Source organism: Triticum aestivum, chromosome 7D, assembly GCF_018294505.1.
Source record: "Triticum aestivum cultivar Chinese Spring chromosome 7D, IWGSC CS RefSeq v2.1, whole genome shotgun sequence".
Taxonomy (NCBI): Eukaryota; Viridiplantae; Streptophyta; class Magnoliopsida; order Poales; family Poaceae; genus Triticum; species Triticum aestivum.
In genome coordinates this window covers 501,530,085-501,602,173 of record NC_057814.1, presented here as the reverse complement: position 1 = coordinate 501,602,173, position 72,089 = coordinate 501,530,085, and positions in this window count along the sequence as shown.

The window sequence follows — 72,089 nt, the reverse complement described above, 5'->3', positions numbered from 1 at the left end:
TGTGAAGGGGTCTGGGATACCCGCGGCTTCACGTTCCGCGTCCTCCTTATCCCATATGGGCCTTTTATTGAGGTAGCCACGGCTTCCGAGGCGATGCTTCCCCGTGTTCCTTTGCTGAAGGCTCTTGAATTTCGCAGCCTTAGACTTGGCTGCCTCGGTAGCGCAAGTGTCCTTGAACTTTTCGAACTCCTCTTCCGTAAGTGTCGGATTTTCCTCCAGAATCTTGGACAGGGGTTCCTCAGCCTCAATAGCTCGTTTCACCCTCCCTTTCCAGGAGGCCAAATCATTGCTGAACATGCCCATGGCGTGATTGTTAATCTTTTTCATCTTCGGATCATCCCACGGTTCTTCTATGTTATCATCTCGGCCGGGGAACTTGAATCTCTTGTGCAACTTCGTTAGGAGCAACTGCGTCAAATGTTCTTTACTCCTTAAGTCATCGTCGTTGATGCTCGCACATTCCCGTAGGATGAATCCTACTTGGTTCCCATAGCACTTGCGAGGTTCTTCCGGCTCTAATGGCTCAAACTTGCCAGGTGCCATCTTTGTGATCACCAGTCGTCCAATCCCTAGTTTGTTAGGTTTTCGTATCCTCTGCTTCTTCTTTTCGGTAGCGGCATCGGCGTCGGTACCTTCCCCGTCGGTATCTTCCTCGCCGGTACCTTCCCCGCCGGTATCGGCGCCGCCATCAGTCTCGGCGCCGCCATCGGTGCCGGCGCCTTCGGTGTTGATGTCGGCGTCAGTACCATCATCGAGGCCGACCTGCAAACCTTGACTTTGCATTTTCTTAGTAGTCAAAAAGTCAAGGTACTCTTGTTCACCCTCATAATCCATCTCGTCTGCATCTTGGTCAGAAGGCCCAGTTTGTTCGTTGTTCGACATGTTTCCTATGATTAAGTCTCCTCGTTTAATTCTAAAACTATGAAAAAATGAGAAATGACATAAAAAAGAAATCTATGTTTGCTAGAATGTCGTTTTCCAGCACTCGATATGCCTACTATCTAGCACAAATCATGCCAAAATTCACGGAAAATTTCGGCATGACCTTTGCTAAAAAAATGGACATATCGAGCGCCTGAAATTCACCGGAACGGAAATGAATCAACATTCCGGCGTAACATAGGCCACTCGGATCATTTACCCTGCACATAATCATCATGTCCAAATGACATGTCCAAATTTCCAAATATGACATGTCCAAAACATCACATGTCCACTTCAAATTTGCATATAAAAGGAAGAAAAATATAAAATTTGAAGAAAAAACCTAGCTAAATTCATAACTTAATATATAACCTAATTAACCATCTGCCCTAACTAAAACCTAACTAAATTAACCTAAAACCTAGCTACCAGAGAGAGGAGGAGAGGTGGGGGGCTTACAGAGGGTGCAGGCCCGACGATGGCCGAGGTTGGGAGGGGTCGGGGTCGGGGTTGAGCGCCGGGGTCGGGGTCAGGGCCGGGGCCGTGGGCGAGCGCCGTGGTCGGGGCCGGGGCCGTGGGCGAGCGCCGGGGTCGGGGTCGGGGCCCGCAGCCAGCGCCGGGGTCGGTCAGGGTCGGGGGAGAGCGCAGAGGCGCGGCGAGGGCTCCGGCGGCGCGACGGGGGAAGAGAGAGTGTGGGGATTTGGGGCAAAAGAGGCGGGATGAAGAGAGGAGTGGCGATTTTCGGGGTTAAGTGGGCATAGTAGTAGCGCGTTTAGGCAAAACGCACTATAGCTACTCCAGGTAGCTATAGCGGTTTCGTGTAGAAACCACTACAGCTACCTTGACTAGCTGTAGCTCTTTTCTCAAAAAAGCACTGCTGCTATAACCAGTACCTATATAACAGTTTTCCTGTTTGTTTCCTTCTATTTTCTTTTCCTTTATTTCCTCTCACTTTTTCTTCGAGAGGAGTTAACGAAGGGAATTGAAGGCGATATATATTGCATCATTTGACGGTTAAATATGTATACAAAATAGGAACATATATATTACATCATTGGACCCATGCATAATAATGGCTAAGTGTGTATACAAAATAGGAACATATATATTACATCATTTGACCGATAACATATGGTTCCTCAGCGTTGACGTTTTCGTTTTTGAGTCAGCTTCTTTCCCTTCTTGTTCGTTGAAGTATAATTGAGCCCTTATTGTGACTTTGCCTTTTCCATGGTGTATGATTTTTCCTAGGTAATGTAGTATTGATTCTTCTTTTGACGTATAGTTCATCATCATCATCTTCCCTCATTGGGTTGCCGTATTAATCGTAGTCTTCCTCGTTGGCGACTCCATCCATTCCAATGATCACTAGTAAAAAAAGACACATCCGTGACATTTTGGGCCGAACGAATTTTTTTTCTGTCATATATATGACACTTCTATGATGATAATTGTGACAAAACCCGGTATCATCATAGATGTGGTGGGCTCCTACTTCTATGACAAAAAATCATGACAGAAAATGGGCTTTTCGTCCTGGGCGGGCCGGAGACGCAGCTGCATGACATTCTTTGGGCCGTCCATGACGGAAAAAACCGTGGTAGAAGCGAGGGGGAGGAAAATTTCTGGGAGTTCCCGGTTACGGTGGGAGGTTGGGGGCCGAGCGATGCGCGTTTCTCTCGTACACGTACGCGCGTGTGTGCGAGGCGTTGGCTCTAACTGAACCCGAGCGAGGCGTTGGGCTCTAACTGAACCCGAGCGAGGCGTTGGGCTCTAACTGAACCCGAGCGATTGCACTGCAGGCTACGCGTTACTGAACCCGAGCGATCGATTGGTGGCTGTTAACTGAACCCGATCGAGCGATTCCTTCGCTACTGCTGCTAACTGAAGCCGATCGATGCTGCCTTGGGATGAACAGTGAGCGTTGCGGGGGGGGGGGTTGGATGAACAGTGAGCGGTGGCGTTGCCTCTGGATGAACAGGACCCCGTGGTGTGGTGGAGGGCTGGATGAACAGTAGACGGTGGAGGGGTGCCCGTGGAGGGGTGGTTGAACAGGACCCCGTGGTGTGGAGGGCTGGATGAACAGTAGACGGTGGAGGGGTGCCCGTGGAGGGGTGGTTGAACAGTAGCCGGTGGAGTAGCGCGCGGTGGAGGCTGGATGAACAGGAGCCCGTGGAGGCTGGAGGAGGTCGACGGTAGCCCGTGGAGGCTGGAGGAGGTCGACGGTGGAGATGAACAGTATCCCGTGGAGTCCCGTTTTGCGGTACGCCACACCCCTCCCGATGAACAGGACCCCCGTTTCGACCGTAGGAGGTCCGTTTCGTCCGTTTTGCGGTACGCCACAGCCCTCCCGATCAACAGGACCCCCGTTTCGACCGTAGGAGGTCCGTTTCGTCTGTTTTGCGGTACGCCACACCCCTCCCGATCAACAGGACCCCCGTTTCGACCGTAGGAGGTCCGTTTCGTCTGTTTTGCGGTACGCCACACCCCTCCCGATCAACAGGACCCCCGTTTCGACCGTAGGAGGTCCGTTTCCTCCGTTTTGCGGTATGCCACACCCCTCCCGATCAACAGGACCCCGTTCCGATTGTAGGAGGTCCATTTCCTCCGTTTTGCGGTACGCCAGGCCTCGTTTCCATCGCTTGTTCCGTCCAAGCACTCCCGATGAACACGACCACGCATTCCGTTCCGACCCAGTCGGTTGGCTCCCACGCGTTCCGTTGCCTCCCGATGAACACGACGCATTCCATTGCCTCCCCATGAACACGACGCATTCCGTTGCCTCCCCATGAACACGACGAGAATGTTGTTTCTCCGTTCCGACCCAGCCATGTACACGAGCCCTGGCCGTACGTATGCGCGAGTAGGCGTTCGAGACCCCGCCCATATGTACACATACGTGGCCATATTTTCTTTCTTGCACCCTGGCCGCTGTACGTACGTGTACATGCTACGTGCGCGCCTCTACTACGACACGTGCGCACCTCTACTACGACACGTGCGCGCCTCTACATCGACCAGTATGTACGTACACGTTCGCGACCAGAATGACAACGCTACGTACGCTTCGACCAGGTGGGTCCCGACTGTCAGGCACTTCCTTGCCTGCGAAGATGTAGCTGGTGGGTCCCAGCAGTCAGGGGGGCGAATCGTTTTTTTCGGACGCACTTCCTTGCGTGCGAAGATGTAGCCGGTGGGTCCCAGCAGTCAGGGGGCGAATCGTTTTTTGCCCGGACGCACTTCCTTGCGTGCGAAGGTGTAGCTGGTGGGTCCCAGCAGTCAGGGGGCGAATCGTTTTTTTTGCCCGGACGCACTTCCTTGCGTGTGAAGATGAAGCTGGTGGGTCCCAGCAGTCAGGGGGAAACGTTTTTTCCGTGAAATACAGTGGCCCGTCCGGTGGGTCCCAGCTGTCAGGTGGAGGAATCATTATTTTCCGCGTAATAAGGAGGCACTTCCTTGCTGCGGCCGTGGACCCAGCTGTCAGCCTCTCCACGTACAGTTCACGTCCGATGGAAGTCGTTCCTTGACCACGTTGACCAGGCCGCGCCGAGAGCACCACGGCGGTGGACGACGGCGAGGCCTAGGAAGGGGACGACGCGGAGCCGGGGAAGACGCGGCAGTGGAAGCCCGCGCGGAGAGGAGTACGAGGGTTCACTGGTTCGGCTGCGGTGTGAGGCTGCCGTCGCCGCAGGGCCTGGCCAGCGGTGGGAATAGTAGGGGGCGGTGAGGCCTCCGCGGCAGCACAGCCGGCCACGGGAGGCAGGAGCATGCGGCACGACCGGCGCTGCTTTGGGCGGCTGGAGCAAGAAGACCAGAGGTTGAAGAAGCACTACGGCCGTTGGATGGACATCGTACGGTCACTGGAGCTAGAATCGTTCATATTGACTAAGTTGACAAAGCCCTCCGTCCCCGTCAACTTAGTTGGCCCACAAGTCATCCTCCCACTATGGTGGGTCCCAGCTAGCAGGGGGTATTCATTTTTTTGTGCGTAATAAGGAGGCACTTCCTTGCGTGCGAAGATATAGCTGGTGGGTCCGACATGTCAGCGGGGGGAACGTTTTTTTCGCGAAATACAGAGGCCCTTCCGGTGGGTCCCAGCTGTCAGGTGGAGGAATCATTATTTTGCGCGTACAGTCCACGGCCGATGGATGTCGTTCGTTGACCACGTTGACCAGGCCGCGCCGAGAGCACCATGGCGGTGGACGACGGCGAGGCCTAGGAAGGGAACGACACGGAGCCGGGGAAGACTCGGCAATGGTTGCCCACGCGGTGGGGAGTACGAGGGTTTACTGGTCCGGCTGCCGTCGCCGGAAAATAACAGGAGGTGTGGGTGAGTAGAGGAATGGCCTGGCCAGCAATGAAGTAGGGTGGGGCGGTGCGGCCTGTGCGGCAGCACAGCCGGCCACGGGAGGCGGGAGCAGGCAGTCCCACCGGAGCTGGTTTGGGCGGCTGGAGCAAGAAGATCAGATATTGAAGAAGCAGCACGGCCGTTGGATTAACATCCAACGGTCACTGCTGCTAGAATCGTTTGTGGACTAAGTTGACAAAGCCAAAGTACACGTCAACCTAGTAGACCCACAAGTCAGCCTCCAAATCTGTCCCAAACAGCATACAGCCCGAAATTTCTAGCCAGATTCAAATTAATTTTAAATCTAAATATACCTTAATTTAAATTCAATGAAATTTTACCCGCACAAAAACAATGAAATTTAAAATATCAAAATCCGAAAGAAAACAGTATTTTGGAACTAATTGCCTGTTTGCTGTATTTTTTCATTTTACAGCCCATTTATTATTACTTATAGCCCATTTCTTATTACTTATAGCCCATTTTCTGGGCAAAATGCATCCCTCCTCGTCTTGAAAGATTTCCGGCCCAGCAGGGCGTAGAAAAGCAAGTAGGCCTACGTTGGTTATTCTGCAAAAAACAAAATAGCTGGCTAGCCATTTTCAGAAAGGAAAAAAACAAACTGGGCTGGTCATGTGCTAAACATATGAAATAAAAGCCTGGGCTAGACGGGCCACGGGTCCCGCACAACCCAGTTGATACCCTTCTCCGTCCCGAAAAAACAAAATTACTGCGCGCGCTGCTGGGTCCCTACTGTCATCCTCACCATGTACAGTCATCTCCTTATTCCTCTCGGTTGTTGACCATGTTGACAACACCGGAGGGCGGCGCCGCGGCGAGCGAACCAAGGCGGAGGACGATGGTGAGGCCTCGGACGGGAACGAACAGGAGCCGGGGAAGATCACAGCCAGCCGTGGGAGGCGGGAGCAGGCGGTCCCGCCGGCGCTGGTTTGGCTTTGGCGGCTCGAGGAAGAAGAGACTGAAGAAACGCGACAGACGTTGAATGTCAATCCAACGGTCAAGGTTGGCACAATCGTTTGTTGACTAAGCGGACACCAAGTAGCATACTTTTTTATATATAGGAAGAAAACTGCGAGGAAAATGCGTTCGTCTGCCGTCCTCCTCACAGGGAACGTTCGCCACATAAGTGACTAGCACCCTTGGTTTTCAACCGAGAGGTCTTGGGTTCGAGTCCCAGGAACTCTCAATTTTGTCCTCCTTCCTTCCTCGCAAAAAAGGGAAAGAAAATCAAAGACTTGGGAAGGCGTACAGAACAAGCTAGTGTACCAGTAAAGAGACGTTGCCGAGTTTTAGAAAAAAGAAAGACGTGCTCCTGTAGCTGGTTCGAATCCAAACCTAGACTATGACTATATATGGTGCTATGCTACTCTGCAAGTAATGAAACTGACATATCCAACGTTCGCTTCTCCTCTTCTCTACTTACTCTGCCTAGCATCAGAAGCTCTGGCCGCAGCAACCATGTCCGCTGGCTGCTCGTCCACCTGCTCTTCAGCAGGCAACAACCAGATATGCGCCAAGTCGCCACCCGTACCATCGCCTGTGGGTCTCATCACACCCCCGCCGGCACGCGCACCGCAGCCGATTGCTCATCGCAACCCGCTGCCGTTGGTGTGGTGCCACTGCTGCAAATCACGCAGAGTCATCCGTCGCGTCTCAACCACAATCCGCAACCCTGGCCGAGTCTTCTACAAATGCCCGAATCATGGGGTAATAATATGTTTAAGTGTTGTTCTGCTGCTTTCAGTTGCTGATTTTTTTAATAGTTTGGTTGATGATCTTCCAATTTGATTCGTGCAGAAAAGGGAAGATTCGTGTGATTTGTATTTCTGGGAAGTTGCTGATGTGGGGGAATGCAACTACGCTGATTATTTGGTTAGCCGAGGAATCCCAATACCAGCAGGTTGGGGTGTTGGACAAGTAACTGAAGGAACGGCAGAAGAGGAAGATGCAGAGCAGAAGGTTAAAGATGCAGTTCCTCTGATCATGGCCAAGCAACAGCTGCTGAACGGCCTTGACAGCAATGAGGAGATGAAAGAGCTTGTGAAGATAATGGGCAAAATCGATGTGCTCTGTAGGATGATTGTCTCTTTATTTGCAGTGTATGTAGCACTCGTGATGTATTCAGTGGCTACGACATGAGCACTTTGCTGAAACTAGTAATGAATGAAACCTGTGTAGCAGGCTGGGCGTAGTGTTGTGAACATCTAATGATTTCTATTAACGGAAATCAGGGGGTATCCCCTTTTGCTCATATAAATAAATAAATAGCAGAGGCCCTGTCGGGTCAGCTTTGTTCTCATTCGAAGACGTCGAGCAAATTGCAGTCCAACAGCAAACTATGTCATCAAATTCAAGTTTCACAGCCAAATATGAGTACAACTAAACAACAATGTCATCATGTTTTAGTTGTCATACAATCACCAAACACAAATCAGCATACATAACAAGTGATGTTCTCACAGCAAAATACTAAACAACATGTTCATCAGGTTTCAGTTGTCATAGCAAACACAATTTCACATAGTAGATAAAAAAACGTCTTCTGACAGGCAAATACGACAAAAGCAATGTAATCATCATCCGCAGCAGCAGCGTCAACATCTTCGCCATGTGTATCAGTCTGAATCGTAATTCCCCACGGTGTCATCTTCTTCTTCGTCCTCAACGTCCTCGAACGTTGGCTTCTTCTTGATCAACTCTTGTATGTCCACAGCACGACAGGCAATCTTTTCGCCGGCGTCATTGACGTGATGGTTCTCAAAGATATTAGGAACATCTGTGTTATCTTGTACATCAGGAGCAGTGTAAGCATCATCTTGTTGTGCAACTTCATTAAACGAATTCCTCTGCTCAAACCTTTGCAATACTCTCCAGTCATCGCTACGTGCAAATGTGTCTTCCAAGAAAAATATCTGTGTTGCTTGATTTGCCAAAATAAAAGGCTCGTTGGTCTGGTACGCCGCCTTGACATTGATGGATTTGAAATAATCATCAGCTCTGGGTTTTGCGATCCTGGAAAACAGGTTATACCAACGACAGCACAACAGAACCACACACCGATGATCCTCGAAACTGGAGATATACTGCAACTGAACAATGTCTGTTATGTTAGCATACATTTCAGTTGTCTCTTTGTCATACGTATCCGTGCTCATGATGGCACTGTTTTGTGTCTTCCTGCCTTCGTCTCGTGCAAGGGTGTTGTAGCGCACATCTCCAACAACGCAAGATTCATAATGTCTTACCCGAGTATCAGGACCCATTGCTAGTGAGTAAAGGGCATCATCAACTGCCTGCCCATCCTCCCGCATCTTCTTAACCTATGGTTAGAAAATAGACAAGCTGATCATCTTATGTACTCAATATATTAAAAAAACTGACAGTGCACTTCAAAAGCTTACATGGTTCTTGAACCATTTCGCAAATCCTGCCATAACCAGTTTGTCAATGTTTCTTGGATTTTGCGGCAGTAACTCCTCTTTGTAGATGCTGCACAACATAGTGATCGCGTCAAACATCTAAATATATAAGAATGTGCTGCAAGTTTAGTAGATTACGATGTATAAGCTGCAGTACTGCACTTACTTGATATAAGGTAGTATCTCAGGACAGTTATTCAACACATACCAAACCATTTTGTCCAAATCTTTAGGTTTGTCCTCTTGTCGACTCTTCCCTGTAACTCGAACAGAATAATCGAAAACATTGAGCCCGGGATTGTCTTCACCCACCTCTTTGCTAAGCTGATCAGCTGTTTCAATGTATTTTGAGCAGAATGTCAACGCTTCTGTAGCAATGTAGGCCTCTGCAATGGAACCCTCGGGTCTAGCTCTGTTCCTAACATAGCCCTTGAAAGTGCCTAGCCGCCTTTCAATAGGGTACATCCAGCCATACTGTACTGGACCTCTAAGTAGTGCCTCATCAGGTAGATGAACAGCCAAATGCACCATCACATCAAAGAAGGCTGGAGGATATATCTTCTCAAGGTCGCATAGGATAGTTGGTATCTTGTCTCTAAGACGCTCCAAAGCATCTATCCTGATATTCCTACTGCAGAGTTCCCTGAAGAATTGTCCCAACTCTGCAACTGCTCTGTATAAGTCAGGGCGGCCCAATCCTCTAAGGATAACAGGTAAAACCCTTTGAAGTAGGACGTGGCAGTCATGAGTTTTCAACCCTTGTACCTTGTTTCCATCTGCACTGACTCTCCTTTCAGGGTTGGAAGCAAATCCATGTGGGAATCTCACACGTGACAGGACCTCGCAGAATTCTTTTCTTTTTACCTTGTCCAAGACGTACACAGCTGGTGCCATATCCCGTGGTTTACCTTCATCTTGCACCTGCAAATCCTTTCTGATACCCAGGTGTGTCAAATCAATCCTAGATTTTAAGGTATCTTTCGTCTTGCCTTCAATATTAAGAAGTGTGCCGATAATGCTGTCACATATATTTTTCTCGATGTGCATCACATCAAGATTATGCCGCAGATCCAAATCTTTCCAATACTCCAAGTCCCACAAAGTGGACCTGCGGGTAAACAATAATCTCTCTTCTACCCTGCCACGCTTCCTTTTCCCGCTACCATTACCAGGATGGTTTCCTGGTGTAATATGCCTGACCTTCTCTAATTCCACTTGCAACTCATCGGCGGTGAGCCTCTTTGGCGCATCACGGTTTTCATGCTTTGCATTGAACACATGTCTTCGGTATTTTCTAGGATGCGGCTTGTCCTTGGCAAGGAAACGGCGGTGTCCAATGTAACAGATCTTGCTAAGTATTGCGTATGACAGCGGATTCCTGTCACAGCGAACACATGCATTGTAACCATGTGTCGTTCGCCCTGACATAGTGCCCAAAGCCGGATAATCATGGATGCACCAAATTATAACAGCACGCAGAAAGAAATCAGCTGGTGGGCTGCTATATAGGTCTCGAGTGAGAACACCCTTCCATAGCTGTTGAAGTTCCTCCACAAGAGGCTCCATGAACAAATCAAAATCCTTTCCAGGACTTTTTGGACCTGGGATGAGCAAGGCCATCATGTAGTTTGATTCTTTGGTGCAGACATTTGGAGGCATGTTGTAAGGGATAACAAGCACTGGCCACATGCTATATGTGGCGCTCTGGTGGCCAAATGGGTTAAATCCATCTGAAGCTAAGCCAAGTCTAATGTTTCTCGGGTCAGCAGCAAACTCTTTGTGTTTATCATTGAAGCTTTTCCACTCACTACCATGAGATGGATGGCTCATTACATTCTGATCTCTGTACTCCTGGTTCCTAGAATGCCACAGTACATCCTCTCTTGTTTCAGCATCATGAAACAACCTCTGCAATCTTGGTGTAATTGGAAAATGTCTCAGAACATTATGAGGAATCCTCTTCACAGCATCGCCATCTTTCCATCTTGATGATTTGCATTTCGGGCATTCACTTAAGTTGGCATAATCCTTCCGGAACAGAACACAATTATTCTTACAAACATGGATCATATCATATCCAATTCCAACTGCACGAAGGAAATTCTTCATTTTACTGTAGGTGTGTGGCAGCTCAGACGCATCTGGGAAAGATTTGCGGAAAGCAGCCAACATCGCATCGAATGATTTGTTGGGCATCCGCTCAGATGTCTTCACCTGAAGAAAGGTGACCATAGCTGAGAATACTGACAGCTTATTTCCTGGGGTGACAGCAACGTTGCATTGTTCCAACATGCGGGCCCACCGTTTTTCTTCTGCAGGTGAAAGTTCACGGAATGCACGAGCATTTCGTAGCATTGTTTCAATGTTGGTCAAACTCACTGGCTCCGCCACCACCACCTCCTCCTCCTCTTCCACCTGAGCATCAGGCAGATCAAGATGGTGATCTGCTGCTTCCACGTAGTCAATAACATTGACGTTCACAGCTTCACCATGATGAACCCACCTAGTATATGTGACCGACATCCCATACAAGTGTAGATGATTTTGCACAGTTGACTGGGGTCTTGTAACTGAATTCATACAACTGCTACACGGGCAGAGCACATCTGATTTCGGACCACCGTACTCAGCTCTGATAAAGTTCATGAAGTTTTCAACCCCCTCGACATATGCAGCGGAGAATCTTCGAGCAGAAGTTATCCAAGTCCTGTCCATCTGTTAGACATACAAATTAGTTCTTCTACTAGATATTACAGGAAAAACATATATGCTTTTTTATGAAGTCCAGAAAAAAATACCTAGGTCGATGTCTAAAGCTATGGCAAGATATTTGGACGAGCAGATCTAAGTAACGAAATATATGTAAAGCTAATTCAGCAAACAGATTTGAGTGCCAAATTATGGCAGGCTGTTTCAGCAGTCAATGAGGCCGAGCACACAGCCATCGAACTATCGAAGGCCATCGCAGCAACAAAGATCGAGTATAAAACGGTGTAGAGCTATTTCACCTAACAGATTGGCTACTAGACCATGGCAATCTACGTCACAATAAATATATGGCAGGATATTTTAGCAACTAATCGGCCTTGGCATGCCATCTCAGCTAAGCAGATTGAGTGCAGAACAGGGCAAGGAAGCTTCTTAAGCAGAGCATATTGACAGTAAACTACTTCGGCAAACAGTGAGATTAACAGCGTCTATCAGCTAACATTCAGCGCTACACCGACATGAACGGGGCCTCAGTCTAGAATGCGCGTACCGTGGGAGAAGCTGACCGCCGTGCGTCTCCACACGAACGTCGCCAGCGGTGGCGGCGCTGACCGCCGTGCGCCTCCACAAGAACGTAGCCAGAGGTGGCGGCGCGGCTAGAGGACGGCAGTCTACGAGAGCGTACTGTGGGAGCGAGAGGATCGCCGAACCGCGGCGCCGACGTATCGGCGCGGCGGGGAGGGCGGCTTTGGCGGAGCGAATGGAGTGGAGGGGGACAGGGGGAGGGGGTTTGGGGAATATTATTGGCTAGTTGGCCGAAGGGCGGTTGAATCGGATTTGGGGGAATTTTTGGGTGTGGGGGGGGAGGATTTTCGCGCGGTGGGCGGGGGGAGTTTGGCGCATGGTCGGTTTCTCCAAGTGCAGTCCCACGTGTCAGTGAAGAGGCAAGCCGAAGCGCGTTCCGTTTGCGTGAGCCGTGTGCAGGACCGAACGTGTGTGGGGTGCAATGCGACCGCGACAGGAGTGCTGTGAGTGTACCGCCTTTTTTCCTTTTAAACTAGGTGCTTCGCCCCCTCAAAAAAAATTTTGTTGCTTCGCGCGATCCATCGATACTACTACTAGTAATCCGGTAATCCCGACTAAAACGGCGCGGCCGGGTCTTTTCCCGCGCGATATGCTGGGAGGTTGGCTTAGTTGGGTTTTTTAGGACGAGTAATGCTACACCTACGTAATCCCAGTTACGTAATTAACGTAATGTGAAACGTGTGAGCTGTTGATTGTAGATTGGGGGGAGGGAGGGGCCCACCACCATGAAAATCAGGGGAGGAGAGAGAGAGGCAATTTACGTTAACCCTTTCGTAGGTTCCCGTAGATGTAGAAAGATGTGAAATGCGTGAATGTGTAGTGGACGTACTATTGGAGTGCCTAAGATAATTTGTGTATGTATAGACCCTATGTGTTTATTTTACTTCGCATGTTAGATTTGTCTCGGTTCAATAAAAAGCAGAGTTGGTGATGATGGTGTGCCTGTCATCCTGCAATATAGGCCGTCCGATCTATATCTAACGGATAGGAAGGAAACTATGACAATTTACCCGCACTCCTCTCCACATTTGCAGATAAGGCTTTCCCTCGTTCATCCTTTTCTCCCACAAGATCTTGATCTTCCGTGCAACGCACGGGCATCTTGCTAGTACTCCTACAATATGTATATTATTGTGAAAGTTCATATACACCGGCCGAGATTAATGCAAACACGGCAGATTTTCATTACATTTCGAACTTTTATAGGACAGAAAAATAAAAGAAACCCGACCCTAAACCTATTCTACGGCGGCGACCGACGTCCTCCATCTGCGATCTCTATGTACGGGGGCGGGGTTCAAGACCCGTGAAGTGAAGGTGCGGTCTCCGGCGAGGAAGAGTAGAACACGGGATACGGACCGGCCAGTTGGCACACCATGCCCTGCCGCCTCCCATGCCCTACTCATCCTCGGAGGAGTCCCCGACCTCGGCGGTGCCGGACGTTGGACGGCGGCAAGTAGGACGCGTGGCTGACGGTGCTCCCGTCGTCGGCCGCCAGCGTGGCCACCGCTTGTGCGGTCGCGTCCGCGTCCGGCTACGCCGCTATTGCGTCGCGAGAGGCGACTTGAGCGAGGGCGGCGACCTCGAGCTTCATCCCCGAAGACAAGCTCTCCCGCAGAGCGTTCGCACTTGCGGTCATGGCGGATGTGGTGCCAGGTAGGAGGACGATGCGCTATGGTGTGGAGGTTAGCTGGGCGTTGCCGCTTTAAGTAGCGCATTCCGGTGAGGCCAAGCGTCCGGGTGCGTCATTAAGTCGCCGGAGTTGGTTCCTCGGGCACCGAGCCTCTTAACGACGACATACGAACGGACGGCATGAATGCGGGCAGCTGGCGCCGGCTGGGAACGCACCGCGCGACGGCGCGAGGGACGAGGGTTTTGGTGTGCCAGGGTAGTCAGCTGCGGTCGTGGCAACGTTGGAGATGCCCTTTGCTCACATGCGATCCCCGCATGTCATTGAAAAAGCAAGACGACCCGGCATGGTCTCAGGTCCAGAGGATGCAGTTGGCCGCGCTACACCACTCCGGGGACGCGTCGCGGCGCCCCGTGCATCCTCGACGAGCCGGGTGTTGGGGTGTGTTTGGATTGTGGCCAAAGTGCACCTTACCAAAATTTTGGTCATGACCCAAAGATTGGTCTTTGTTTGGATGGTTGCCATTTTTTTGGCATGCCAATGAACTCTAGCCAACTCTAGTTCATTTTTCTTGCCAATGTCGGCCAAATCATGGGCAACCAATACCTCAACCAAAATTTTGGTCATGACCCAAAGATTGGTCTTTGTTTGGATGGTTGCCATTTCTTTGGCATGCCAATGAACTCTAGCCAACTCTAGTTCATTTTTCTTGCCAATGTCGGCCAAATCATGGGCAACCAATACCTCAACCAAAATTTTGGCTACCCAATGCTTTGATGGGGCAACCTTGGGCACAAACCAAACATACCGTTGGTCGTGCCACAGCACTAACGCCACCCTCGGCACACTGAAACCGACCGTGTCTAGCGACGATATGAGCGTGTCGCTCACCGCGGTCGCCGTGTCCAGAGGCGGTGCTGGAGCTGCGCCCCGTTGTTGGCCCCAACGACCCACATGAACGGTTGTCGGTGGCGAGGAGGTCGTGGGCCAGCTCCTCCATTGGACTAGTCTGCGCTACGTCGTCCCGACGGGTGTGCCCCACATGTCGGTTTCCCTGTTTTCCCGGCCATATTCGAGCGTCAGTGCTCCGCGTTGCGCATTAGGCCTTTCACTATGTAGGCCAAGCGAGACAACTTATTGTTTATTTGAGCCGTTCAAGTATAATCATGTGGCGTTTGCTTATTTCTCATTCCTCTCCAACCCTCTTCTCCATCGATCATGTCGCCCTCCAGTCGAGTCCATCCTCCCGCATGCCTCATTTGAACATTCCGCCGAGTATCATTCGCATGTACCCACCCTAGTCCTCTTTCAATAGATCTCCGGACCCCGAGATGAAATCGAGAGGGAACGAGTGGGGGCACGTGATACCTAAGGCGGATTCAAAATTTTGAACCGGTGATCATAGCATCCGCAAATCATATATAAAGGGTATTCAATGTTCGTTTCGTTTTTGAACGTACAATATACTCCCCCTATCCTTTCTAGTTTACATATAAGTTTTATGTGTAGTCAAAGTATCTCTACTTTGATCAAAAAGGTATCAACATTCAACAACGCCCAATCAATATTGTTAGATTCGTACGTACTCCTAGATTTGTACTCGAGATGGTTTCCAATTTGACTATTGACAAGATTAATAGTACATGAGATGTATAATGTGAAAATTATATCATTGGAAACTCCTTTCACATACGAATTTGACCGTATGCTTTGTGTAAGTTGCATGTCATATATTATTACTCTAACATTTGGTCAAAGTTAGCCTCGAAAAACGCATTAGACCCTGTATGCTTTGTGTAAGTTGCATGTCATATATTATTACTCTAACATTTGTGTAAGTTGCATGTCATATATTATTACTCTAACATTTGGTCAAAGTAGTATAGTGGAAGTGGATCCTCTGACGTAGGTATCCCTGCCTTACCCTCCCTTTCGGTCACTTACTGGCGGACCCCATGCTTGCTAGGCCCCGCATGTCAGTTACTCAATGGGTTCGGCCACGTCAGGGGATCCTCATCCGTAGTATACTCCCTCTGTTTTTATTTACTCCGCATAAAACGGAGGGAGTGGTGGTATAATAAAATGACGCGGGCGGAGGAGGGGGAGGGACATCGGTTTGCTCTCAACTGCGGTCCCACAAGCAAGCGAAAACGCAAGATGAAGCGCATTCCATTCGGTGAGCGACGTGGAGGGTCCAGCGTGCCGGGCTGCAACGGGAACGCGACAAGAGCGATGTACAATCAAAACCGATTGACCGGTCGTCACCGGAACCACTATTCACACCAGAACCTTCGCTGCTCGGCCTACGCCAGCCACTGCCCTAAAACCACTGAAAAAAATAGCGCGCTATAACACCGCTAATAGCACGCTATAGCATATAGAGAATTGTCTCGCTAAATAAATCAATGTACAATGCCTCGCTAATAGCACGCTATAGCGCGCTATAGCATGCTAATAGCATATTTTCAGGGGCCACGCTATTTTCTGTAGCGCGTTATTTTTTTCATTGCCTAAAACCACACCAAATCTTCAGCCCATTCCCCCACCTTTTGATCCCCTAGCCCGCATCAAGCGTCCCCTAGTTCGCCGGAAAGCCATGGTGCGCCGCAAGATGAGGGTGGCGTTCGGAGCGCCGCGCAGAAATCGCGGCGGCGGTCGGCGCCACAGACCTCTGTTCCCAAGCTCGCTTTGCGGCGGGCCAATCCCCGGGTTCTCTGGAGCCAAGCTACGAGGAGGATGAAGCCGATCCAATGTTCATGGCGGAGGTCGTGGCGCAGAAGGCCCCCGATGGGTATGAGACGATGGACGTCGACTTCGTGCCGGCGTCCGAGTACCCCATGGTGCAGGCGGACCAGCGGTTCAACATGGCGATACTAAAGGAGGACCGGGAGGCAGAGGCTCAACTCGATGCGGAACGCGCGCATGTCGCTGCCATCGAGGCTCTCCTGCAGGCGGAACCGGATGTCGTGGATGTGAACCGGGCGGCGGAGGCTCAACTTGAGGCGGAGCGCGCGGATGCCGCAGCCACCAAGGCCCTCCTGCAGGCGGAACCAGACGTCCTGGACTTGAACCGGGCGGTGGAGGCTCGACTCGACGCGGAGCGCGTGAATGCCGCTGCCATCGAGGCCCTCCCGCAGGTGGAACCGGACGTCCTCGACTTGAACCGGGCTGTGCTCTCGTCCGTGCAGAGCGCCCGCATGCTCCGCTTGAATGAGTAGCTGGAGGCCGAGGACAACCACGGTGCGGAGACACACGTCGGCAGCGACGGCTGGTTCCGCCGGCAGCCAAAGACGACGAGGCCGTATCTTTCCGCGCAGTGATAGTTTTTCTTTATGTTGTTGTTTTTATGGATCTTTTGCCGTGTAAAAACATATATTTGTTATGCAAGTCGCCTGACTTGGGTCAGTCTACCATTTCAGGCGGTTGGATGAATATCCTACGTCTCCTAACCCTTCTTTCCTTCTTCCTCACCTCTTCTTCTTCCCCAACAGACCACCGCACGGGCCGTACGGATACTCCCCAACATGCGGTTGGATAAACATACTCTATGAACGAAAATTATGTGTCAGCGATAGGATGGCTGAGTTTGGTTTGTTCACATGCGACATCACGTGTCAGTGAGGGTGCGTTCCCTTGGTTGGGTTTGCGGCGTGCAGGAGCGACTGTGTGAGGGTGCGGTGCGACCGCGGCGTGCAGGAGCGACCGTGTGAGGGTGCGGTGCGACCGCGACAGCCGTGCGCAAGTGTACCTCCTTCGCGTCACCTTGTGTCCAGATCTGAGATGCCACGTGTACTAGATGAATGACTCCAAGTTCGACCACCGTGATCTAGGTGCGAGCCAAGGAACACTGTTGGAGAGACCCCCCTCATAATTTTCCTACATTGGTCGTTTGATTCATAGGATAGAATGCTATAGGATTTTTTTCCTATATAATCATGTTTTAATTGGCAATCTAGCATCCACTCCAACTTTTGTTTCACTTCCTTTGTTCCTACGAAGAGAGTACTTGCTCTAAATGATGTGCCGCTGCAAGAGCCGCCTATATTAATTAACCATGCTCTAAAAAGGTGGACCAGCTTTGGCTATAGTAGTACTGTACTAGGTTAGTAGGTGACCTTGCGCTTGGCTCTTCTCCTCTTCCGGAAGTCGAACAATAATTATGGTACTACAGTAATACTTTTGGCAATCTGACACCAAATGAACTGCTGCACGTCCACCGCTTGTAAGCAAAAGTTTCTCCTCGTGCTGCGAGCCACCGTGCACGCGTTGGCGAGGGAGAAGGCGTAGTAAGCAAGCTTCTCGTCGTTCTGCGAGTTGACGGGACACATCAAAGTTATTTATTAGTACTCTCTTCAAAAAGGGCCGACCATGTCCATGGCTACCATCCCGTGCTCTGTCATTGAGTACGTGCACTATTCACGTGCCATCGAGGAGAAAAAATATTGCGTAGTACTAGGTGCCATCGAAGTGCACGACTCACTTACGCACTGCATATCTCCATTTTCTTGCATGACACGCCACCTTGATGCTAGATGTCCCGCGTGTCATGGAGGCATATAGTATGATTTTGTAAAATGGAGGCATATAGATGTCCCGCGTGTCGGCAACAGGATGAACAAAGCTCATGTCTTAAACGAAAGAGTGGAAGAACATAGATTCCCGACGGCCGAGAAGGAGCTACAAACCTCGGGGTGGAGCGTGTGCACTCATAATATTTTATATTATTCAGCGATATAAAATCAACCAAATCTCTCCACGTTCCTATACCATTCTATAGAATGAGAATAACTTTGAACGTAAGCCATTGATCCACTCTATCCAATGGTCATAGTTGGAAAATCCAAACAAAACCAAGCATTGGATCAACTCTTTTTTCCAGATCAACTCTTTTAGCACTTAGATTGTTGCCGCCTGCCCACCTAGCCCACCTATATATCCGCTCACGTGTGATGACCACAGGAGCTATCCACTCAGATTGTATGTTAAAAAATAAAGGTCGATAACTAATGCGGCAGGAAGTCTTATTTGCATCCAGGAAGTCCTTTACTAGTACTACTAGGAGTACTAGTGCGGTGAGATGGTTTCTCGAAGAAGACGATGGAGAAGCGGAGTCAGCGAAGAGTGAAATGATGGTTGCTTCGTCCGTGCTTTTGTGATTTGACGCCTCACTGCTTTGTGATTTGTGATAGAAGGGACAGGGGAGTAGACTCTGTGCTCTATACTGTACTACATGCGTCCAAGCATGGGAGAAAGAGGAGAGACGTTGCATTTTTCTATTCCTTCAATCAATCAATCAGGGAGCTTCGGTTCCATCTTTTTGGCTTTGGCAACACCGTCCACAATGGTTCCCACGATGCCAAAAGCTATTTTCACATTTGGCTACACATTGTGGATGCCCTTAACCGTACCACTTGGTTTTGCTCCTGTGTGCTATCTATACAAATCTCAATTATATTGATCTAAAAAATTATAGAATCAAGATTAGTAAAAAGGAGGTGATTTTGCCGCGCGGATGGCGGGGGAGGTTTCTTATTTGAGCAATGCTACATCCACGTAATGGTTTACGTAAAGTTACGAACTGATGTGATGTGGGACTATTTGATTGGATTAAAGGAGAGGATTAGGCCCACCCCACCTGAAAATCAGGGGGGCATATATAGATTAGATGGAAAGTATACGTAGCAGCTACGTAGCCCTTTGTAAGTCTAGGATTAGGCTTCTTATTTTCGGAGGACGTTGTCCTGGCGGTTTGCTAACATGCGGTCCCACGTGTCAGTGCTTTACCAAGCCGATCCGCGTCCCACATGAGGCAGAACAACGGCAGAAGCAACACGTGGTTAAGTTGAAGAAGATGAGGGAGAAGCGGATTCAGCAACGAGTGAAATGATGGTTGCTTCGTCCCTCCAACTTAACTGCAGGAAAGGTGCAGCTTTGTGATTTGACGCCTCATTGCTCATTACTACGCCGGCGCCATGACTGGGGTGCTTCACCCCGGCTGCTCTGCACTGTATTCCGGTATGGCACGTGGACCCGGTAGCTTGATGTCCCACATGTCGGCGAAAGGGACTAGAAGATTTATGAAAGCGAGCGCTCCACTCTTACGACGGAGGAGTAGACGACACGACGGCCCAGTGAACTGTCACTTGTAGTACTGTATAGTACTATAGTTTTGCTGTTTCGCACGATCCATCGATACAAACCCGATTAAACAGGAAAGGGCGGGATTTTTCCCGCGCGGTAGATGATACTGGCCATACATTTCAAAGGCAATTTTAATGTATGCAAACTGAATAATTATAAGTAACAATATGATATCTAGTAAAACTAAAAACACATATGATTTATTGTGTTAGAGTGTAGTAGTAGTGTTGTATTGCATAGTTGTTAGATGTAACATGCGAGAACGTGTAGAGATGTAGTTTTGGAGGGCCTACAGAGAGAAAAGCGTAATACGGTCACCAAACTTCAGAATAAGCTGATTACGGTCACTATATACGTTTTGCGGTGATTATACGGTCACTTGCTCACAGTTCAGCATCGGATTGCACTCTGTTAACCGACCAAATAGTCTGCGTGGCGCCATGTTGACTAGTTAAATTGACCACGTTCCTTGTGGGTCCCACCTGTCAGTTCGCATAGGCAAAAGGTCAGATAAACACAAATTTACGCAGGCGCGACAAGGCTCCAACCCGTGCGCGGGAATCACCTGGTTGTGTATGTGTCTGTCAGGGCCTGATGTGTGCGCATGCACGTGTAGGTTCAGCACTTGAGCGTGAGAGTGTGTGTTGGTCGTGTGGTGTACTATTGTGTGCATGCATGTGTGCGTGTGAGTGTTGCGTGTGTGCGTGTGAGTGTTGCGTGCGTGCGTGGCTGCGTGTGTACGTGTGAGTGTTGCGTGCGTGCGTGGGTGCATGTGTTTGTGTGAGTGTTGCGTGGATGCAGTTCGTGTGCATGCGTGTGTGTGTGTGTGTATAATCACCACACCAGCTCCTGTATGTCCCACCTGTCATGACTTCGAACCACCGTCCAAATATTTTTTTGTCGTTTGTTTTCATTCTTACTAGCAAGATGCCCGTGCGTTGCACGTAACATCAAGATACATTCGTATGACTTGTTTATCTTGTGAGAGAAAAGGATGAACGAGGGAAGGCCTTATTTGCAAATGTGGAGAGGTGTGTGGGTACCTTTTTGCAAAATTGCCATAGTTTCTTTCCTATTCGTCAGATATAAATCGGACGGCCTATATTGCAGGATGGTAGGCACACCATCATCACCAACTCTGTTTTTTATAAGAGTGTATTTTATGTATTTTATAAGAGTGTAGATGTAGAGTATATACAAGTCGACAGGTGGGCACGGTGGTAGTGAGATAATGTGATGCAACACTAGAGGTGCCACGTGGAGCGTTTAACTGGTCAACTAGTCATGTCATGAGCAAATACAGAGTTGTACGGTGAGCCCGTGACTGTATAATAACCACTAAACGTAAATGGTGACCGTAATGAGTGGATTCTGAAGTCCAATGTACGTATCGTGCTTTCGCTTCAAATACAATGATCATCATTGCATATATCATGAGAGAAAGATGAAACATGCGTGAATTTTCTAGGGGCTTACTTTTAGAGGACCTGGAGATAGTTTTGTGTGCATACGTGACAGGGGCGTATAGCGGGGGTATGCGATGGAGAAAGAGATGCTCTTCGTTTCTCTTTATTATGACTAACTTTGTATATAGTATAAAAATATACAAATTCACAGTGCGGAATAAATATCATTGTGGGCACCATGCAATGCAAATTAGCGTTCGTACTCCTCCATATAACTTTGTAATGTTGTATATATGTAGAAACTCTAAAATAATTGTTTGGCCACACTTTATTCGAAAGGAATGTTGTATGCGAAATAAACGTGAAGAGAGGGCTTTTTATATCAATGGGGTACTTGATGTAACATGTGTGAATGTGTAGTTGATGCATTTGGCGGGGCCTAGAGAGGTATGTGTGTGTATTACGTATTCGAGAGAGGCATGGATAGAGGGGCCGATGGGGGGGGGGCGCGGGAGAGATAGCACGAGAAATGAGAGTGGTCTAGAGAGAGAGACGAATATGACATCACGACAAGAGATTCCATTCCCTTGAGTGTGTATATGCAAGGGGGGAGGGAATAGAGGCACCAGGAGAAATTTTCTGTGTGTGTGGTGTTTGTGTTGGTATGTGTGGGTGTGAGAAGATAATGAGACGTGGGGGCAGAGGGTGTGTCACTGCGTGAGGTCCGGTGGGTCGAGGTGAGGCCCTTCGTTCGGTTCCGTCCTGCGCCACATTGGTCAGCCCGTGACGCATTTAGGAAGACCCATGGATGACTAGTCGTACAAGACAAAGATAGCAGAATTGTGAAGGACTCTGTGTCCACTGACAAAGCCGGCTAGGATTTGTAACCCTAGGTTCTCGGACTAAGGTAACCCCTTTATCTCTGATATTACTATTCATCCAACCTAACTTTAAGGGGCATCCTACAGAATGCTCTGCTAGAATCATACTCGTCGATTACGAAGAGAGGTGTGAGACAATGCGTGAGAGACAGGCGTAAAGATAATGTGCGTACATGAGACACGTAGGCAGGTCCATGTATATAGAAAGGGTCGATGAGGATTGTGCGTGTGTATGTTTGCGAGAGGAAGAGTGCTTGTGATAAAGGTTAGTGAAAACAGTTGTAAATGGTTATGAGATGGAGGGAGGGTTATATCTAGAGCATGTGTGCAAGAATGACACCTCGGGAGAGAGTGTGTGAGCATGTGTGAGAGACCACCGATGGAGAGTGAAACTACACGTAAAAGACTGCTCTACACATTGATTAAAGATATAAATTGTATCCAAATATTAGGATGGGATCATGCTATTTGCAATTCGCGTAAGGAGCGGTCATTGATCCATCAGACATCTAGATTCTATCAAATTTGAGCATGTCTATGTCATTATTCGACACAATTGATCCACATAGTTAGTATTTTGAACTCCAGACAATGCATCGCTTTAGCAATCGAATATAAACGTGAGTATAGTTCATGTTGTGTGTGTAAAGCACATTATACATACGAAAGTTACACAATGGACATTATAAATAGCTACCTATGAACTAGCATACATTTGAATTCAACTTAAGGTGGTTTAAAAAAATCGAATTCAACATGAAGTCCATTCAATTATTTGGATTTGATATCATGGCATTTGTAAACCATACCTAAATTAATGGGGCACCAATCTTTGCTCTGATTTTGTACATAATAGCATATGTAGTCGTGTACAAAATAGATTCAAATTTAGCTCCTCCATTCCAAAATAATCATAGTTATAGGATTTTCAAGTGTCAAAAATCCAAAAAGAAGCGGATAATTTAATGAGGTTTTCAAACATACAAGGTCAAATATAACGTTGTCTATTTAGGTCAATCCTCATAGTTCAAGAGTACTCTAAACGTGAATGCTTGTGTTTCAAAATTTCGAACGAAGCGCCAAAAGAGCCTCTACTCGCCCGAAACCGCGTGAGACCAATGTTTGGTAGCACAAGGAAATTACTTTTCTAATAACTCCGACCCGTGAAACCTACCGGCCCGACGTCCAAAGGTCTAAACTGGGGTAGGTTGGTAGCTTCATCTAGACGCCACGCAACCGCATCCGAAAAACATTCATACACAATGGCCGCCTAAGCACACATGCGCGCGGCCGAAATCGCTCCCGCCCACTATTTGGGACACCTGGGATTACCATCGTACCCCCGACCCGCAGTAGGTCCGAAATTTAAGAGGGGGGCAAAGTTTGTACTTTCCCCAAATTTCAAACAAGCGCGTCCCATCTTCTGTTCAAAAAAGCCAAAAACAAGCGCGTCCCAGACCGAAACATGGTTCCCCCCACCCGTCTGATTCCCCATTCGTACTCCGTGGGCGCCAAAACTACCTCTCCACCAGCCGCGAAACCCCGGCGTCCACCGTCCGCCACCCCATCCCACCCATCAACCGCCGCCCTCCTCCATCACGCCGAAGCCGATACCCCGACGTCGTCGTCCACCGCAACCTCAACCGCAACGCCCTCCTCCATCACGCCGAAGCCGATACCCCGACGTCGTCGTCCACTGCAACCTCAACCGCAACGCCCTCCACGGCTAGTAGTTGAAGCCGAGGCCGAGCCGTCCGTACCCGAGCGAGTTCAACCATGCCGTCCTGCGCCTCACCGCTGCCGCTCCAACTTCGCCACCCTCCACCGCACCGGAGCTGTTCCTGCTACGCCGTCCTTCGCCGCCTCGGATCTGCTTCCCCTCCACCGACATACGGCCATGGCAACATAGTCAACAATTTGGCCATGGGTTCGTCCAAGCCTGCACCCTCCAGAACATCGGTTTCCCCGGTAAAAGAAGAAGATCGGCGCGACATGTGGAGGTGACCACACCGGCAGCCGAAAAAGGTACTCCTCTTCCCTTATTCGTGCAAATCTTACGTCTCTGCTTGCACGGTATTCATCCCACAAAAGACACTAGTTGACCGCTTCTTCTTGATACTAGATGTTCCTAGTAACTCGCCATGCATAAGGTTTCTCCTCATATACTATTTCACCTTAGCTAGAGGTCCGTCGCCCCCTTGAATTTCAATTTCTGGCCAGTTGATTCCCAATTAACGGAAGCATTCCCCGGCGTAACAGGCGCTAGTACGCCTATTACGCTGGGGAAGCAGCGCCTTGGTGTTTATCTTAGGGGCGTGTGCGGCCTAGAGCTACTGGCGCCCCATCTGGAGGTCGGCCGGGATTAAAGGGATGGCCTGGGGGCGCTGCCAAGCACGGCGGTGGTGTGAGGTCGATGGGAGGGCGGGGCGGCGGAGGCAGGGGTCTGGGCCGGTGGTCGCTGGCGGTTCGGGAAAGATCGTCAACAGTGACTCGCGGGAGGTAGACGAAGGCCATCTGCCCGTTCCTTATAGATCGGACGGTTCATTAAAAAAATCGACTGACCTATTTATTTTCAGTCGACTGTTATCTTAGATATGACCACATGTGGTGGTGTGCTGGAGGAGTACCTGCATTTCCTGTGCTCATATATTACAAAATCATACGGAGTAGAATCTAATTTTGTTTGCCATGCAATGTTGTAGAGCTATCATATGTCTCCTGTCATTTATTTTTCCGCCACCTGCTATCTGCTACTTTTATAGTGCACTAGTTCTGCACACACTTTACCCTTACTCTCACTATTGTGTTTTTATGCAAGGGTATTTCAGACTCTGCTGCCATGAGAGAAGCCAAAAAGAAAAGAGAGAAGTCGCTCCAGCTTCGTATGCGGGTAGGCAAGACACGTTACAGCGCTATAAAGGGTGCAGTGTCAGCAGATGGAGACGGTAAACGTAGCTCTGGAGTTGATGACCTCACTCGCAATGAACCACCATCCCAGGTGCTTGCTTTAACTTCGCGGTGTCATATGTGGTTGCATGTTCCATATGGTGTCTAGCTTGTATTCGAAAAGCCGAAGTCGGTAAGATAAGGAAAGATATTTTTTTACATGAACCACCATCCCGTGAGCACCAGAAGACAAATAGCTAGTCAGGGCACTGGCCGAGCCAGTGACAAGCCCAGCAAAGATAGGCATCACCTGGAAGCCAACTAAAAAGCTGCGATGGTGGCGAAGCAGCCCGCCTCCCACCAGGCTCTCAGGTCCTAGATGATCATGCTCACCACTCGAGCCGGATGTCTAGCTTGTATTGCTTCCAATTTGGTTAAATTGCATCTGCTTAGCTTACACATTATACCTTTGAATATGACATGGCTTTCTATTTTTGGTACATACTAGTACATCTGTGTATTAACCATGTTCTTACATCAAACTAATGTTCTTGTGTATCCCTCATCAATCACTTATGACGAGGCAGGCAGGCAAGGGGACTACTCCTCATTTAAAGAATGCAGCGTCAGCCTCCCGACATGATTCTCACGAAACAGAAATGCTAGATGAAGATAGTGAACATAGCTCTGTAGTTGATTACAGCATTTCCCCTACACTAGCATCGCAGGTGCTTGCTCTAACTTGGCAGCGTGATATGTGGTTGCATGTTGCATATGGTGTCTAGATTGTAATTCTTCCAATCTGGTTAAACTGCATGTGCTAGTCTGCTTAGCTTATACATTATACCTGTTAATGTGACATGCCTTCCTGTATTTAGTACATAGTACATCTGTCTATTAAGCATGTCCTTACATAAAACTATTGTTATTTTTGTATCCCGCATCAATCAACATGATGAGACACCAGCAGTGCGATATTAGTTGCATCTTTCATATGATTTATAGCATGCGCTGCTTCTAATTTGTTGAAATTCCATTTATGATGGGACGCTTTTAACTTGACAGAGTCATATTGGTTGCATCTTTCATGTGGTGTCTAGCTTGCATTGCTTCTTATTTGCTGGAATGGTTTCTGCTTAGTTTACACAAACAGTTGTGAACATGCCATGCCGTCCTATTTTTCGTACATATTCCATCCTGGTATCATGTGTTTGCCTTACATCAAAGTAGTGATTGTCAGTATCATGCATGAATGAGTTCTGAAGAGAGAATTTTATTGCTTTTTCTTGTCGGTTTTACTTGACAATTCAAAATCAATAAAGCGGAAGGAAGTTAGCAAGGCAGCGGATAAAGGTGCTCCTTCCGAACGGAGGGCCTCTACAGTTTCTACTCCTCCACACCCCCAAGATGATTTCCAAGACAACACATGCATAGACACTCAACAAAGTTGTGTTTATGATGAGCACGTCTCCCCTAGTGCAGCATCACCGGTGCTCCCTCTAACTTGGCACTGTTATATGTGGTTGCATGTTATGTGTGATGTCTAGCTTGTATTGCTTCTAATTTTGTTGAATTCCATCTGCTTACTTTACACATTATACTTGAATAAGACACGTGTTCCTGTTTCTAGAACATACAATATCTGTCTATCACACCATGTTCTTACATCAAATTACTACTGTTGTGTAACCTGCAACAATCACTTATCACAAGACACGTTTGACTTCGGAGTGTGATATAGGTTACATCTCACATTCTTTTCTAGCTTGTACTACTAATTTGTTGAAATGGCACTTATGACGAGACAGTTTTAACTTGGTAGAGTGTTATTCGTTGCATCTTTCATATGGTGTCTAGCTTTCATTGCTTCTAATTTGTTGAAATGCCTTCTCCTTAGTTTACACATCATAAGCTGTGAATATGCAATGCTGTGAATATGCAATGGCACTAATGACGAGAGACCTCTAACATGGTAGTGTGATGTTGTTTGCATCTTGCATATGATTTATTTCTTGTACTGCTTCACATTTGTTTAAACGCCATTTATGATGAGACACTGTTAACTTGGCAGAGCGATATTTGTAGCATCTTTCATATGGTGTCTACCTTCCATTGCATTGCTTCTAATTTGGTGAAATGTCTTCTTCTTAGTTTACACATCATAGTTCTGGTTATCTCTTCCGTCCTGTTTTTCATACATATTACATCCTCCTATCATGTGGTTGTCTAACATCAAAGCAGTTCGTCTGCATCACGCATCAATTTGTTCTGAAGAACTAAATTGTTATTCGTTTTTCTTGTCAGCTTGACTTAACATGGCACAGAGAAAGAGGAAGAAACACAGAATGGCAGGGAATGAGAAGCGGATGAATCCTGCAGATTCTGCTGGTACAGATGGTGCAATAGAAGGTCAATGTCCAGCGGAAAATTCTACAAACACGGCATCCCATGCTACACGAGTTGCAAAAAAAGCCAAACAGAAACAAATAGCTGCCACCAAACAAGCAGAGACAACCCTAGTTCTTGCAACACCTACCATAGTACTACCAGCTGCATGACTTACTCGTGCGTCAACTAAGCTAGCAGCACGTTCCCAAGCTCCCTTGCCACCTGACACTACTTCCCAAGCACTCTTGACACAAGACGAGTTGGCAATATCAGATGAACCTTGTGAGCTTCAACAGCAAGAAGGTAGTTGCTGGAGTCAAGTTACAGTTGCATGCTTCTTTATATGTAGTCTCACAGTTTGATGTACACTAACACTTCCTATGTTCGTTGTTGGACTAGCACCTAGGCGCAAGAGGAAACAAACATCAGGGATAATGCTCGCTAGGTTAACTAAATCTAGAGGAGGAAGAATGGAGATCCGTTTTGAGGCAGGTTTAAAAAGGCCACGTGATGCTACAGAGTCAGCCAAGTTAGTATCAGAGGCAGCGGTTGCCGTTAGGTGTCATGTACGTATCCTCCCAACATGGATTCAGTACAGTAATGACAAAGACGAAACCCAGTTCAACACCTTCCTCGACCATTTATATGTAAGTATGGTTATGTATGGAAACTAGTAATATCGTCTTGCTCTGTCCCATACTTTCTAGGTTGCTGATAATGAGACTCCCGTAATTTTCAACAGATGATGTTCAAGTTGGATATCCAAGATGATGCAACCAGACAAGCTTGCACACATGTTTTCAAGTCTGCTCTGCGACAGTATCGGTATAACTTGAGGAAAACTCACTTTGAAGGCAAGGCTAATAGTGAACTTTCCCAAACATCTCCAGTGGAAAATATATCGGATGAAGACTGGAGGGGCCTTGTTAAACACTGGTCTGATCCGAAGTATCAGGTACATTATATATATGTGATCAGATCACATGTTGAAGTCCTATTTACGCATGTGCCACACAAATCTATCTTCTTGTAGGTGAACTGTTCAAAGAACAAAGCCAACCGTACGAAAGTGAAATTCCAACAGATGACAGGATCTCGTAGCTATATTGCACACTGCGAGGCTCTTGTAATTAGCTGCTGTTTCACTCTTTTCGTTGTACCATATTATCAGATCTATATTGACTTGTTCGAAATGCAGAGGAAAGCCCGCAAGGACCAAAAAGTACCTGAACCAAATGCTGTGGAAATCTTCAAGGACCGTCACACCAGCAAGAAGAAGGGCATGACTACACCAGTCAAAGCCGCTGTTGTAAGTCCTTAATCCTCATGCCTTTTAACTACTACTTACTCTGACTTGTGCCTTGAACTGCATGGTTTGCAGCCAATGTCTATTACTATTTTCAATTTTATACACAATTGTCTTAGCGTATCATTGCACCTTACAAGGTTTAAAAGAGAGGAGTGATGTTCCCTTGATCTTGACCCGTAATCTAGTTCCGTGCTGGACTTGCCCACACAACATTACAATTGCCTGTTTGTCTGTTCTCAGTTGTTTTGTGATATGAATGATCTCATACTATGCTTACCATATTATAAACTTCGTCTCTTTATCCTTAGCCCTCAATACAATGTGAAGAAATAGACAATACATTAGCAATGGTACATGGTCATATGTTTGGAACCTGGTTTTATTATGTACTTTGCAATAAAATACAACTAATATTTTACATGGGTTCACCAGAATAAGTTCTGTATATAGACCAAAGCTATTTTGTTTGGTTTTTCTGCCTCCTTAATATCTTCTGTCCTGGTACTACTAATGTAAAACCTCAACTTTTCAGCGAGCTATGGAAAAAATGGTGGAACCGCCACCTTCTGAAGGTGGCGAGGCAACTATAACCGCAATGTCAGCTCTTGCTGCAGTGGGTCAGTATCTGTCCACTAACAGTGCCAAAAGCACGTTCCTGCGTAATACTGGGTTGGTTGTTAAGGCAATATCGTCCAAACTGCCTCATGATCAAGATATGCAAGCTCAAAGCAATGTTGTATCTGCGCTCCAGACACAAGTCCATTCCCTAACAGAGAACCTTTGTGAAACAAGGAGAAACATTGCTCAATGTCGTCAAGATATGCATGGTTTTGAAACCAGACTATCAGACATTTGCTATGTTGTTCAGGAGCCTAGGGGAAATGAAGGCGAGGGTTATGGTGCTCCATCGGACAATACAAGATGAAAACGTAACAGTTAGGTCAAATGAACTGAGCTTCTGAACTTCTGGTGGTGCATTTATCTGCTAGACTGTTAAGTTTTATGCCAACCTTCCTTTTGTTATATAGTTGTAATTAGTTTTGGTGCGATACAAAATTTATTCTTAACGTGCAGCCACCGACTGAAGAAAATAGCAAGCCATTTTTGTATAGTGTAGGGTGTTCCCTATATTTGCACTGGTGGCGATCTTTGATGCCGAGTCGATGTAATCTATGCAATCGCCTTAATAGCCTAGCATTAGTTTGGGCCTTATTTATTTCCTAGTCTTCTTTTTCCCTGGTTTGCTAGTGGCCGCAACTACCATGGGCCATATACGGGCCGTAGGATCCATGGTCTCCTACGGGCCGTCGATAAATGGGCCTGTAATCGGTGGGCCTCGGGCCGTCAGATAAATGGGTCTACATGGGCCGTAATCGGGCGTAATTGGTATCGGCCCAGCACGGTAACAGGCCGTTAATAGGCCGTAGGACAGCAAAGGCTTAATTCTGTCACAGGCATAACGGGTCATTAATGGGCCAGAATATAGGATGGGCTGGAAACGGCGCAACGGGTTAACATGCCAGAAACGGGCCGACTCTTGCCATGGGCCGAATTTGGCCCATTAGTAACAGGCCAGTAACGGGCTGACTCTTGCCATGGGCCGAATTTGGCCCATTAGGGGAATAGGCCAGTAACGGGCCGACTCTTGCCATGGGCCGAATTTGGCCCATTAGGGGAACAGGCCAGTAATGGGCCGGAAGTAATTGAGGGCCGAAAAGGAGCCCAAGAACGTATGGGCCGTCAATAGGCCGAAAGCTAACACAGGCTGGAAACGGCCCATGTAAATCACGGGCCGTTAACGGGTATAAAGAAAATTACTGTTCATTATGGGCTAGAGTCACCGTGGGCCTATAAGGGCCGAAAGATACGAAGGCCTCATATGGGCCGAAAGACGTCGTGAGCCATACATGGGCCAAAAGTGAAATGGGCTGGTGTTATATTCGACGGCCCACATGACGTTGTTGGGCCGATTTCCTTTAGGGCCTAACGGGCCATGAGTTAACGGGCCGTAAAATGGGCTATTTGCGAAGAGACCGTTAACAGGCCTTTCATGGGCCAGCCCGTTAACTTTTGACCAAGTCAAACGGGCCGGCTTTGTAAGCTAAATGGGCCAGTGGTGGGCCGTGGCACGTGTCGACATATCATAGGCGCCTATCTGACCCACTGACGAGCTGACACGTGTTTCGTCCGGCCAATAAGAATTTTACACGTGGAAATTTCCCATTGGCTGTTAACGGGTTATCGGATCCGAAACCCGACCCGATAGCTTAACGGCGTTCCGTTACGGTGGATGCCACGTGTCGGTCACCCTTGACGAAAGCACTTCTGTGATGCGCGATTTATCGTCATGGAAGTGGACACTTCCGTGATGATAATTTTGGTAATGTCATGGAACACTTCTACGACAGCACAGGTATAACTATCTTGATTCTGTCATAAAATCGTCATGGATGTACATGCATGACAAAAAACGCGACCTACTATGACAAACACGTATCATCACGGAAGTGCATTTTTTTGTAGTGGATGTTCCTTTTGCCTCTCCTCATGACAACACGGCTGGGATTGCGCAGGTCAATTATGAAGAAGCATTGTGTCACGTGCTTAGCGTGTACCCATGGCTCATTTGTGATAGCGTTCACGGTAGCGCTCTTGGCGTCGGGTATAGTCATGGTAGTGAAATTCTGGTTTTCTCTTTCGACATTCTTAGCCCATCTGACACGGAACATCGTCGTGTTGTGCAGTCTAGAGTAGTCAAGCTCCCAGATCTCCTCTACCCTTCCGTAAAATCTTTCAGTTGTGCCGTTGTCGCTGCCGGTCATGCATTCCATCGTCACCCCTAAGTTCTAATCATCACTGTCCATATCTTTGGCCTCCGTGTAGAACGTGTATCCGTTGATATCGTATGCCTGATAGGTTAGGAGGTTGGGCGAAGGGCGATGTGCTAAGGCGTATATGAGCAATCCGTCCTTTAGAGCCCTCCTCCGGGGGATTAGCAATAATATGCTCTTTGAACCAATGCAGGAAAGTGGAGTTGTGCTCTCTAGTAACTTCGACGTCCGTCCTGCATACCCCCCGGTCACGATACTTCTTTGTGATAATTTCTTTGTGCAGTGCCACGAAAGGATCTACCTCGTCTAGGTGTTGTAGCACTACCAAGTTTGCTATGTCAAAGTCGCTGCGTCGATCTGAGTATGCCACGTGCAGTTCCCTGCGACCGTTGGAGTGACCTTGTCCTTCGAGCCTCCCATCATGCTTGTTAACGGGCAAACCAACACTAACATCAGGCGGCTGGTCTACGCCATATAGAAAATTCTCGCAGAAAGAGATGCACTCTTGTGTCAGATAGCCCTGGACGATGCTTCCATCCGAACGGGACATGTTACGAATGAATCCTTTGATGATCCCATTCATCCTCTCAAACGGCATCATGTTGTGCAAAAATGACGGCCCCAAGTCTATTATGTCGTCCACAATATGGACACACAGATGCACCATCACGTCAAAGAACGCGGGCGGGAAGTACATCTCAAGATCATTCAGTATCACAACGATCTCTTCCTGTAGCCTTCGGAGCTGCTTCAGACTGATCGACTTTCGAGAGATGACGTCAAAAAAGTTGTAGAGACCAATAAGCATGTCACGGACGTGCTTGTCCATTATCCCTCTAAGGGCAATAGGTAGTATCTGCATCATCATCACATGACAGTCATGGGACTTCATCCCGCTGAACCTTTTCTTGTCTGTGTCTAGATATCTGCTTATCTTGCCACAGTAACCGGAACTAACTTTGACTCCGGTAAGGCACTTAAAGAATTGATCGATCTCAGCCTGACTTAAGGTGAAGCAAGAAGGGGGGCAATAATCCTCTTTCTTTATTTTCTTGCCCTTCTTCTCCCACGCCTCTGTCTCCGTCTCTGTCTCGTCTGACTATTTACGGGGCGGCATGTGCAGATCTTCCCTGATTTTCAAATCTTGCAAGTCTTTTCTTGCCTTCTGCCCATCCTTGGTCTTATCCGGCATGTTCATCAGTGTCACGAGCAAACTCTCAAGGACATTCTTACAGATGTGCATTTGATCAAGGCAATGAGGTGTATCGAGTTTGTGCCAGTACTCCAAGTCCCAAAACACAGACCTCATCTTCCATACCTTCAGCAGCGGCTCCGGCGCCTTTTTCATCGTCTTTCCCGGCGCGGGGCACTCCTTCCAGTTTTTCAACAGCTCATCAATTTCGGCACCGCTCCGCTTACGTGGAGGTCCTTGATGCTCAGCGTGACCATTGAATAGATCTCCACAGTTTCTCCACGGGTCGTCCTGTTCCAGCCATCTTCGATGCCCCATGTACACGATTTTCCCAGACCCGCCATCTTTCCTTGACGTTAGCTGCTGAGACGTCGTATCATCCATGCACCACGTGCATCTGCAATATCCATGGCACACCTGGCCCGCGACATATCCGTAATCGAGATAGTCGTGCACCGTCGTGATCAGCGCGACTCTCATGTAGAAATACTCGCCTTTGCTGGCGTCCCATGTCTTGGCCGGTGTTTTCCATCAAGTGTCTAACTCCTCTTGAAGTAGCCCCAGATACAAAATTAATATTATTTCCTGGTTGTTTCGGCCCTTGAATAAGCATGCTCATGTGAATGTACTTCGACTTCATGCACAACCAGGGGGGACGTTGTACATCCATACAAACACGGGCCATGTGCTATGGTTGGTGTTCTGGTTGCCAAACGGATTCATGCCATCGGTACACGCGCCGAGCACGATGTTCCTTGCATCACATTCGAAATACCGATAGAAGCTATTCAACGCTCTCCACTGGCTTCCATCCTTGACGTGTCTCAGCTTCGGATCATCTCCATCGTCGGGCTTCTTCCTCTCCGCGTGCCAGCGCATTAGCTTTGCTTCCTTGGGATCTACAAAATACCGCTGGAGACGGGGAGTGATCGGTAAATACCATACAACTTTCTGGGGACATTTCTTCCCAGCCTTCTTGTATCGAGAAGCATTGCACACCGGACAGCTTGTTTTTTCCGCGTGCTCCTTCCGATAAATTATGCAATCGTTGATGCATGCATGGTATCTAACATGCGGCAGATCAAGAGGGCACACGATCTTCTTAGCCTCATCAACACTAGTAGGACATAGATTCCCCGCGGGAAGAACATCCTTTAGGTACTTGAGATGCTCATCGAGGCTAGTGTCGGTCCATTTGTTTTTAGCCTTCGTCTTCAGGAGTTGGAGCGTGAAACTCAAGCGGGTCACCTCAGGATTGCAACCATCATACAATGGAGTGTTCGAGTCTACCACCAGTTGCTCCAGCTTAGCCTCCTCTCTAGAAGCAGCTCTCTCAGTACTCGTCTCCGTGCGAAGCAGTGCTTGAACATGAGGGTCCCGCACGATTGAACTTAGTACCGACGAACTCTGCTGTGTGGAGTCCACGTTCTCTCCGCCGCCATGTCCGACCCCTTCTCCGCCGCCATGTCCGGTCTCTTCCCCGCCGCCATTATCGATCATCTCTTCGTCTTGCCCCATGTCATCATTGCCAGCCCCGTCGGCGTCCTCAACATCGTCATCCTCATCTTCAATTATCCACCGAGTATAGCCATCCATGAAACCAGTCATGAGCAGGTGCGCTTCGACACGACCATCGTCATAGGGGTCGAGCCAAACTATTCCTTTGCATTTTCAACATGGACATAATTAAAACCTCTGTCCGGTTATTTTCTACACCGCCGACCGCAACCACATGTCCACCATTGTTCCACTGACCATCATGAACGTCTGCACGGTAATAATAAAAAAATTGATTATAAAAATGCAGGCATGCATCAAAGTCATAAAAAATTTCGGCATGACCTTCCCTAAAAATAGGACATATATAGATCTAGAGTTTGCCCGGAATTCGCCGAAATGGAAATAAATCGACATTTCAGCAAAACATAGGCAACTCAAAAGCACAATTTGGCGTCAACACATGCCACACACACAATTTCCATCATATTGCCCAATTATCATAACACACACACATACACATATTTCCATTTTGCAAAAGCATGAAATTTTAATCACCTCTATCTCGAGATCGAGCACACGGTGGAGATGATGATGTAGGGAGATCAAAAGTGCACAAAGCTCTTCTTGACAAAGATAGATCTAGTTAGAGCATCTCCAGCCGCGCCACCAGAAAAGCCTCCCCAGGCGATTTTTTTGCGCCGGCGCCGAAAAAACGGCCCAGTCGCGCCCCCAGGAGCCCCATTTTCGCCGGCCTGGGCCGAAATCAGCGCCGGCGGACCCAAGCCGAACCCGGCGTGCTCGGGGCGCCCGGGGGTGCCGGGGCGAGCAGTTTTGGTGCGAAAGAGCTGCGGGCCAGCCGCGTCAATGACACCGCGCCTCGTCTTCCCCCAACGCCTCGGTTTCCCACGGGGAATCAATGGCAAGGCTGTCGCCGGTCAACCTTGCCATTGATTCCTCATGGGTGGCGCGTCACGGGACGGCGCGCCGATGCCTCCCCTCCCTCGCACGCATACACACGGGCGCGGCGCGGCTATATAAGCCGGTGGCCTCGCTCACCTCTGGCCACACCAGCCCCGCCCTAGCCGCCGAGTTCTACCTCTCCCGAGCGCCGCCGCCGAGCCCTCCCTCTCCCTCTCCCATGAGCCGCCGCCGAGCCCTCCCTCTTCCTCCCCCTCTCCCGATGGACGAGCGTTTCCCCGGAGACGAGGCGGCGGCCAACGGCTTCGGCCGCCGCACGCTCCGCGAACAGGAGTCGTGGCTCCTGTTCCAGGCGAACATCCCGACGCCGCCTGACATGCGCGCCGGGCCGACGGGGTGGAGGCTCAGCAACGGCGGAGTGCCGATTCCCCCGTTGCCCGACGCCGTGGTGCGCCCCTCCTACTTCACCGACGAGGTGGAGGTCGTGCGCGCCTCCCTCACCGACGCCCAGCTCGCCCTCCCCCAGTACGCCGCCGACAACCACGCGGCTTGGGCGGCGTACTTCGAACGCCGTAAGCAGTAGCGGCTGGCGTCCACCAACGGCGCGCCGATGGTCGGCGGCCTGAAGAACAGCGAGGGGCGCCACCGATGGTGGGGCGTCCCCGGCCGCACACTCGAGGGTGTGCTGACGCACCTCGAGGGTGGCAACAACCCGCCGTTGGCGTACCCCCCGGCGAGGGCGGCCGCCCCGGCGCACCGCCGACGCGACGGGCAATGGATGCTAAGAAGGTCGACTCCTCCTCTTCTTCCTCCTCGCGCTCTTCCTCCCACTCCTTCGGCTCTCAGGCGCTGCTCGGCGTCAAGGCCAAGCCTGCGGCGGAGACGCCACTCGGCCGGCGCACTTGCAGCGCCGACATCATCACCAATGAGGGCGGCCGGCGTGCCTCCTCGTCGGCTCCTCCTCCGTGCTTCGTCAAGCCAAAGACGGAGCCGGGGCTCGCGCCGGTGAAGACGGAGCCGGGTCTCCCCGCCGTGAAGACGGAGCACGGCGACGTGGAGCTCGACGACGACGCGGCCCTGGAATGGGCACACCAGGACTCCCTGAAGTTGGCGAGGGAGCGCCAGCTTCGCGCAGCGCCGCCGGGGCCGCGACGAAGGAGGAGTCATCGTCATCGACGACAGCGACGATGACGACGCACCGCCGCCGCCACCAGTCCGCCATGGTGATGCCGGGGAGGGGTCCAGCAGGGGCGCCCGCGTCAAGGAGGAGAAGGCCGACGATGACGACGATGGTGAGGATGGCGGCGACGACGGCGACTATTCGGCGTTCATCCAGTTTCTTTTTTAGATTAGTTATATATTTGCTATGTAATGAAAATCCACAAACATGTCTAATATATGCCCAAGTTTGCCGAAATTTAGTCGTGTTTAGCCAAACTTCGCCGAACTTTGCCGAAATTTGCTATATATTTTTCTGTTTTAAACACGCCTAGGGGCGGTCCTGGGGCGGCGCTGGGGACCACTCGCCCCCAGGCCGATTTTTTGCGCCGGCTAACCCCCAGGTGGCGATTTTAGGCGCCCCCTGGGGGGCCAACGGCTGGAGATGCTCTTAGGGGGCAAATAGGTCACTTAACTAAATGCTACATCTACCTAGCTAGCTAATTTGGGAGGAGACAACTTCAACTAGTGGAGGGAGAAGGAAAAAGAGAAAGGAGATGCATTAATGGAGGTGGTGTAGTTAGCTAGGAGTAATGAAGAGAGAGAAAGGTAGGTAGAAGAGGGAGAGTAATGGGGGGAAGTATTGAGGAAGAAGAAGAGTGAGAGAGGGAGGATGTGGGAGGTAGGGAAAAGGGAGGAGAGGAGATGGGGGAAGGGAGGACGGGTGGAAAAAGGTGGTGGGGTGTTGCGTCTTAGCAGTAGCGCGGGAGGAAAAACGCGCTACTGCTAAGAGCGTAGTAGCAGCGCACTTTTCTCACACGCGCTACTGCTAAATGGGCCAACCGTGTGGACAATTTCAAAATTAGCAGTAGCGACGTGACTAAAAAGCGCGCTACTACTATTGCATTAGCAGTAGTGCGCTTCCTGACGCCGCGTTGCTGGTAAACTTAGGTTGTTGTGTACTGTCAGTGGATTTTTGAAGCAGCGCGGTTTAGACATCACGCGCTACTGCTAAATTTACATCAGTAGCGCGCTTTTCCTAACCTCGCTACTGATATTTAGCAGTAGCGCCTCTTTTTCTGCCGCGCTGCTGCTAAGATTCTGTGTATAAGGTTTTCCCTAGTAGTGTATGAGTCTTTTCTTGTTTTGCTTTTTAGTTTGCCACACTCATCCTTGCTGGACACACCTATTTGAGAGAGCCATAATGATGCTATGATTTGTTAGAATTGCTCTATGTGCTTCACTTAAATTTTTTTGAGCTATGGAATTGCTCTAGTGCTTCACTTTTACCTTTTTGAGCATGGTGGTGGTTTAATTTTTTAAGAAATACTCTCATGCTTCACTTACATTATTTTGAGAGTTAGTAAATTTTAAAGAAATTTCCTCTCATGCTTCACTTACATTATTTTGAGAGTTGAAATTTTTGAAGAAATATTTATGCTCTTGTGCTTCACTTAAATTTGTTTGAGAGCTTGTTAGTAGCAATGGTAACATATGAAATTAGTGCCAAAGTGATAGATATTCGAGGGGGGTACAATGAAAACTTTCATGAAGATCATTTCATATTATGAACTTGATTCCTTGTAATAGTTTGGAGATATGGAGATTGCAATATGTGAGTCATGTTGGTGAGTAATTATGCTTTAGTAAGAATATTGGTGTTAAGGTTTGTGGTTCCCTATGTAAGCATGAAAGTCAATAGTTAGGCAATGAAGTTATATCCTACTTGTGGTGCATTATTCAGTGTTAGTTATGTGTAATGCTCGTTTTTTATCATTTTTTTGGTTGGTTGCTTCTCAATCTATTTGCTAGCCTTTCCTTGTACTAAGTGGGAATACTGCTTGTGCCTCCAAACTCCTTAAACCAAGTTGTGCCAAATGAGTCCACCATACCTACCTATATGCGGTATTTTCCATGTCGTTCCAAGTAAATTTGTATGTGCCAACTCTAATTTTCAAAATGAATTTCCTTTTTGTGTGCCCGTACCGCTCATGAAGCGGAAGGGGGTGGCCAATATTTTCCATGCTACATACATTGGTACGCGTCGGTGCTATACAAACGGTCTTTAACCCCTTTCCGCGACGACATTTGGAACCGTGAGTGTGTGCGATAGGGTGTCCTTCCCACACGACCCAGAAATCGTCGAGGTTAGGCCCTCCTGGGACACAGGCTAGGGCCGTGTGCAATCGGGTGAGGCATCGAAACCCAATCATTTCCGTAGGTATGTACATCCCACACGGTAATCCGAGAAATTCATTTCCGTAGGTATGTACATCCCACACGGTGAATCCCAGAAAAACATTTCCGTTCGTATGTATATCACACACACTCAATCCAAGGAATACGTTTCCGTTCTTATGTACATCCCACACAGTCAATCCAGGGAAAAAGTTTCCGTTCGTACGTACATCCCACACAGTTTTATGTGTAGGCTCGTGTGTGAAAGGTGTAACTATCACACACGGTCTGCCTTGGTTAACCGTTTGCTTTTATCAACTATATCACACACGATTTGATGAAGAAAACTGTGTGGCATTGGGCTATCCATCGCAAGCGCTTTTACTGCTAGAACAGTTTGCAAAGGTCCATGACACATTTAGCAGGTTTATTAGTTTACAATTAATAATTCCAGTATTACGCAAATTCACATTTCATATCGAATAGCTGTTTGCCAATTTCATATCAGGCACATAAATAAATTATAACATCACAGTACGAGCTACATGGAAACAACACAGTACAACATATAGCTAGTTCAACTTCATAAGAACAATATATTCATTTCCCTAATCGAGATCATCCAGGCTCGTCTTATCCACCTCTGCTTTCAGTTCAGTAAGAACCTGTTTTGCACGGGCCAACTGGGAAAGTGCCTCCTCCTTCGCCAACACCATCTTAGCAAAGTCTAATTTAAAAAAATCCGAGCTCATTCTCCACCTTCAACTTTTTATCCCGCATCTTCAAATATTCTTCAGCGTTAACAACAGTTTCTATAAGCATACGTCTGTTCTCTTCCTCATACATGCTCCAGAGCATCGCTAGGCACATCTTCAAAGACTGTGGCCACTCTTGATCAACCCACTCTATGTAAGAACACTTCCGTTCATCCTATAATATTTAAAACTAGTAACAATTGTAGGGGAAATGGGTTTATAGCAACATAGAAAATCACCAATGCTTATTTTGATAAACCGAAGAAACATGTTAATTATGACATATCTTCTCAAAAAGATCAATGTGCAAATGAAATAATTGGTATTGAGACAACAACCAAATTCTGGAACATAGAAGCTATAATTAACTACAACGACGCTACAAGTTCTTACTCATGTACAATAAATAACAAATTGAACATTTTATGAGGAAGGTAAATATAACTGCAACAGCATAGCGACAGTGTTTGGATGACAGCAAATTGATACTAACAGGTGTGTACATGCAAAAATTTAGTAACATAGAACTAATAGCACTAAGGTCGTCCACTATGTATGCCAAAGCTGGGGTAAAGACAACTCTTGCTACATCTCGCACCGGTGCCCTGCACTGGCAAGCCGATGCAGCGGAAAAAAAATCAGGGACCCGGACTCCGGAGCACGTAGTTGCTCTGATGCCAGTTGCTTCGTGCCATAAAGATTTAGTATTTTACTGCTTGGCTGCTCGGATGTGTGGACCAAAGTTGGCTACACAAACTGCTGAAGCAGTGCCAAATAATTTTCTAATGGCACCGCTGATGAGATGGCAACAATTTAAGATACTAGGTACAAACTATGACACTGTCTTTGGATGCGTTTGGTTGAAGGTGTGGTATGAATGGGTTGGGACCGTGACAGTGTCTGAATCACATCTAACAAATGATTTGTAACAAAGAAAGAGGGTCTAACCTTCTTTGCAGATGCCAGAAACTTCCTCCCACTATCTAGAGAATCAAACGCAACTAGCTTCACGCATGGAGATTGATGGTGGCAACGAGCAGATAGATCTTCAGCCACCCTGCTCCATTCGTTGCCACTGATGGTCCTAGGGAGCTACAAGAGGAAGAAATCACTCAAATCGACCGCCGGGTAAAAATCCTTCATTCCAAGTCATAGCCCGAGAGAGAGAAGAGAGGCATACCCGGGTGGTGAAGGAATTGTCGCTGGAGGAGGAACCGCTGGAGAGGTCTTTGAAGAAGACCATGGCGACCCCGGCGGTAGGATGCGAGACGGCGAGAGCGAGGAAGCGGCTATAGCTTAGCAAGGAAGGAAGGAAGGAGGAAACAAGGGAAATGTGACCTGTGGTCGGGGAGATAAGGGGGTGGGGAAGGGGGCAGGGGGGAGATATTTTGGCGGTAGGACAAAATTTTGGAAACGTGGAGGGAAACATTGCGCGCGGTGCCGCCGGACCATTCACTTTGAATGATTGTGTGCATCGCAAATGATTCTTCTGATTTACGCACATGGGATGAGTTTGATAATTCAAATTTTGGTGGAAATTTCCCCGGGTACGTCATTGCATAATTTAACATCACTTGCTAATTTGGGCACACAAAAGAGCGTACAGCAGACAGACCACACTTACTGAATCGAACAATTTTAGTAATTAAACAGAGTCAGTTGACCTAAACATTGCTCTAACAAAAGACCAGCATTAAAAACAAAGCCTAAGTACGCATAATTTTAACAAATCCACCGTCGCGCCGGCCTATGCATCGCCGGTGTGAGATGAGACGTCGATGACTTGTCCTGGCGACATGCCGCCGTTGGTGGACTCCGCGTCCCCCCTGCTGAAGTCGACCGCGTCCTCGTCCTCGGTGCTGCCCTCAAGGTTGTAGTACTCGTAGTAGTGGTTGCGCCAGAGCTCGCATTGGTACTCCACCACCGATTCCTCGACAGACAGACTCTTCTCTACCTCGACCTCGGCCACGCGCAACTCCTCCTCCCGGCGCTCCTCTATCTCCACCGCCTCCTGCATCTCCAGCTCCCGCTTGGCGACCTCATGAGGAAGCAGGTGCTCCATGGCCATCGCGGCCTTTTCAGACGTGGGTTGCATGCTGGAGTCTGATGTGTCCTGGAATATCTTGGCGTGTGCATCCTCGATCTTGGCGTGGATGGCCTCGACCCGGGCAGGGGCGACATCGGCGGCATGGACGGCAGCTCGAGCGCTCTCGGCGTTTGCAGCCGCCGTCGCAGCAGCAGCTGCAGCCGTCTCGGCTGCTGCAGCTGCCCTGTCGGCTGCCGCAGACGCCCTCTCGGCGGAAGCGGCCGCGCTCAATGTGGATGCGGCGGCACTCTCGGCGTAGGCGGCCGCGCTCTCGGCGCAGGCAGCGGCACTCGGGGGGGGGGGGGGACGCGGCCATCGTACGGGCCTTCACGAAGCGTTTCCATAGCGTCATCTTTGCAAGAAGGGGGTGCAGGAATGGGGATCAGGATTCGTGGATTCGGGGGTTGCCGGCACTAGAGCAGACGAGCCGGCGAAGCTTAAGGAGGGAGACTTAAATAGACCCAGATATTTTCATCGCAACGGTTCCTGGAAAACAACTGTGTGTGATGTTGTAGATATTTTTTTATTAGCTGTGAAAGATGAATTTGGAGTAAAGTGGCAACGAATGGTGTTTTAAATGAACGAGAAATTTTGTAGCACTAATACAACTGTCATGTCAAATTTTGGAAAATTTCAGGGGTCATTTGACCTTTTAAGACATTTAAGTCATTTTCTAGCCATATAATGACCGAAGAATGGAAAATAGAGTACACACATTGAAACAGAGCAATAAACAGAGCAATACTATGATTGTTGTGAATACATAGCTCTCCGCGTCAAAACGACTTTTCAAAATAAAACGCGTCCATGAGACTATGACTAGCAGCCCTTGCCTATGGTAGCTCTTGGCTCTTCCTGAACTCGTGCAGGCATTCATCCAAGCGGTCGACACGCTCGCGGTACATCTGGAACGCGATCTCGAGCTCCAAGTTGGCTATTTCATTGGAGATCACCAGCTCGAGGATGCGGCGGCCATGTTCCTCTACTACACCCAGGTGGACACCTAGGCCAAGGAGGCGGTCGAGCCTACGGACCAGCGCGTTGGCATCCAGTGGGCCGCGGACAAGGCGAACAGCGGCACCCATGCAAACGGCGCGGCGGGCATCCGGTGCAAGTACGGCGCGGCCGGACTCTGGTGCAAGTACGGCGCTGAGGGCCTCTGCCCACTCTTGGCGAGGAATGGGGGTACTGACGGGACGTGTACCCAGCTATGACGCCGTGTCAACAGCAGGCAAGCGCCGATGGATCCGCTCTTGCTATGCGGCGCGACGCGCCTCTCGCTCTGAGCCGCTCCAACGGTCTCGCCGTGCGGCGAGTCGCAGCCTATCTGCACGGACGCGCCTAGCTTGCTCTGCGGCGCGCCATCGATCATGTTGTGCGGCGAGCTGCAGCCTGTCGGCGATGACATGCCTATCTTGATCCACGGCGCTCAAGCACCATGCGCCAAAGGTCTGCTCAACCCTGGTAATGACGCGCATCACGACGTCGTCCATCACGTTGCTGGGGAACGCGTCGGCCTCGACGGGCCGTGGCGCCTGCTCGTTTTCCTCGTCGATGAGGTTGATGGCAGAGGCGGTGCTTTGGTGGGCTGGCATGCTTGGAAAAGGTGGATGTGCTACAGGCTACGCTTGTCGCCTTTGTGCGTCGCGCCGCCTATGCGCAATATAGCTGGATGGCGGGAAACAGGTGAGGAAATGGCGGGAAACGGTGGCGTGTTCATAAAACGCCATCAATTAAGGGAAGCTTAACATAGAAGGAACATTGAGCTAGCACAAGAAGTAGATGATGATCAGATAAACACGGACCACACTAGGGAACCCGTCGGTGATGGATTCATCAATCCCAAACGGTTGAATACTAGCAAGCGTTTGCCCACAACACACACAGCCTATTCTATCACAAACAGTTCGGATGGATCAACTGTATGCCACGTATCGCACATTGTCAAAAAGTAATGTGGTAGACCTTCTTTAACATGTGTTAAAAAATAAAAAACAAGGACCTTGAGGTTAAATTAACTCATGGGATGGGTCGTATCAGTCATTTAATTTGACAGATATGACCCATCCTATCAGTTAATTTAACATCAACACAACTTCCCATCCAGTCACCCATCTGATGGCTGCTCCAGCCTGAGCACACTTAACTTGAGAGTTTTCTTACATGAGCTACTGGTGGAACAACTAGTCCTTGCTGATAGGATGCCTCTTCGCATCCTTATGGCGTATCCGGATGACCGCCTGTCCCCCAATGGCCAATAGATGTTGTGTAGACAGAGCATATCACATACATCTTATTAGAAGCAATCGTCTATGTTATTATCGGTCTTCGCACATATTTCTGATTACAGACCTGTTTGCCGCGTATCACACACATCTTGTTATATTGAACCATTTTTGTTCTCTTGTCTCAGCGCAAGCAATTCATCCGAGTGAACCGCATGCCGTATATCGCACACACCTTCATCTGGCTGCCCATTTATTTTGTGTTGCCTAATCACAAACAGTTCATCCGAGTGAACCGTATGCTGTATATCGCACACACCTTCATCTGGCCGCCCATTTGTTTTGTTCCTCCTCATCGCAAATAGTTAATTGAGCTGAACCGTATGCCCTACATCGCACACGCAACTAAAATCTGAACCGTGTTTGATGCATCCTCCATCACAAACGTTTTGCACCTTTTTTGACGGTTATTTTACACCACCGTTTGCGATTATGGCATCGCACACAGTTTTGTCGAAGGGTCTCTGATCGTAGTGTCGCGTTAGCAGCAACCTGCAGTAGTGATGTGTTATTCTCAAGGTGAGTGTTTATTCACTTGTCAGTGCACGAGAGTGTGGCAGGTAATAGGGATGCCCAGTCCCAAAATGAAAAAAAATTATGTTGTCAGTAATAAATTCCTTGGAAAGTGTTGGTATGGAAGGCGCCCATGGATGCGGCTAGCCATGGATTATGAAAGAATGGTGAAAAAGGAAATAAACTTTATTTTATGTTTGGGAACCGCCTATGATTTATCTAGCATGGAAGGTATTGGGAGATTCTCGGTCGTTTTCGTTGACAAGAAAAGCGTGCCTCTCAAAATAATTTTATCTCTCAATTTAAGCTTTGAGCTCTGGCACCCTTACAAATCTCGGCTTCCCTATGTGAAGGGCCTATCTATTTATTTCAATGCAATTTTTATTTTTATTAAGTCTCGATCTTCTCCTATAATGCACCAACTAGGGAACACTATTATCATACTTGTGCATTGGGCATAACTAATATTTGTCTGTGTTTCATGAATGGATCAATGATTGACCATAATGGGCTAGGGATAGCTTTCTTTAGTGTTGATATTTTGAAATACATAGTTGCTTGTTGATATGCTTGAGTACTGATGTCCTCATGTCAATTATAGACTATTGCTTTGAATCATCTAAAGTCCAAACATCCATGCTACAAAAGAAAAGAATATGTGATGAACATGTTAGGCATCATTCCACATCAAAAATTCTGTTTTTATAATTTACCTACTTGAGGACGAGCCGGAAATAAGCTTGGGGATGCTGATACGTCTCCAACGTATCTATATTTTTTTATTGATTCATGTTGTTATATTATCAATCTTGGATGTTTTATATTCATTTACTAGCAACTTTATATCATTTTTGAGACTAACCTATTGACATAGTGCCCAGTTCAAGTTACTATTTTTTGCTTGTTTTTTACGTTGCAGAATATCAATACCAAACGAAGTCCAAATGCAACAACTTTTTGGAGATTTTTCTGTCCAGAAGACACCCAGGGAGCCAAAGGAGCACATGTGAGGAGGCTCATGGGGCCCGCTAGGCACCAAGGCGTGCTAGTGGGCCAGGCGTGCCCTGGTGGGTAGTGGAGCCCACGGGAAGCTTCATGACCTACCTCTACCTCTATAAATACAATAAAATCCCAAAAACCCTAGAGGAGTCGACGAAACACTTTCCCAGCCGCCTCAAGTTCCAGAACCACGAGATCCAATCTAGAGGCCTTTTCCGGCACTCTGCCGGAGGGGCAATGATCACGGAGGGGTTCTTCATCATCCATAATGCCCCTCCGGTGATGCATGAGTAGTTTACCACAGACCTATGGGTCCGTAGTTAGTAGCTAGATGGATTCTTCTCTCTTTTTGATTTTCAATACAATGTTCTCCTCCTATTCTTGGAGATCGATTTGATGTAACTCCTTTTTGCGGTGCGTTTGTTGGGATCCGATGAATTGTGGGTTTATGATCAGTTCTATCCATGAATATTTTTTGAGTCTTTGATGAACTCTTATATGCATGATTGTTATAGCCTCGTATTTTTTCTCCAAAATTTTGGTTTGGTTTGGCCAGCTAGATTGATTTTTCTTGCCATGGGAAGAGGTGCTTTGTGATGGGTTTGATCTTGCGGTTCTCAAACTCAATGACAGAAAGAGACATGATACACATGTATTGTTGCTATTAAGGGTAACAAGATGGGGTTTATTCATACGTGAGTTTATCTTGTCTACATCATGTCATCGTTCTTATTGCATTACTCTGTTTTTCCATGAACTTAATACACTAGATGCATGCTAGATAGCAGTCGGTGTGTGGAATAATAGTAGATGCAGGCAGGAGTCGGTCTACTAATCTTGTACGTGATGCCTATATACATGATCATTGCCTTGGATATCGTCGTGATTATTCACTTTTCTATCAATTGTCTAACATTAATTTGTTTACCCACCATATGCTATTTTTTAGAGAAGCCTCTAGTGAAAACTACCCCCCCCCCGGTCTATGTCCTATCATATTAAATCTAAAAATACCTTGCTGCACTTTTTCCTTATTTGTTTTATTTTGTGTTTTAGTTAGATCTATTTATAAAATCTCATACAATTTAATCTATCTAAATACTGTTGAGGGATTTATAACCCCTCTTACGTGTTGGGTTGCAAGTATTTGTTGTTTGTGTGCAGCTGATGTTTACATAGTGTTGCTTGGTTCTACTACTAGATTGAAAACCTTGGTTTCATAACTGAGCGAAATACTTACCTTTGTTGTGCTGCATCATCCTCTCCTCGTCGGGGAATTACCAACGCAGATACAAGCAATCAAGATCCCACTTGCCATAGGTTAGTAACTAACCAAAATAATTAATCTAATCACAAGGGCCGGTCCCACTGGCAGTGGCTCATAGCCGGCCAGCAGGGGCGGGCATGCACGCGTGCGCGTAGGCAGGTGCTGGCCAGGGGAGGCGCACGGTGTGGGCAGTGCAACAGCTGGCCGAGGAAGGCGTGGGCGAGGCGCACGGCCAAAACGCGCACAGGGCGGGGCGCACGCGGGAGGGCGGCCATGGTGTGGTGGCGCACGCACATGAGCGAGCTCCGGGCGCGGGGAGCAGCAGGGCGCGATGGGACAAGCAGCGGCGCGGGCGGGCGTAGCCAAGCTGTGGCGGGGCACACACGGACAAAGCAGGGTGCGGCTAGAGGTGCGCGAGCGTGGCCAGGGGTGCCCGCGGACGCTGTGAGCGCGAGCTCACAGGGAGCTCGGCCATGGCTGACGGTGTTGCGGCAACTCATGGGGACGACGCTACAGAAATAAATCGAGCACGGGAAGGAGGGAAAACTTAACATAAGCTTACAGTGGTTACAAAGGAGTGGAAGGCATGGCCGAGGAAGGTCGGACGACGACGAATCAATGAAGAGCTTCACGGCCACCGTGGGTGAAGACGGTGATGGGGGTGGCGTGTATTGGGTATCCCGGCTCGAGTTCTTGGGTGTGGGCAAAGTAGAGCAGCACGACGGAGCGGATGGGCATTGTCCTAGGGCGCAGGTTGGTCCGAGAGCATGCTGGCAAGGGCGGCTATGGCAACGGGGTGTTGGCTTTGCGCGAGGTTAGGTTGCTGGGGGTCGCAGGCGACGTCTTGTAGGTCACCGGGGAGGTGCTGGATGGCCGGCAAATGGCCAAGCAAGGCCATGGCGGTCGGATGGTTGTGCACAACCTCCCCTGCTCCTGTAGCAAGGAAGGAGACAAGTGGGGAATGTGGGCTAGGCCTTTCCCAGTCCACATGGACCTTACTTTTTCCCTTTTTTCTTTGTTTAGTTTTATTTTATGTTTTCCTTATTTTTTCTACTATTTTATATTTACTTTAGCGAGAAAACAAGCATTGCGTCCTAGTCGGGAATGCACTTTTTCCCAGGTCAAGGATGACCAGAGGACTAGCTGGCATGGCTGCACGGAGGTTTTTGGGACAGGTGCACAGACAAAAGGCATTGTGGTCTGCTTATTTTTGCAAATAGTGGTGCTTAAATTTGGTGGAACTGCATGACAAGTTCAGATGGTCAGTCCACTACATGGTTTAGTTTGGTATTCCAACTGGGAACACCATTATAATTGGTAATTCTGGAATGAGAGAACCTAACCCTGGATGGTGGCAACAAGAAAAACCAGAGTGAACTCCAGGAAATTAAAGTGTGCCTAGGGAGGCCCTTTGCTTAGAGAAGCCTTGCTTGATTTTTTCCTGATTTGTAAACCTTCTCACAACTTTGTCGTTTGCTCTCAACTAGTAAATGTTGGTTATTTTCTATGAATCATTGAGATGTATAAAATTGTTGAACTTATGCTTTTGAAGTATTTTATGAAGCCGAGTTTAATAATGTTCCACATGAATGCTGGACTAGCGTGTGAACATTTGGAATTTACATTGTGGCCTCAGTTAACTGCATGAACCATTGTAACAAGATACGTAGTTGCTTATATGTCAGACATCAGAGTATTGATTGTGAGCTGGTCGATAGCCGACTTTTCTAGTGTTGAAGCGAGCTGAACCAATGTGTCGTGTTTTGCACAACTGCTTACAAGTTGGGTAGCACCAACAGTGTTTACAAGTACTTAACCAGCCTTACGTACCCTATGTATGAAGGAAATATGCCCTAGAGGAAATAATAAAGTTGTTATTTATATTTCCTTATATCATGATAAATGTTTATTATTCATGCTAGAATTGTATTAACTGGAAACTTAGTACATGTGTGAATACATAGACAAACAGAGTGTCCCTAGTATGCCTCTACTAGACTAGCTCGTTAATCAAAGATGGTTAAGTTTCCTAGCCATAGACATGTGTTGTCATTTGACGAACGGGATCACATCATTAGAGAATTATGTGATGGACAAGACCCATCTGTTAGCTTAGCACTATGATCGTTTAGTTTATTGCTATTGCTTTCTTCATGACTTATACATGTTCCTATGACTATGAAATTATGCAACTCCCGAATACCGAAGGAACACTTAGTGTGCTATCAAACGTCACAACGTAACTGGGTGATTATAAAGATGCTCTACAGGTGTCTCCGATGGTGTTTGTTGAGTTGGCATGGATCGAGATTAGGATTTGTCACTCCGATTGTCGGAGAGGTATCTCTAGGCCCTCTCGGTAATGCACATCACTATAAGCCTTGCAAGCAATGTGACTAATGAGTTAGTTGTGGGATGATCCATTACGAAACGAGTAAAGAGACTTGCCGGTAACGAGATTGAACTAGGTATGATGATACCGACGATCGAATCTCGGGCAAGTAACATACCGATGACAAAGGGAACAATGTATGTTGTTATGCGGTTTGACCGATAAAGATCTTCGTAGAATATGTAGGACCCAATATGAGCATCCAGGTTCCGCTATTGTTTATTGACCGGAGATGTGTCTCGGTCATGTCTACATAGTTCTCGAACCCGTAGGGTCCGCACGCTTAACGTTTGATGACGATTTGTATTATGAGTTTTTGTGATTTGATGACCGAAGGTTGTTCGGAATCCTGGATGAGATCACGAACGTGACGAGGAGTCTCGAAGTGGTCGAGACATAAATACTGATATATTGGATCATGTTATTCAGACACCGGAAGTGTTCGGGTTGGTTTTGGATAAAACAGGAGTGCCGGAGGGGTTACCGGAACCCCCTGGGGAAGTAATGGGCCTTACGGGAGAGAGAGGGCAACAGCCAGGAGGTGGCGCCCCCCAAGGGGAGTCCGAATAGGACTAGGGAGGGGGGCTTGGCCCCTCTTTCCCTCTCCCTCTCCCTCTCCTTCCTTCTTCTCCTACTTGGACTAGGAAAGAGGGGGCGATTCCTACTTGGAGTAGGTTTCCCCCCCTTGGGCGCGCCCCTTGTGGCCGGCCAGCCTCCTCCTCCCCTCCTTTATATACGGGGGAGGGGGCACCCCATAGACACACAAGTTGATCTTTAGCCGTGTGCGGTGCCCCCCTCCACAGTTTTCCACCTCGGTCATATTGTCGTAGTGCTTAGGCGAAGCTCTGCGTCGGTAACTTCATCATCACCGTCACCACGCCGTCGTGGTGACGAAACTCTCCCTCGGCTTCAGCTGGATCAAAAGTATGAGGGACGTCACCGAGCTGAATGTGTGTAGATCGCGGAGGTGCCGTGCGTTCGGTACTTGATCGATTGGATCGCAAAGACGTTCGACTACATCAACCGCGTTACTAAGCGCTTCCGCTTTCGGCCTACGAGGGTACATGGACACACTCTCCTCGCTCGTTGCTATGCTTCTGCTAGATAGATCTTGCGTGATCATAGGAATTTTTTTGAAATACTACGTTCCCCAACAGTGGCATCCGAGCCAGGTCTATGCATAGATGTTATATGCACGAGTAGAACACAAAGAATTGTGGGCGATAATAGTCATACTGCTTACCAGCATGTCATACTTTGATTCGGCGGTATTATTGGATGAAGCAGCCCAGACTGACATTACATGAACGCGTTCATGAGGCTGGTTCTACCGCCGTTCTTTGCACACAGGTGGCTAGTGGGTGTCTATTTCTCCAATTATAGTTGAATCGAGTGCGACTACGCCCGGTCCTTGTTGAAGGTTAAAACAGCACACTTGACGAAATTGTTGTGGTTTTGATGCGTAGGTAAGAACGGTTCTTGCTAAGCCCGTAGCAGCCACGTAAAACTTGCAACAACAAAGTAGAGGACGTCTAACTTGTTTTTGTAGGGCTTGCTGTGATGTGATATGGTCAAGACGTGATGATATATAAATTGTTGTATGAGATGATCATGTTTTGTAATAGTTATCGGCAACTGGCAGGAGCCATATGGTTGTCGCTTTATTGTATGAAATGCAATCGCCATGTAATTTCTTTACTTTATCACTAAGCGGTAGCGATAGTCGTAGAAACAATAGTTGGCGAGACGACAACGATGCTTCGATGGAGATCAGGGTGTCAAGCCGGTGACGATGGTGATCATGACGGTGCTTTGGAGATGGAGATCAAAGGCACAAGATGATGATGGCCATATCATATTACTTATATTGATTGCATGTGATGTTTATCCTTTATGCATCTTATTTTTCTTAGTACGGCGGTAGCATTATAAGATGATCTATCACTAAATTTCAAGGTACAAGTGTTCTCACTGAGTATGCACCATTGCGACAGTTCGTCGTGCCGAGACACCACGTGATGATCAGGTGTGATAAGCTCTACTTTCACATCGGGTTAAACTTGACGAGCCTAGCATATGCAAATATGGCCTCGGAACACTGAGACCGAAAGGTCGAGCGTGAATCATATAGTAGATATGATCAACATAGTGATGTTCACCATTGCAAATTACTCCATCTCACGTGATGATCGGACATGGTTTAGTTGATATGGATCACGTGATCACTTAGATGATAAGAGGGATGTCTATCTAAGTGGGAGTTCTTAAGTAATATGATTAATTGAACTTTAATTTATCATGAACTTAGTACCTGATAGTATTTGCATATCTATGTTGTAGATCAATAGCTTGCGATGTAGCTCCCCGTTTATTTTTTTATATGTCCCTCGAGAAATATAAGTTAAAAGATGATAGTAGCAATGATGCGGACTGGGTCCGTGATCTGAGGACTATCCTCATTACTGCACAGAAGAGTAATGTCCTTGATGCACCGCTAGGTGACGGACCTATTGCAGGAGAAGATGCAGACGTTATGAACGTTTCGCAAGCTCGGTATGATGACTACTTGATAGTTTAGTGCACCATGCTTAACGGCTTAGAACCGGGAATTCAAAAATGTTTTGAACGCCACGGAGCATATGAGATGTTCCAAGAGTTGAAATTGGTATTTCAGACTCATGCCCATGTCTAGAGGTATGAGACCTCTGACAAGTACTTTTCCTACAAGATGGAGGAGAATAGCTCAGCTAGTGAGCATGTGCTCAGATTGTCTGGGTACTACAATCGCTTGAATCAAGTGGGAGTTAATCTTCCAGATAAGATAGTGATTGACAGAGTTCTCTAGTCACTATCACCAAGCCACTAGAACTTCGTTATGAACTATAATATGCAAGGGATGACGAAAACAATTCCCAAGCTCTTCGTGATGGTGAAATCAGCGAAGGTAGAAATCAAGAAAAAAGCATCAAGTGTTGATGGTTGACAAGACCACTAGTTTCAAGTAAAAGGGCAAAGGGAAAGAAAGGTAACTTAAAAAAGAATAGCAAGCAAGTTGCTGCTCCCGTGAAGAAGCTCAAAGCTAGACCCAAGCCTGGAACTGAGTGCTTCTACTGCAAAGGAAATGGTCACTGGAAGTGGAACCACCCAAATACTTGGCGGATAAGATGGATGGCAAAGTGAACAAAGTTATATTTGATATACATGTTATTGATGTGTACTTTACTAGTGTTTATAGCAACCCCTCAGTATTTGATATTGGTTCAGTTGCTAAGAGTAGTAACTTGAAAAACAGGAGTTGCAAGATAAACGGAGACTTGTTTAAGACGAGTTGACGATGTGTATTGGAAATGATTCCAAGGTTGATAAGATCACCATCACACACTCCTTTCACTACAAAAAAATACACTTCCGTGATGATACATGTTTGTCACAGTTGGTCGCGTTTTTTGTCATGCATGTACATCCATGACAAATTTATGACAGAATCAAGATAGTCATACCTGTGCTGTCGTAGAAGTGTTCCATGACATTACCAAAATTATCATCACGGAAGTATCCACTTCCATGATGATAAATCGCGCGTCACAGAAGTGCTTTCGTCAAGGGTGACGGACACGTGGCATCCACCGTAACGGAACGCCGTTAAGCTATCGGGTCGGGTTTTGGATCCGATAACCCATTAACAGCCCCGACAAATGGGGATTTTCCACGTGTAAAATCATCATTGGCTGGAGGAAACACGTGTCGGCTCATTGCTGGGAAGTATGTCATCAACTCATTGGACAGAAGGCGCCTATGATACGTCGACACGTGGCACGGCCCAACAGAGGCCCATTCCTGTGAAAAGGCCGGCCCGTTTGACTTGGTCAAAAGGTGGCGGCCCAGCCCATGGAAAGCCTGTTAACGGCCTATTCGCATATAGCCCATTTACAGCCCGCTAACCCAAGGCCCGTTATGCCCTATTCGAATTAGGCCCAGTAGCGTCATCTGGGCCATCCAATATGATTCCAGCCTGTTTTCACTTCTGGCCCATGTATGGCCCATGACGTCTTTCGGCCCATATGAGGCCCTATGTAACTCTTGGCCTATTAACGGCCCGTGGTGAAACTGGCCCGTAATGAACAGTGTATCACTTTACACCCATTAACGGCCCGTGGTGAAACTGGCCCGTAAAGAACAGTGTATCACTTTATACCCATTAACGGCCCGTTATTCCGTTGGGCCGTTTCCGGCCCATGTTATCTTTCGGCCTTCTCAGAGCCCATTTATTCTTGGGCTATTTTCCAGCATTCGTTTACTTACGGCTTTTCTGCTTGTGGGCCAAATTCAGCCCGTGGTTACAGTCGGCCCGTTTGTGGTCTGTTAATACGTTGGGCCGTTTTCATAGCGTCATCAAATACGGTCTATTAACGATGACCCGTTATGGTCGGCCCATGAACGGACGATTCCAACTCTAGCCCGTTTACGGCCAGAATGCGGTCTGTTTGGCCCATGTTTGGCCAATCGATCATACGGCCCGTATAAGGCCCATTGATGATACGGCCCGTAGAAGGCCCATTGTTTCTACGGCCCGTAGAAGGCCCACTGTTTCTACGACCCGTAGAAGGCCCACTGTTTCTACGGCCCGTAGAAGGCCCACTGTTTCTACGGCCCGTAGAAGGCCCACTGTTTCTACGGCCCGTAGGAGGCCCAGTGTCACTACAGTAAATATTAGCCCATGGTTATTGTGGCCTAGTTTTTAAAAAATAGGTTATTGCAGCCACTAGCAAACCGCAGAAAAAGAACTGCACTGACTACAAGCAAACAAATAAACAAGACAACAAGGAAATAAATAAGCAAGCAACTTACACTAGGCTATCACGGCTATTACACATATTACATCCACTAGGCATCAAAGTTCGCGACCAGTGCAAATATAGGGAACACAACAGCATATAAACGCCGCAGCAAAACAAGTCCAGAACTGAAACCACTTCAGAAGAGCTCAAGAAACAATATCATGGGTACCCATAATGTTGGCAAGATGCTTAGCAAGCTTATTAACTTTCTCTTGTTTGGCGCTTAAGTCCTCCAGCGCTTGCTGTTGCACTAGAAAGTATGCATCTGAATTCTGCAGGGACTTCCTCAGTCCTTCGGCTTCCTGTCGCATAACATCTGATCGATGTCTTTCAACTTGAAGTTGAGACTCAAGAAGCCGAACTGATTCAGGCAACGAGTTCGAAGAGCTGGTGCCAGCAGTGGTAGCCAGTAACTCGAACACTACATCAAGACAGGACTTTGGGGTTGTCTCAGTGTCTTCAATATAGTTTTTATCAGCTTTCTTGGAGACCAACAGGGATGTCTCACTATCTTGAACCTTATCTGCATTACTTCCTTTACCATTGCATAACAGGGTACTCTTCACCAATATTTTATCCGCGTTCTAAAAGAGAAACAAACAAACACATCTCAGGTTTACAATGTAGTATATGAAACTCATTTTGGTAAACCAGTTCAGTAGTAAGGTGGACAGAATAACAGCATGAAACAAACATATATCTATGTAGTATGGTCACTGTATGGTCTATATCATTCTAGTTTATGTTGCCAAATCAAGATAGATACAGTTCGAATCATATCTATTTAAGACAAAGCAGCATAGACAGAATATAAGTGTGGGAAACTACACAGCAATAACAACACTTGTAATGTGCATGGCATGAGAACATAACTGTTTATGTAATTGAAACTGAAATCAACATAGAGCAAGTTACAACAACAAACAGCCAAACACGTTGAAGAAACAGGTTTAAAACATACCATAATTCAGATATAACTATGTAAACAGGATGAGATGATATAACTATATTATGTCTTTAGAAAATGGGTTGGCATGCCATAATTCAGATACATGCTGTCTATGTAAACATCATGGCATGACATAATTCAAATATATGATTTATATACTAAGGAAGTAAGCAGAGGGCAATCGCATATATGATGTGTCAACTAAGGAGATGGCATTCAATATTGTGTATATGATGTAAAAACTAAGCATTGCAATACAACATATGCATCATATGAGTAATATAACCCTGCCAAGTTTGAGCATACACCTCAGGGGGATAATAGGACTGGTCATCTGCCTCTGAATCCTCCTCTGAAGAGCTATCTGTAACCAGCAAGATATCTGCTTCAGCAGGTAGCATTGTCTGTTCTGAAGACCTTGTTTTCACTCCAGATTTCTCCATCACCAATTCAAATGGCTGATGCACAGGAAGAGCAGTTGAATATACAAACATTGTTGACAAAAGCAATGAGAAATACAAAAAGGACGGCATGATATAATTCACATATATGACGCTTGCCTAAACAGCATGGCATTGCATAATTCACATACATAATGCCTTGCAACAAGATAACATTGCATAATTCACATATATAATGTCTTGCAACAAGATGGCATTGCATAATTCACATATATGGTAATTAGACACTAAGCAGGTGGCATTCACACAAAACATGTCTAAACTAAGCAAATGACATAGCAATGCAAGATACCATACGCACGATATGAGCAACATAACCCTGCCAAGTTAGGGCATGCACCTCGGGGGGGGGGGGGAATATGACTGGTCATCTGTCTCTGAATCCTCCTCTGAGGAGCTATCGGTAACCAGCAAGACATGCGCTTCGTCAGATAGCATTGTCTGCTCTGAAGACCTTGTTTCCACTCCAGAGTTTTCCATGACCGTGTCGAATGGCTGATGCACAGGAAGAGTAATTGAATGTACTAAAATTGTTGACAAATTTAACACATAATAAAAAAATGATGGCATGATATAATTCACATATAAGATGACTGGCTGACCAGGGTGGCATTGCAAAATTCACATATATGATGCCTGGCTAGACAAGATGGCATTGCATGATTCACATATACGATAAAGAAACTAAACATATGGCATTGACACAAAGCATGTATAAACTAAGCAAATGACATCTTTAATGTATACAATAAGCAATGCAAGGCACCATATGCATGATATTACCAACATCAGCATGCCAAGTTAGAGCGAAGACCTCATGGGGTAAATAGGAGTGGTCTTCTCCTTCTGAATCCCCCTCAGAACAGTTATCTTCCTCTTGATTATGATCCGAAATGGGTGGAGGGGGGCTGCCTTTGCGCCCACCATGGAACGACGTCTGCATGAAATTTTATTGCCATGCAAGGCTCGTCTCTTTTGCTCTACATGATCAGTTCCATTGTGTACAATAACTGGCATGCATAGGAATAAAACATAGTGAGATTATGTAAGGAGTGCATGCACAAATCCAGAGTGATGGTAGCAAACTGTGGATAGACCCAAAACCAATGATAGCAGGCAGATAATAGCTTCAGTTAAAAATACAGATAATGGCTAATGTTTGTTTGCACCCAACATGAAACTCATAGTAGACACCGGAGATTAACCAGATAGTAGACAGATAGTACTGATTGCTGCCCCAATATGTACCCCACAACCATTTAAAAACTCAAGTTTCAGCATTAGTTTGGACCTGACTCGGAGTCTAATAGGTGAACACGACGATAATGTAGCATGTCATCATATTAAGCGACGCATAACGTAAGCAGACACGGAAGAGTGCGACCTCTCTTGCGGACCCGTGTAGTTCCCAAGGTCATCTGCTCAGTTGATGATGGTAATGCAGTTGCCGTGGCTGCCGGCGGCGGGGAAGAAGATCTAAGGCGGCGAAAGACAGTCTGGAGAGCGGATCCCTGCTGTGGTGAACCCTTCCGTCGCTGGAGCAGCTGAGCTGGGGTGGAACACAGCGCCGCAGGAGCAGGACAAACCACACAAGGTTTTCTTTGACACATATCTATAACAGAAGTAATTGAGTAAGGGCTTGTTTGAATTTGAGGATTCTAACAATGCAGGGATTCTTTCCTAAAAAAAGAATTTGAGGATTCTAACAATGCAGGGATAGGAAATAGACAGGAATAGGATAGGAATGCACATGCAAAATAGAGAATTTAAAAACACAGGATTTCTGCCAATCTGGATGTTTGATTCACAACAATTGGAAGATCAGAGGATGCAAAAAAGCATGCTAAGATTAAGTCAAACCACAAGAAAATGTACGGTTATAATGCTATTATGCTACTACCTCTTAGTCTTGTGCTTGATGAATAGGAATATGAAAAGGAGGAGAAGTGGAAATTAGAATTCCTACGGTTTTTCTTTCAAGGAAACACTAAAGGAACAAATCCTATAGTTTTCCTTTGCTCCATTCCTTTGCACCAAATTCATGAAAAGTAGTACCATAGGAAACTTTCCAATTCCGATGTTTTTCATTCACTTTTCCTTTCAAGCACTGGAGATTCTAGCAGGCAGGCTTGAGCAAGTAAAATCCTACACTAAAAAAATGTTTTTGTGCTACTTCTATTACTTTGGACCCAGGCCACTGCCATACTAGCTCAACTCCCAGGCCCATCGACAAATGCACAGCTCAAACGCGCAGAGATAAATAATGATGGTGTTCAAGAGAGTCCATCTTGGATAGCTAAGTTGCCTGGTACCTCACTGCTTGTCATATAGTAGGATAAAATAATCGTATTTCCCGTTACTACGAGTGCTCGGTGGACAATATATATAACATGTAGAGTAAAAAAGAGATGCAACAAGTGTACAACCTCTTTGGCGAAGCCATGTCGATCTCAGCGTGATTGGGTTGGCCGGTGAGGATGCTCCGGCTGACTTGGCTGTCGGAGGAGGGGAAGAAGATCTTAGGCGTCTGGAGATGGAGCCCGAGGTACTGCTCCGCTGTGATGGAGGGTTTCGTCGTTGGAGCAGCTCCGGTGAGTTGTACGACGCCGAGGCTGAAGCAAGACAAGAGAGACAACGAACAACGTTAACCTGAGTGGAATTCTAATAGCATCTCCAATACATGACGTAAAATACATAACCACAACGTGCTAGATGTAAAATACATCAGCCGCTCATCTCTGAACTTAACTGTTGAAACTGAATTTAACCGTCGAAACTGAACTTAACTGTCGAAACTGAGTTTTGCTGTCGAAACTGAACGCACTAGCAAGGTGAGGCTACACGTCGGTCGACTAACTTTTTCATCTCTAGTCAGTCGATTTTGCAGCCGTTGGATACGAAATCAAGGGCCTGCGGTTCATCTTCAACCTCCACCCCCCTGAGCCGCTGTTGGAAATATGCCCTAGAGGCAATAATAAATAGGTTATTATTATATTTCCTTGTTCATGATAATCCTTTATTATCCATGCTAGAATTGTATTGATAGGAAACTCAGATACATGTGTGGATACATAGACAACACCATGTCCCTAGTAAGCCTCTAGTTGACTAGCTCGTTGATCAATAGATGGTTACGGTTTCCTGACCATGGACATTGGATGTCGTTGATAACGGGATCACATCATTAGGAGAATGATGTGATGGACAAGACCCAATCCTAAGCCTAGCACAAGATCGTGTAGTTCGTTTGCTCAGAGCTTTTCTAATGTCAAGTATCACTTCCTTAGACCATGAGATTGTGCAACTCCCGGATACCGTAGGAATGCTTTGGGTGTGCCAAACGTCACAACGTAACTGGGTGGCTATAAAGGTGCACTACGGGTATCTCCGAAAGTGTCTGTTGGGTTGGCACGAATCGAGACTGGGATTTGTCACTCCGTGTAAACGGAGAGGTATCTCTGGGCCCACTCGGTAGGACATCATCATTATGTGCACAATGTGACCAAGGAGTTGATCACGGGATGATGTGAGTTACGGAACGAGTAAAGAGACTTGCCGGTAACGAGATTGAACAAGGTATAGGGATACCGACGATCGAATCTCGGGCAAGTAACATACCGATGGACAAAGGGAATTGCATACGGGATTGATTGAATCCCCGACATCGTGGTTCATCCGATGAGATCATCGTGGAACATGTGGGAGCCAACATGGGTATCCAGATCCCGCTGTTGGTTATTGACCGGAGAACGTCTCGGTCATGTCTGCATGGTTCCCGAACCCGTAGGGTCTACACACTTAAGGTTCGATGACGCTAGGGTTATAGGGAAAGCATGTACGTGGTTACCGAATGTTGTTCGGAGTCCCGGATGAGATCCCGGACGTCACGAGGAGTTCCGGAATGGTCCGGAGGTAAAGATTTATATATGGAAAGTTGTTGTTCGGGTTCCGGGAAAAGTTCGGGTTTTTTCGGTATTGTACCGGGAAGCTTCCAGAAGATTCCGGAGGATTCCGGAGGGGTCCGGAGGTCCGGAAAATGTTCCACCACGTCCAATACAGTAGCATGGGCTGTAAGGGGGCGCCCTAGCCTTAATGGGCCAGGGGAACCAGCCCCCCCAAGGCCCATGCGCATGGGAGAGGGGAAACCCTAAGGGGGAGGGCCTCCACTTGACTTGGGAGGCACTCTTCCCCCCTTTGGCCGCCCCCCAAGCCCCATCTAGGGCTGGCCGCACCCCTTGAGGGGGGAAACCCTAGATGGGGGCGCAGCCCTCCCCCTCCCCTATATATATTGAGGTTTTGGAGCTGCCATAGACATGAGAACGTCTCTCTTTCGGTGCAGCCCTACCCCTCTCCCTCCTCCTCCTCTCCCGCGGTGCTTGGCGAAGCCCTGCGGGATTGCCACGCTCCTCCACCACCACCATGCCGTCGTGTTGCTGCTGGATGGAGTCTTCCCCAACCTCTCCCTCTCTCCTTGCTGGATCAAGGCGTGGGAGACGTCACCGGGCTGCACGTGTGTTGAACGCGGAGGCACCGTTCTTTCGGTGCTTAGATCGGAATCAACCGCGATCTGAATCGCTACGAGTACGACTCCCTCATCCGCGTTCTTGCAACGCTTCCGCATCGCGATCTACAAGGGTATGTAGATTCACTCCCCTTCCCCTCGTTGCTAGATTACTCCATAGATTGATCTTGGTGATGCGTAGAAAATTTTGAATTTCTGCTACGTTCCCCAACAGTGGCATCATGAGCTAGGTCTATGCGTAGTTTCTATGCACGAGTAGAACACAAAGAAGTTGTGGGCGTCGATGTTGTCAATTCTTCTTGCCGCTACTAGTCTTATCTTGTTTCGGCGGCATTGTGGGATGAAGCGGCCCGGACCGACCTTACACGTACGCTTACGTGAGACAGGTTCCACCGACTGACATGCACTAGTTGCATAAGGTGGCTAGCGGGTGTCTGTCTCTCCCACTTTAGTCGGAACGGATTCGATGAAAAGGGTCCTTATGAAGGGTAAATAGAAATTGGCATATCACGTTGTGGTCTTACGTAGGTAAGAAACGTTCTTGCTAGAAACCTATACAAACCACGTAAAAACTTGCAACAACAATTAGAGGACGTCTAACTTGTTTTTGCAGCAAGTGCTATGTGATGTGATATGGCCAGAAGATATGATGAATGATATATGTGATGTATGAGATTGATCATATTCTTGTAATAGGGATCACGACTTGCATGTCGATGAGTATGACAACCGGCAGGAGCCATAGGAGTTGTCTTTATTTTTTGTATGACCTGCGTGTCATTGAATAACGCCATGTAAGTTACTTTACTTTATTGCTAAGCGCGTTAGCCATAGAAGTAGAAGTAACCGTTGGCGTGACAACTTCAAGAAGACACAATGATGGAGATCATGATGATGGAGATCATGGTGTCATGCCGGTGACAAAGATGATCATGGTGCCCCGAAGATGGAGATCAAAGGAGCAAAATGATATTGGCCATATCATGTCACTATTTGATTGCATGTGATGTTTATCATGTTATGCATCTTATTTGCTTAGAACGACGGTAGTAAGTAAGATGATCCCTCACTAAAATTTCAAGAAAGTGTTCACCCTAACTGTGCACCGTTGCGAAGGTTCGTCGTTTCGAAGCACCACGTGATGATCGGGTGTGATAGATTCTTACGTTCGAATACAACGGGTGTTGACGAGCCTAGCATGTACAGACATGGCCTCGGCACACACGCAATACACTTAGGTTGACTTGACGAGCCTAGCATGTACAGACATGGCCTCGGAACACAAGAGACCGAAAGGTCGAACATGAGTCGTATAGCAGATACGATCAACATGGAGATGTTCACCGATGATGACTAGTCCGTCTCACGTGATGATCGGACACGGCCTAGTTTGACTCGGATCATGTATCACTTAGATGACTAGAGGGATGTCTATCTGAGTGGGAGTTCATTAATCAGACGAACTTCATTATCATGAACATAGTCAAAAGGTCTTTGCGAATTATGTCTTGCGCTTTAAGTTCTACTGGTTTAGATATGTTCCTAGAGAAAATTTAGTTGAAAGTTGGTAGTAGCAATTATGCGGACTGGGTCCGTAAACTGAGGATTGTCCTCATTACTACACAGAAGGCTTATGTCCTTAATGCACCGCTCGGTGTGCTGAACCTCAGCGTCGTCTGTAGATGTTACGAAACATCTGACATACACGTTTTGATAACTACGTGATAGTTCAGTGCGGTTTAGAATTGTGGCACCCAAGACGTTTTTGAAACGTCGCAGAACATGTGAGATGTTCCGAAGACTGAAATTGGGATTTCAGACTAGTGCCCACGTCAAGAGGTATGAGACCTCTGACAAGTTTCCTAAGCCTGCAAACTAAGGGAGAAAAGCTCAATCGTTGAGCGTGTGCTCAGATTGTCTGAGTGCCACAATCGCTTGAATCGAGTGGGAGTTAATCTCCCAGATGAGATAGTGATAGTTCTCCATAGTCACTGCCACCAAGCTAGTAGAGCTTCGTGATGAACTATAACATATCAAGGATAGTTATGATGATCCTTGAGCTATTCGCGATGTTTGACACCGCGAGAGTAGAAATCAAGAAGGAGCATCAATTGTTGATGGTTAGTAAAACCACTAGTTTAAGAAGGGCAAGGGCAAAAGGGATACTTCATGAAACAGCAAGTCGTTTGCTGCTCTAGTGAAGAATCCCAAGGTTGAACCCAAACCCGAGACTAAGTGCTTCTGTAATAAGAGGAACGGTCACTGAAGCAGTACTACCCTAGATACTTGGTAGATGAGAAGACAGGCAAGGTCGACAGAAGTATATTGGATATACGTCATATGAATGTGTACTTTACTAGTACTCCCAGCAGCACCAGGGTATTAGATACCGGTTCGGTTGCTAAGTGTTAGTAACTCGAAATAAAAGCTGCGGAATAAACGGAGACTAGCTAAAGGTGAGATGACGATATGTGTTGGAAGTGTTTCCAAGGTTGATGTGATCAAGCATCGCATGCTCCCTCTACTATCGAGATTTGGTGTTTGCGTTGAGCATGATTGGATTATGTTTATCGCAATACGGTTATTCATTTAAGGAGAATAATGGTTACTCTGTTTATTTGAATAATACCTTCAATGGTCTTGCACCTAAAATGAATCTCGATCGTAGTGATACACATGTTCATGCCAAAAAGGATATATGATAGTAATGATAGTACCACATACTTGTGGCACTGCCACTTGAGTCATATTGGTATAGAACGCATGAGGAAGCTCCATGTGGATGGATCTTTGGACTCACTCATTTTTGAAAAGATTGAGACATGCGAACCATGTCTATTGGTATATATGCATGAAGAAACTCCATGCAGATGGATCATTTAGACTCACTTGATTATGAATCACTTGAGACATGCAAATCGTACCACATGGGCAAGATGACTGAAAGTCCTCGTTTTCAGTAAGATGGAACAAGAGAGCAACTTGTTGGAAGTAATACATTTTGATGTATGCAGTCCAATGAGTGCTGAGGCATGCAGTGGATATCATTATGTTCTTACTTCACAGATGATTTGAGTAGATGCTGAGAATATTTACTTGATGAAACACAAGTCTGAATTATTGAAAGGTTCAAGTAATTTCAGAGTGAAGTTGAAGATCGTCGTGACAAGAGGATAAAATGTCTGTGATATGATCATAGAGATGAGTATCTGAGTTACGAGTTTGGCACACAATTAAGACATTGTGGAAAGTGTTTCACAATTAATACCGCCTGGAACACCATAGTGTGATGGTGTGTCCGAACATCATAGCTGCACCCTATTGGATATGGTGCATACCATGATGTTCTTATCGAATTACCACTATCGTTTATGGGTTAGGCATTAGAGACAACCGCATTCACTTTAAAAGGGGCACCACGCAATTCCGTTGAGACGACACCGTTTAGAGAAACCTAAGTTGTCGTTTCTTAAAAGTTTGGGGCTGCGATGCTTATGTGAAAAAGTTTCAGGCTGATAAGCTCGAACCCAAAGCGGATAAATGCATCTTCATAGAATACCCAAGAATAGTTGGGTATACCTCCTATTTCAGATCTGGAAGCAAAGGTAATTGCTTCTAGAAACAGTTCCTTTCTCGAGGAAAAGTTTCTCTCGAAAGAATTGAGTGGGAGGATGGTGGAGACTTGATAAGGTTATTGAACCGTCACTTCAACTAGTGTGTAGCTGGGCACAGGAAGTTGTTCCTGTGGCACCTACACTAATTGAAGTGGAAGCTTATGATAGTGATCATGAAACTTCGGATCAAGTCACTACCAAACCTCGTAGGATGACGAGGATGCGTAATACTTCAGAGTAGTGCGTGATCCTGTCTTGGAAGTCATGTTGTTGGACAACGATGAACCTATGAGCTATGGAGAAGCGATGGTGGGCCCATATTCCGACAAATGGTTAGAAGCCATGAAATCCGAGATAAATGGAACTTTGAGAAGAAGACGGACTTGGACGGTAATGTTACCGTCTATGAAGCTCGACTTGTGGCAAAGAGTATTTCCACAAGTTCAAGGAGTTGACTACGATGAGATTTTCTCATCCGTAGCGATGCTTAAGTCTGTCGGAATCATGTTAGCATTAGCTACATTTATGAAATCTGGCAGATAGATGTCAAAACAAGTTTCCTTACCAGTTTTTCGTAAGGAAAGGTTGTATGTGATACAATCAGAAAGGTTTTGTCGATCCTAAGGATGCTAAAAGGTATGCTAGCTCCAGCGATCCTTCTAAGGACTGGAGTAAGCATCTCGGAGTTGGAATGTACACTTTGATGAGATGATCAAAGATTTTGGATTTATACAAAGTTTATTAGAAACTTGTATTTACAATAAAGTGAGTGGGAGCGCTACAACATTTCTGATAAGTATATGTGAATGACATATTGTTGATCCGAAATGATGTAAAATTTCTGGAAAGCATAAAGGGTTGTTTGAAAGGAGTTTTTCAAAGGAAGACCTGGATAAAGCTGCTTACACATTGGGCATCAAGATCTATAGAGATAGATCAAGACGCTTGATGATACTTTCAAAGAACGCACACCTTGACATGATTTTGAAAGAGTTCAAATAGATCAGCAAAGAAGGAGTTCTTGGCTGTGTTACAAGGTGTGAGTATTGAGTAAGACTCAAGACCTGACCACAGCAGAAGAAAGAGAAAGGACGAAGGTCGTCCCCTATGCTTCAGACGTAGGCTCTACAGTATGCTATGCTGTGTACCGCACATGAAGTGTGCCTTGCCATGAGTTGGTCAAGGGGTACAATAGTGATCCGGGAATGGATCACATGACAGCGGTCGAACTTATCCTTAGTATCTACTGGACTAAGGAATTTTCTCGATTATGGAGGTGAAAAGGAGTTCGTCGTAAAGGGTTACGTCGATGCGAACTTTGACACTAATCCGGATGGCTCTGAGTAGTAAACCGGATTCGTATAGTAGAACAATTATTTGAAATGGCTCCAAATAGCGCGTGGTAGCATCCACAAGATGACATAGATATTCGTAAAGCACACACGGATCTGAAAGGTTCAGACCCGTTGACTAATAACCTCTCTCACAAGCATAACATGATCAAACCAGAACTCATTGAGTGTTAATCACATAGAGATGTGAACTAGATTGTTGACTCTAGTAAACTCTTGGGTGTTTGGTCACATGGTGATGTGACCTGTCAGTGTTAATCACATGGTGATGTGAACTAGATTATTGACTCTAGTGCAAGTGGGAGACTGTTGGAAATATGCCCTAGAGGCAATAATAAATAGGTTATTATTATATTTCCTTGTTCATGATAATCGTTTATTATCCATGCTAGAATTGTATTGATAGGAAACTCAGATACATGTGTGGATACATAGACAACACCATGTCCCTAGTAAGCCTCTAGTTGACTAGCTCGTTGATCAATAGATGGTTACGGTTTCCTGACCATGGACATTGGATGTCGTTGATAACGGGATCACATCATTAGGAGAATGATGTGATGGACAAGACCCAATCCTAAGCCTAGCACAAGATCGTGTAGTTCGTTTGCTCAGAGCTTTTCTAATGTCAAGTATCACTTCCTTAGACCATGAGATTGTGCAACTCCCGGATACCGTAGGAATGCTTTGGGTGTGCCAAACGTCACAACGTAACTGGGTGGCTATAAAGGTGCACTACGGGTATCTCCGAAAGTGTCTGTTGGGTTGGCACGAATCGAGACTGGGATTTGTCACTCCGTGTAAACGGAGAGGTATCTCTGGGCCCACTCGGTAGGACATCATCATAATGTGCACAATGTGACCAAGGAGTTGATCACGGGATGATGTGAGTTACGGAACGAGTAAAGAGACTTGCCGGTAACGAGATTGAACAAGGTATAGGGATACCGACGATCGAATCTCGGGCAAGTAACATACCGATGGACAAAGGGAATTGCATACGGGATTGATTGAATCCCCGACATCGTGGTTCATCCGATGAGATCATCGTGGAACATGTGGGAGCCAACATGGGTATCCAGATCCCGCTGTTGGTTATTGACCGGAGAACGTCTCGGTCATGTCTGCATGGTTCCCGAACCCGTAGGGTCTACACACTTAAGGTTCGATGACGCTAGGGTTATAGGGAAAGCATGTACGTGGTTACCGAATGTTGTTCGGAGTCCCGGATGAGATCCCGGACGTCACGAGGAGTTCCGGAATGGTCCGGAGGTAAAGATTTATATATGGAAAGTTGTTGTTCGGGTTCCGGGAAAAGTTCGGGTTTTTTCGGTATTGTACCGGGAAGCTTCCAGAAGATTCCGGAGGATTCCGGAGGGGTCCGGAGGTCCGGAAAATGTTCCACCACGTCCAATACAGTAGCATGGGCTGTAAGGGGGCGCCCTAGCCTTAATGGGCCAGGGGAACCAGCCCCCCCAAGGCCCATGCGCATGGGAGAGGGGAAACCCTAAGGGGGAGGGCCTCCACTTGACTTGGGAGGCACTCTTCCCCCCTTTGGCCGCCCCCCAAGCCCCATCTAGGGCTGGCCGCACCCCTTGAGGGGGGAAACCCTAGATGGGGGCGCAGCCCTCCCCCTCCCCTATATATATTGAGGTTTTGGAGCTGCCATAGACATGAGAACGTCTCTCTTTCGGTGCAGCCCTACCCCTCTCCCTCCTCCTCCTCTCCCGCGGTGCTTGGCGAAGCCCTGCGGGATTGCCACGCTCCTCCACCACCACCATGCCGTCGTGTTGCTGCTGGATGGAGTCTTCCCCAACCTCTCCCTCTCTCCTTGCTGGATCAAGGCGTGGGAGACGTCACCGGGCTGCACGTGTGTTGAACGCGGAGGCACCGTTCTTTCGGTGCTTAGATCGGAATCAACCGCGATCTGAATCGCTACGAGTACGACTCCCTCATCCGCGTTCTTGCAACGCTTCCGCATCGCGATCTACAAGGGTATGTAGATTCACTCCCCTTCCCCTCGTTGCTAGATTACTCCATAGATTGATCTTGGTGATGCGTAGAAAATTTTGAATTTCTGCTACGTTCCCCAACAGCCGCCAGCCACCACCGGCCAAACAGCAGCCCCCTGCCGCCCGCGGCCGGCGGTGCGCTGCCCCGCCCGCCCCGAAAACACTCCCCACCACCGGTCCGCCGCCACCCCAGCCATCCCTCTAGGCCCCCCCCCCCGTGCCGAGCTTTTTCTCCGGCGATCCCCACGCCACCGCCCCGCCAACGCCCCGCCACCGCCGGTGACCACCGCCCCCATCCTGAACCCTAAGATAGATAGTGGGGTACCTCTCCGGCGAGCCCCCCTCCCCGCTGCGGCTGGTTCTTCCTTCACCCCGGCGAGCCCCCCCCCCCCACCCCCTGAAAATCGACTGACCCAAAAGTCGATTCAGTCGACTGAAGTGTAGCTAAATCGGAGCAGCATCGCAAGCAAGAGCAAGAGCGAGAGCAGTAGCGCGAGCAAGAGCAATAGCAAGAGCAGACCAGGCAGGGGGCCGAGAGCAAGAGCAGAGCAGCAGCGTGAGCGAGAGATAAAGCAGCAGCAGCTCCTACTGATGTGGACGTCGCCGCCGAGGGAGCGACGCCGTGGAGGAAGTGGCGGCGACGCCGCCGTGGATGGAGCCGTGCCGTGTCGGCTCGGGACCGAGCGCCGGCAACACCGTGAGATCGAATCAAGAAGAAAATGCGGCCATTAGTGTACAACCTCTTTGGTGGCGCCGATTAGGCCGCAGCTTCATCCGAGGAAACGGTGATGATGATGCTCTTCCGGTGGTGCAGGTGAAGACAGCGGTGTGGGAATGAAGGTGGCGCGAAAGACGAGGGGAACATCGGGGCAGCTCCTTGGAGGTGGAGGACGGGGTGGCTGAACCGACGGGACTATGAGATCGATGACGGATCCTCATCCGGTACGGTGGATGAGGGACGTCGAGGTGTTGCTGTGGACGACGTCGTCGGGGAAGAGGCTCCGGCTGGGTGGCGGACGGAGCAGGGTGTGGGGTTTCGTCGTGGGTTTTCGCGGCCTCGGTGTACGAATGGGTGGGCGGATGGGATGGCAGTGGGGAACCATGGCTTAGAGACGCGCTTGTCCGAAATGTGGGGTAAGTTACGAAAGTACCCCCACCGATTTGAGGCGGTTCTTTCGGTTCAGGGGTACCACAGGCATTTTGCGTGTCGGGATTTCACAGGAGGTGGGAGTTTTCGCGCGCGTTGTAATTTCGGAATAGCAAGGCGCGGGTTGAGATGGAGGGAGTTGTCGGAGCACAACGAGACAAAGATATATCTTAAATATTTCGGGCTAACAAGGCGCGGGTTGAAGAGGCGGGAGTTTCGCAGCACGATAGACAGAGACGCTAGCTTGAATTCACGGCATAACAAGGCGCGGCCTGAAATTTCGGAAGAACAAGCTTAACGTGTACCAAAAAAAGACAATTTGCACCTCAACACGCACAACACACACACAAACACCATTTAGACTAGAGTAAGGTACACGTGCATTGCACGCATGAGATTTGGCAACCAAATTATGAATAAATACCACATTATAGCATGCAAGCTTTGAGTCATATATGCATGATGTAGATGTTCATTTAATTCTTATAGTTCATTTCATTCAAAATCATCTAGTTTTTATAAGAAAGCTAATCTATTTTAAGATTCATGGAATTGTGCGTCGTAAGACATAAAGTAAAAACAAATAATGGCAAATCATGTAGAAAAACATTTGGGCAATTCTGATACGGAAGATTCTAGAACAAATAAGAAGTGCTTGTGTTTTGATGTTTGTGCATTATGCTTAAGTTCAACCATGGAGTCTTCTAGATTATACATGTGGCGAAATCTGGTGGAATCTAGATGATATCCAACGGCCAGTAGTGCTCAAATTTGCCATCTTTGGACCATCGGATTCGCCTCATCCAACGACCATCTTTCAAAGTTAAAGTTACCCGCACACAATATAAAAAATATATAAATATAATATATATATATATATAGGGGTATAGATATAGATATGTGATGCGAAAGCCGCCCATCATCTCCAATTAGAATAGTGTGTCCATGCACGGATGCGACGTGGCCAAATGATGTCTGCCATCGGTATCTCAAATTCAAATCAGTCTGACCTTGTTCAATGTGTATACATTACAACATGCTCGTTTCCAAACCACACCGCGCAGATCTCCGTTATATTCATGCATGCATGGGTTTCAAACATCAGGATCTCTTATTCAAATATTTGAATTCAACTTTACATTGATTATGACCTCACCTATTCTTTTACACCCACACAGTAGTCTTCTCTTTATAATTGTACCACTAACTTTCTCTCGTGCATGCATGCACACACACTACCAGTCGGCATTATCCATCGCACGCATACAATCTTTTTCTTCAGGTCGGTCTCCCATGAAGGCACACACCCACACACATCCCCCTCTCCATCATATCGGGCATTCTTTATCTCTCACGCGTGCATGCGCAACGATCGATGTTCCTCTATGTATGTGTGTATATAGCTAGGTCTTTCATAGTTTTCCACACAAACCGATCAATCGATATATCCAGTGAGGTCTCACCCTCTTTCCCACGTCCACATCGATCAATCTATACCTCTCTATATAGGATTAACATATATAGCTAATACACCCACATTAATTATATATCCAACGTCCCCCTCTCATCATCCATGCCTTCCGCTTCATCTCTCAGACGCGTGCACAATGGCGAAGACAGGGGCAGTAAGGGCCCTGCCCCCCTCCCCCCTAACATCACTATATATCGAGGCTAATATGAATGTGATCATTAGACAATTGCTGCTAAAAATGGTTTAAGTTCATGAATTGACCCTCCTCGTAAAGGATTAGCAATGCTTGGCCCCCTAGCTCATTTATTTTTCATGGCTCCGCCACTGCGCGCAACAGCGCACGTGTTCGCCCCCTCTCTCTAAATATCGATCTCGCACTTGTGCATTCCTTCATAGTCTCCCTCCACTCGGCCCCTCGCACCATCTTCTAGCCCCCCACCGGATTTTGCCACATGTACAATCTAGCAGACTCCATGGTTGAACTTAAGCATAATGCACAAACCTCAAAACAACAGTGGTTCTCTTTTGTTCTAGAATCTTCCGTATCATAACTGCCCAAACTTTTTTTCTAGTTGAATTGCCATTATTTGTTTTTACTTTATGCTTTACAACGCACAATTCCATGAATCATAAAATAGATTAAGGGCTTCTTTGATTCAAAGGATTCTCAAAGGAATTTTGGAGGATTCTAATCATTAGGAATTTTTCCTATCTTGGTTGTTTGATTCGTAGGATTGTAAACCATAGGAATTTTTCCATATGATTCATTTGCACTAGATTTCATAGGAAACATCCCATCCACTCAAACCTCTTTGAAAGAATTCTGCGTTTTTTCTATGCACAATCAAACACTCGTACAATCCTGTAGGATTCAAGACGACATTCCACTATAATCCCATGTTTTTCCTATTCCCGCGTTCTTAGCTTTTTTATAAAAACTAATTGATTTTGAATGAGATGAACTATAAGAATTAAACGAAGGGCTACATCAGGCATATATGACTCAGAGCTTACATGCTATAGTGTGGTATTTATTCATAATTTGGTTGCAAAATCTGATGCGTGCAATGCACGTGTACCTTACTAGTACTTCGAGTATGTGCAAAACACGTAAATTAGAATACCAATGGCACGCTACACAGTGTCTCTCTTACAGTTCATGAAGCCACGTGGCACATGTGGAGGCGTTGTCGCGACCTCCTTGCGTGGATTGATCACAGTGACGTGCTGCTGGTTCCAGAAGAATGTACTCGTCCTCCCTGAGCCATACTGGTGGTACATGCACGAAGCGAAGATGTGCACGCATGCCACGCACGCACTCATTCCCTCGCACGCACACGCGGGTACACGGGCGGACGAAATTTTGTACCAAGATCCACCCCATGTGATAATTTGACGCGTGTAAAGTCGTTCACTTCATTGATGGTCAATTAATACAGCGCATGCAAATTGAGTGGATGTGAGGGCGGAAGAAAGACATTATTACTCCACTGCGCGCATGCGAGTAGTTAAATCGTGGGTTGCTAGTAGTACTTCCATTGGTCTCCTTCGTATTTTGTGCCAATTTTTGGCAGTAACATAATATTTGCGCATTTGAGCAGTGTAGTACTTGAAATTTATGTTCCGCTAAACTCATCGGGAGCCGTTTCGGGCCTCGAAACCAAAACCATCAATTAATCTTTACCTTGTTCCCATCACATTCGAAAGCCTGCTCACACCTACTAGTACGTACCAAACCTGAACGTGTTCCCACTATGCAGGTATTAGTACTAGTGCTAGTACTTAGGTTATAAAAAGGGGAACTACCTAACCAAAAATTACTCTACCTTTCCTCCTCATAAGTGCTTCTTCTTCGTCCATCGTTGCCATGGCCGCTGAGCAGAGCTCTAGGTCGAGAACTACTCGTAACAAGGGAGCGGCAACCAAGGCTGCGGAAAAAAAGAGAGGGCTCGCCGCCACGCAGAGACCTCGAAAGATCTCTCACGGGCAGGCGATGGCTCCCAGGAGCGCCCTAGCCGCGGAGGTGAACATGCCGAGCCGGCGGAGCTGGAGTCGTTATCCCTCGACGGCATGCCCGATCAGCTCAATAAGCAGAAGGAGTTCATCCAAGGCTTGATGGAGTTGCTGAAGGAGAGCCTCGGCGACATGCCCGCTGAGCTCAATCAGCAGGGGGAGTTGACCGCCGGCTTGGTGATGCTCCTGAAGAAGAGCATTGCCTCGGAGAAGAAGGCGACCGGCGAAATCTTGCGACTTCAGGAGGACAAGGCGAAGCTCTGCCATGAGATCGACCTGTTGAAGGAGAAGAACGCCGGCTGGAAGAAGCTGCATGAGAATAGTAGTTCCTCGATGAAGATGCTGCAGGCCCTCGTCATGGAACAGAAGGAGGAGTTGGCGAAGCTCCGCATCGAGCACCCGGCTGCTGTCAAGGTACGTAATGCGGCCGTGGAACAGATGATGAAGGCTCGCGTCGAGAAATCCCGCGTCATGGACAGAATGAAGAAGATGGCGGAGGAGACGCGCAAGGAGATGGAGGTCGTGGAGGCGATGAAGAAGCAGTTACGACTCCGCGGCGAATTAGATCATTTGGGGTGATAATCTTCCTTCTTCTTTTGCTCCTGTGTTTCATCTTTTGCTTCGGGTGTTTCGCCGCACGTGTCACGTTCTCTGCGAGGCATGAATAGAACAATGTTTTTTTGAGGGAATGAATAGAACAATGCTAACAATGAGATGACTAGCAAATTAGATCATTTTTTATCGCCATATGGCACTGGGCTGCCGTGTTTCGTGCTCCTCCGTCGTAGTACTACTCCAGTGGAAAACTTGAGTATACCGCACGGTTCTTTGCTCCTCCTCGATCAGGTCGTCGGCGCATTTATACGAGCAGTCAAATCACAAGGCCCCACCTTCCAGCAGTAATGAGCCGTCAAATCACAAAGGCCCTCGCCTCTCGTGAAACCGACCAAGCTAGACTGCCCCGCCCTCTAGCCTTTTAAAAAATGTAT